Consider the following 71,806-nt stretch of genomic DNA (forward strand, 5'->3'; position numbering starts at 1 on the left):
GGCTTTCACATATCAAAACCAAACTCAGTACATGGACTCAGGACCCAATTAGGAGGAGGCTCAATACATTTCATGACTTTTGACCTACAGGTGGCGCTATAATTAACAAAACTACGTTTTGGCCTCTATGGGGTGATGTGTTTGAAATAAAAACATATTAGTGATCTCTGTTAATACTTTGGGAGGTCCTTAGGCTGACACATATCAACTTTTGACATTAACATAATTGATTGGACCGCCATATTGGATTTCATCAAAAACACTTAAAAGTTTTCACAGGTCACAAACTTCATCCAATTTTCACGAAACTTGACACAGATGATCTTCAGACCATGTCTCATAATTGCATTGCCTTTGACACCCATACTCAAAACTGGTCGCGAGTCACGACCAATCAAAATTGGCGGCAAAGCCGCCAAACAGGAAGTGAACTCAGATCTCAGCAACACTTTTACATATCAAAACCAAACTCACTACATGGGCTCAGGACCCAATTAGGAGGAGGCTCAATAAATTTCATGACTTTTGACCTACAGGTGGCGCTATAATTAACAAAACTACGTTTTGGCCTCTATGGGGTGATGTGTTTGAAATTAAAACATATTAGTGATCTCTGTTAATACTTTGGGAGGTCCTTAGGCTGACACATATCAACTTTTGACATTAACATAATTGATTGGACCGCCATATTGGATTTCATCAAAAACCTTAAAAAGTTTTCACAGGTCACAAATTTCATCCAATTTTCACGAAACTTGCCACAGATGATCTTCAGACCAACCGTCACAAACACATTGCTTTTTGGACCTTTATTCAAAACAAGTCAGCCGTGACGACCAATCGAAATTGGCGGCGAAGCCTCCAAACAGGAAGTGAAATGTTATCTCCGCCAAGCTTTCACGTATCAAAACCAAACTCGGTACATGGGCTCAGGACCCAATTAGGAGAATGCTCAATAAATTTGGTGACTTTTGACCACTATGGGGGCGCTATAATCACAGGAAGTAGGCTCATATCTCAGCAACACTTTCACATATCAAAACCAAACTTGGTATATGGACTTGGAACCCCTCCCTGAGGACACACAATCAATTTGGTGACCTTCGACCACTAGGGGGGCGCTAGAGTTACAGGAAGTTAGCTTCTATCTAAGCAACGCTTTCACATATCAAAACCAAACTTGGTTCATAGACTTGGGACCCCATCCTGAGGACACACAAAACATTTAGTGTACTTTGACAACCACTAGGGGCGCTATAATTAGCAATACTTTCTCGCATACACCTCAAACTTAGTACGTGGACTAGTGGTCACAACCTGAGGACGCACAATAAATTTGGTGACTTTTGACCACTAGGGGTGCTATAATTAGCAAGACTTTCTCGTATCAACACCAAACTTGGGACGTGGACTCATGAACACATCCTGAATAGCTACAATACATTTGGTGTCTTTTGACCACTAGGGAAAACTATGACTTGAATTAGGCTCATATCTTACTAACGCTTTCATGGATTGAAACCAAACTTTGTACATGGACTCAAGACCCAATCCCAATCCAATTCAATCCAATCCAATCAACAATCACATGAAGTAGGCTCATATCTCAGCAATCCCAATCCAATCCCAATCCAATCCAATCCAGTCCAATTCAATCCCATACAATCAACAATCACATGAAGTAGGCTCATACCTCAGCAATCCCAATCCAGTCCAATCAAATCTAATCCAGTCCAGTCCAATCCAGTCCAATCCAATCCAATCCAGTCCAGTACAATCCAATCTAGTCCAGTCCAGTCCAATTCAATCCAATCCAATCAACAATCACTTGAAGTAGGCTCATATCTCAGCAATGCCAATCCAATCCAGTCCATTCCAATCCAATCCAGTCCTGTCCTATTCAGTCCAGTCCAATCCCAATCCAATCCAGTCCAGTCCAATTCAATCCAATCCAGTCCAGTACAATCCAATCCAGTCCAGTCCAATTCAATCCAATCCAATCAACAATCACATGAAGTAGGCTCATATCTCAGCAATCCCAATCCAATCCAATCCAGTCCAGTCCAGTCCATTCCAATCCGAACCAATCCAATCCAATCCAATCCAATCCTGTCCAATTCTGTCCAGTCCAATCCCAATCCAATCCAGTCCAATTCAATCCAATCCAATCAATCAATCACATGAAGTAGGTTCATATTTCAGCAATCCCAATCCAGTCCAATCAAATCTAATCCAGTCCAGTCCAATCCAGTCCAATCCAATCCAATCCTGTCCAATTCTGTCCAGTCCAATCCCAATCCAATCCAGTCCAATTCAATCCAATCCAATCAATCAATCACATGAAGTAGGTTCATATTTCAGCAATCCCAATCCAGTCCAATCAAATCTAATCCAGTCCAGTCCAATCCAGTCCAATCCAATCCAATCCAATCCAGTCCAGTCCAGTCCAATTCAATCCAATCCAATCAACAATCACATGAAGTAGTCTCATATCTCAGCAATCCCAATCCAGTCCAATCAAATCCAATCCAGTCCAGTCCAATCCAATGCAGTCCAATTAAATCCAATCCAATCAACAATCACATGAAGTAGGCTCATATCTCTGCAATCCCAATCCCAATCCAGTCCAGTCCAATCCAATCCAATTCAATACAATCCAATCAACAATCACATGAAGTAGGCTCATATCTCAGCAATCCAAATCCAATCCAATCCAGTCCATTCCATTCCAATCCAATCCTGTCCAATTCAGTCCAGTCCAATCCCAATCCAATCCAGTCCAATTCAATCCAATCCAATCAACAATCACATCAAGTAGGCTCATATCTCAGCAATCCCAATCCAATCCAATCCAGTCCATTCCAATCCAATCCAATCCAGTCCAGTCCTGTCCAATTCAGTCCAGTCCAATCCCAATCCAATCAAATCCAGTCCAATTCAATCCAATCCAATCAACAATCACATGAAGTAGTCTCATATCTCAGCAATCCTAATCCAGTCCAATCAAATCCAATCCAGTCCAGTCCAATCCAATGCAGTCCAATTAAATCCAATCCAATCAACAATCACATGAAGTAGGCTCATATCTCTGCAATCCCAATCCCAATCCAGTCCAGTCCAATCCAATCCAATTCAATCCAGTCCAGTCCTGTCCAATTCAGTCCAGTCCAATCCCAATCCAATCAAATCCAGTCCAATTCAATCCAATCCAATCAACAATCACATGAAGTAGTCTCATATCTCAGCAATCCTAATCCAGTCCAATCAAATCCAATCCAGTCCAGTCCAATCCAATGCAGTCCAATTAAATCCAATCCAATCAACAATCACATGAAGTAGGCTCATATCTCTGCAATCCCAATCCCAATCCAGTCCAGTCCAATCCAATCCAATTCAATCCAATCCAATCAACAATCACATGAAGTAGGCTCATATCTCAGCAATCCAAATCCAATCCAATCCAGTCCATTCCATTCCAATCCAATCCTGTCCAATTCATTCCAGTCCAATCCCAATCCAATCCAGTCCAATTCAATCCAATCCAATCAACAATCACATCAAGTAGGCTCATATCTCAGCAATCCCAATCCAATCCAATCCAGTCCATTCCAATCCAATCCAGTCCAGTCCTGTCCAATTCAGTCCAGTCCAATCCCAATCCAATCCAATCCAGTCCAATTCAATCCAATCCAATCAACAATCACATCAAGTAGGCTCATATCTCAGCAATCCCAATCCAGTCCAATCAAATCCAATCCAGTCCAATCCAATCCAGTCCAATTAAATCCAATCCAATCCAATCAACAATCACATGAAGTAGGCTCATATCTCTGCAATCCCAATCCCAATCCAGTCCAATCCAATCCAATCCAGTCCAGTCCAGTCCAGTCCAATCCAATCCAATCCAGTCCAGTCCAGACCAGTCCAGTCCAGTCCAGTCCAGTCTAGCTTAGTCTAGTCCAGTCCAATCCCAACTTCTGCTTATTTGCTTGGCCCCCACATTGCTGCTTGCAGCTATATTTATTATTGGGGGCCAAGCAGCGAAGCTGCGAAGGCACCCATTGTTATTGTTAGTTTTCTTATTATTATTATTCCTCTGCCATTGAAGTCTATGGCAGCCCATAGAACCGTCTGGTGAAAAGTTGTGAAATTTGGCACACTGATAGGGGACAGTCTCGTAATTAATTTCACCAAGTTTCATACCGGCACCTTGAGCGCTCTAGCGCCACCAACAGGCCAAATTTGGATTTGCGTTCGCGCACGTAACTTCTGACCTGTTGACCCGATTGTCATAAATCAGGTATCGTTGGAATCCTTGGACCAAGCCGAGTTCAACGCACCCTATGACGTCATTTTCCGCCATGATGGATTTTCCGCCATATTGGATTTTAGTGAAAGTGAAACTAAAACTTCACAGGTCACAAATTTTGTCCGATCGTCACCAAACTTGACACACATGCTCTTCAGACCAAGCCGCACAAAAGTTATCCCTTTTCGTCTTCGGAACTCAAACCGTTTGACCGTAACAGCCAATCGAAGTTTGCGGCGAAGCCGCCAAACAGGAAGTGAGCTCATATCTCAGCAACCCATTCATCTGTCATAACCAAACTTAGTACACGTACTCAGGACCCAATCAGGGGGACGCTCAAGAAATCTGGTGACCTTTGACCTCTAGGGGGCGCTGTAATTAAGAAACATGCCTTTTGGCCTGTAGCTGCAGTTGTGTTTAGAATTAAAATGCACTAGTGGTGTCTGTTAATACTGTTGGAGGTCCTTAGGCCGACCCAAGCCAACTTGTGATGTCATCGTAATTGATTCGGCCGCCATATTGGATTTAATCAAAAACACGTACAAGTTTTCGCAGGTCACAAATTTCATCTGTTCTTCACCAAAATTGGCAGAGACCATCTTCAGACCATGCCTGATGAGTGCATTGCTTTCTGGAACAATTGACAGAAGCATTGACCTGTACCAGCCAATCGAAATTTGCGGCGAAGCCGCCAAACAGGAAGTGATTTCATATCTCAGCAACGCTTTCATGTATCAAAACCAAATTTAGTACATGTACCTCAGACCCCATCGGGAGGACGCTCAAGAAATTTGGTGACATTTGACCTCTAGGGGGCACCGTAATTGACAAAAATGCATTTTGGCCAGTAGTTGCTGATGCGCATTATTTTGCAATGGAAGTCAATGGCAGCCCATAGAACCGTCTGGTAAAAAGTTATACAATTTTGCACACTAATTGGGGACAGTCCAATAATTCATTTCACCAAGTTTCATGCCGGCACCTCAAGCGCTCTAACGCCACCAACAGGCCAAAGTTGGACTTGTGTTCACGGACGTAACTTTTGACCTGTTGACCCGAATGTCAAAATGAGGTATCATTGGAATCCTTGGGCCAAGCCGAGTTCAACACACCCTATGACGTCAATTGTTGACCTCTGTGTTTAAATCACAGCAAGTGTGATCATATCTCAGTCAATCTTTTATTTTTGATGTGAAACTGATGACAGCAAGTTCCATCTAGTTCATTCTAATGTGTGCGTGCAAGGGTGGGACGGGGTGGGATGGGCAGAGGCGGTTGCGGCGGTGGGCTGGCTGGGGGAGGGGGCTGCGACACTCAGCCCTGGTTCAGCCCCACAAAATCAGTTATGTTTTGATGTGAAACTTGACCTTGTAACTCAGCCAATCTTGGGTTGTATGGCATGGAACTTGCTGTGACTGCTTAACGCTTAAGAACGTAACTATCCGTAAAAGCGTACCGTCACACTTTTGTGTTTGGAATGTTGCTACATAAGTATTCTAATTGCTGCTTAACAATGGGCTACCACTGGTTGGCTAACATGGGCTGACATTGTACATTCTCAAAGTCAAAAATGGTCTCTCGCAAATCACTTTGCCACTACCATTTTGTTATGTCCACATTTTGCAGATCTAGTTTATATTATGATTGTGTGGTCGGGCTATACTGTACATGACAAAATCCACGGAAGTGGCAAGTATTGGGAAGACGTTTATTTACAGGAGGCTACAAATGTTTCTAGCTTCACTGCCATTTATTGCCATATTTCTGAATGTCAGTCATTACACCAAGCACAATAAAACAAGCAAAATGAGTGATTTTTCTAAATTAAATGATGATGTTATTCAGTGTTTAGTCAAATCTCATGGCCACTGAAAAGATGAAAATCAAAATGACCGCGAAATGTACGGAATGCTGGAAACAAACATCGTTCATTCACGAGCTATGAAGCTTTCAGTAACGCACGGCTCAGGAAACCTAGTTTGCTACATTCATGACATTAAAACTCGCACAAGAAATGCGCATACATCTTTATCTTGTCCCATTATAATCACAGCTTTATTTGCGCAATAGCAGTGCATCCATCAAGTCCGTCAATGCAAAACATTACAGCGACCGGCATCTCGAAGTTCATTCATTCAGAAAACATTCGTAGTATTTACAGACGCTATACAATTTCATCGATAATATTAGTCATGGCACATTTGAAAAGGCGTCAGCTTACTGATGAAGAGATCAGGGTTATTTTTACATCTAATGACGACTCTGATGTGGACATTGAACATCCGTCTGAGGTAAGAGCAGAGATATTTGCGTGTCCTGTTATCCTCGTGACAATTGTAACACGTTGTCAGCGCGACTTCATTTGCGTAATCAGGTGCATGCATGCAACACATGTGATCACATGATGAAAGCATGTGTGTGTGTGGTACTTTGCAATATTCACGTGAAATAAAACAGACCAGGGGCCTCATGTACAAAGCTTGCATACGCACAAAAATGCTGCGTACGTCACTTCTCATGCTCACGTGCGGATGTACGAAGGCTGACTTGAACGTGAGAATGTGAGGTCCTCCACGCAAACTTCATGTCTGGCGTAGGCCTACGCACATTTCCAATGTGTATCGTCAGTTGGCGACACTTAGAGGCAATGCAGCGCAACAACATTAGTTGATCGCGAGTCTAGGCCTTTATTTGCACAGTATATTGTGAAACGTGGGTTATTAAAAATGATAACACTTCGAAAGTAGTTGACCTTTGACCTGTAGGGGGTGCTGCAATTAGCAATATTGCATTTTGATCTGTAGTTGCGATGTGTTTTATCAATCTTTTATTTTTGGATGTGAAACAGATGACAACATATTCCATCCAGTTCATTCTAATGCGTGGTAGGGCGGGGCGGAACGGGGTGGGACGGACAGGGGTGATTAGGTGGGGGGGCTGGCTGGCGGAGGCGGTGGCAATACTCAGCCCTGTTTCAGCCCTACAAAATCAGTTATGTTTGATGTGACACTTGTTGAAAGTGTTGATCGCGACTGTCTGCTGAGTTCTATCTTGTCGCCGTGGCTACTCCGGCCTATACTACTGCTTGGCCCCCTCATTGCTGCTTGCAGCTATATTTGGGGGCCAAGCAGCGAAGCTGCGAGGCAACCATTGTGTTTCTATTTGTTCTTATTATTATTATTATTATTATTATTCCGCCATTGAAGTCAATGGCAGCCCATAGAACCGTCTGGTGAAAAGTTGTGAAATTTGGCACACTGATTAGGGACAGTCCCATGATTAATGTCACCAAGTTTCATGATGGCACCTAGAGCACTCTAGCGCCACCAACAGGCCAAAGTTGGACGTGCGTTCATGCACGTAACTTTTGACCCGTATGGCCGATTGTCAAAAATGAGGTATCGTTGGAATCCTTGGACCAAGCCGAGTTCAACGCACCCTATGACGTCATTTTCCGCCATGATGGATTTTCCGCCATATTGGATTTTAGTGAAAGTGAAACTAAAACTTCACAGGTCACAAATTTTGTCCGATCGTCACCAAACTTGACACACATGCTCTTCAGACCAAGCCGCACAAAAGTTATTCTTTTTCGTCTTCGGAACTAAAACCGTTCGCGCGTAACAGCCAATCGAAATTTGCGGCGAAGCCGCCAAACAGGAAGTGAGCTCATATCTCAGCAACCCATTGATCTATCATAACCAAACTAAGTCCATGGACTCAGGACCCAATCAGGGGGACGCTCAAGAAATTTGGTGACCTTTGACCTCTAGGGGGCGCTGTAATTAAGAAACATGCCTTTTGGCCTGTAGCTGCAGTTGTGCTTAGAATTGAAACCCACTAGTGGTGTCTGGTACTACTGTTGAAGGTCCTTAGGCCGACCCATGCCAACTTGTGATGTCATCGTAATTGATTCGGCCGCCATATTGGATTTAATCAAAAACACGTACACATTTTTGCAGGTCACAAATTTCAGCGGATCCTCACCAAAATTGGCAGAGACCATCTACAGACCATGCCTGATGAGTGCATTGCTTTCTGGAACAATTGACAGAGACATTGGCCTGTACCAGCCAATCAAAATTTGCGGCGAAGCCGCCAAACAGGAAGTGATGTCATATCTCAGCAACGCTTTCATGTATCAAAACCAAACTTAGTACATGTACCTCAGACCACATCGGGAGGATGCTCAAGAAATTTGGTGACATTTGACCTCTAGGGGGCTCCGTAATTGACAAAAATGCATTTTGGTCAGTAGTTGCTGATGCGCATTATTTTGCAATGGAAGTCAAAGGCAGCCCATAGAACCGTCTGGTAAAAAGTTATAAAATTTTGCACACTAATTGGGGACAGTCCAATAATTCATTTCACCAAGTTTCATGCCGGCACCTCAAGTGTTCTAGCGCCACCAACAGGCCAAAGTTGGACTTGTGTTCACGGACGTAACTTTTGACCTGTTGACCCGAATGGCAAAATGAGGTATCATTGGAATCCTTGGGCCAAGCCGAGTTCAACACACCCTATGACGTCAATTTTTGACCTCTGTGTTTAAATCACAGCAAGTGTGATCATATCTCAGTCAATCTTTTATTTTTGATGTGAAACTGATGACAGCAAGTTCCATCTAGTTCATTCTAATGCATGCCGTGCGTGCAAGGGTGGGACGGGGTGGGATGGGCAGGGGCGGTTGCGGCGGTGGGCTGGCTGGGGGAGGGGGCGGCGACACTCAGCCCTGGTTCAGCCCCACAAAATCAGTTATGTTTTGATGTGAAACTTGACCTTGTAACTCAGCCAATCTTGGGTTGTATGGCATGGAACTTGCTGTGACTGCTTAAGGCTATATGTCTGATGCAACGGCATTGACTTACATGGTTAATCTGGCCTGCTGATCTCACTGCTTGGCCCCCTCATTGCTGCTTGCAGCTATATTTGGGGGCCAAGCAGCGAAGCTGCGAAGGCACCCATTGTGTTTCTATGATTTCTTATTATTATTATTTAACATCTTTCCTCTGCCATTGAAGTCTATGGCAGCCCATAGAACCGTCTGGTAAAAAGTTGTGAAATTTGGCACACTGATTGGGGATAGTACATTGATTAATTTCACCAAGTTTCATGTCGGCACCTCGAGGGCTCTAGCGCCACCAACAGGCCAAAGTTTGACGTGCGTTCACGCACGTAACTTTTGACCTGTTGACCCGATTTTGAAAAATGAGGTATCGTTGGAATCCTTGGACCAAGCCGAGTTCAACGCACCCTATGACGTCATTTTCCGCCATGATGGATTTTCCACCATATTGGATTTTAGTGAAAGTGAAACTAAAACTTCACAGGTCACAAATTTTGTCCGATCGTCACCAAACTTGACACACATGCTCTTCAGACCAAGCCGCACAAAAGTTATCACTTTTCGTCTTCGGAACTCTAACCGTTTGACCGTAACAGCCAATCGAAATATGCGGCGAAGCCGCCAAACAGGAAGTGAGCTCATATCTCAGCAACCCATTCATCTATCATAACCAAACTTAGTACATGGACTCAGGACCCAATCAGGGGGAGGCTCAAAAAATCTGGTGACCTTTGACCTCTAGGGGGCGCTGTAATTAAGAAACATGCCTTTTGGCCTGTAGCTGCTGTTTTGCTTAGAATTAAAATGCACTAGTGGTGTCTGGTAATACTGTTGGAGGTCCTTAGGCCGACCCAAGCCGACTTGTGATGTCATCGTAATTGATTCGGCCGCCATATTGGATTTAATCAAAAACACGTACACGTTTTTGCAGGTCACAAATTTCAGCGGATCCTCACCAAAATTGGCAGAGACCATCAACAGACCATGCCTGATGAGTGTATTGCTTTCTGGAACAATTGACAGAAGCATTGACCTGTACCAGCCAATCGAAATTTGCGGCGAAGCCACCAAACAGGAAGTGATTTCATATCTCAGCAACGCTTTCATGTATCAAAACCAAATTTAGTACATGTACCTCAGACCCCATCGGGAGGACGCTCAAGAAATTTGGTGACATTTGACCTCTAGGGGGCACCGTAATTGACAAAAATGCATTTTGGCCAGTAGTTGCTGATGCGCATTATTTTGCAATCGAAGTCAATGGCAGCCCATAGAACCGTCTGGTAAAAAGTTATACAATTTTGCACACTAATTGGGGACAGTCCAATAATTCATTTCACCAAGTTTCATACCGGCACCTTGAGCGCTCTAGCGCCACCAACAGGCCAAAGTTGGACTTGCGTTCACGCACGTAACTTTTGACCCGTTGATCCGATTGTCAAAAATTAGGTATTGTTAGAATCCTTGGACCAAGCCGAGTTCAACGCATCCTATGACGTCAATTTCCGCCATGATGGATTTTCCGCCATTTTGGATTTCATCAAAAACACTAAAAAGTCTTCAAAGGTCAAAAATGTTGTCCGATCGACACCAAATCTGACACACTTGATCTTCAGACCAAGCCTCACAAAAGTTATTCATTTTCGTCTTCGGAACTCAAACCGTTCGCCCGTAACAGCCAATCGAAATATGTGGCGAAGCCGCCAAACAGGAAGTGAGCTCATATCTCAGTAACCCTTGCATGTATCAAAGCCAAACTTGGTGCATGGACTCAGGACTCAATCAGGGGGACGCTCAAGAAATCTGGTGACCTTTGACCTCTAGGGGGCGCTGTAATTAAGAAACATGCCTTTTGGCCTGTAGCTGCTGTTGTGCTTAGAATTAAAACGCACTAGTGGTGTCTGGTAATACTGTTGGAGGTCCTTAGGCCGACCCAGGCCAACTTGTGATGTCATCGTAATTGATTCGGCCGCCATATTAGATTTAATCAAAAACACGTACGAATTTTCGCAGGTCACAAATTTCAGTGGATCCTCACCAAAATTGGCACAGAACATCTTCAGACCATGCCTTATCAGTGCATCGCTTTTTGGAACGATTGACAGTAGCATTCGACTGTAACAGCCAATCGAAACTTGCGGCAAAGCCGCCAAACAGGAAGTGAGCTCATATCTCAGCAACCCTGCCATGTATCATCACCAAACTTACTACATATATTCATGACCCCATTAGGAGGACGCTCAAGAAATTTGGTGACCTTTGACCTGTAGGGGGTGCTGCAATTAGCAATGTTGCATTTTGATCTGTAGTTGCGATGTGTTTTATCGATCTTTTATTTTTGGATGTGAAACAGATGACAACATATTCCATCCAGTCATTCTAATGCGTGCGTGGTAGGGCGGGGCGGGACGGGGTGGGATGGGCAGGGGTGATTAGGTGGAGGGGCTGGCTGGCGGAGGCGGTGGCAGTACTCAGCCCTGTTTCAGCCCTACAAAATCAGTTATGTTTGATGTGACACTTGTTGAAAGTGTTGATCGCGAGTGTCTGCTGAGTTCTATCTTGTCGCCGTGGCTACTCCGGCCTATACTGCTTGGCCCCCTCATTGCTGCTTGCAGCTATATTTATTATTATTATTCCTCTGCCATTGAAGTCAATGGCAGCCCATAGAACCGTCTGGCAAAAAGTTCTGAAATTTGGCACAGTGATTGGAGACAGTCCAATGATTAATTTCACCAAGTTTCATGTCGGCACCTCTAGCGCTCTAGCGCCACCAACAGGCCAAAGTTGGACTTGCGTTCATGCACGTAACTTCTGACCCGTTGACCCGATTGTCAAAAATGAGGTATCGCTGGAATCCTTGGACCAAGCTGAGTTCAACGCACCCTATGACGTCAATTTCCGCCATGATGGATTTTCCGCCATTTTGGATTTCATCAAAAACACTAAAAAGTCTTCACAGGTCACAAATTTTGTCCGATCGACACCAAACCTGACACACTTCATCTTCAGACCAAGCCTCACAAAAGTTATTCCTTTTCGTCTTCGGAACTCAAACCGTTCGCCCGTAACAGCCAATCGAAATATGCGGCGAAGCCGCCAAACAGGAAGTGAGCTCATATCTCAGCAACCCAATCATCTATCATAACCAAACTTAGTACATGGACTCAGGACCCAATCAGGGGGACGCTCAAGAAATCTGGTGACCTTTGACCTCTAGGGGGCGCTATAATTAAGAAACATGCCTTTTGGCCTGTAGCTGCTGTTGTGCTTAGAATTAAAACGCACTACTGGTGTCTGTTAATACTGTTGGAGGTCCTTAGGCCGACCCAAGCCAATTTGTGATGTCATCATAACTGATTCGGCCGCCATATTGGATTTAATCAAAAACACATGAAAATTTTCGCAGGTCACAAATTTCAGCGGATCCTCGCCAACATTGGCAGAGATCATCTTCAGACCATGCCTTATCAGTGCTTTGCTTTCTGCAACAATTGCCAGAAGCATTCGGCTGTAACAGCCAATCGAAACTTGCGGCGAAGCCGCCAAACAGGAAGTGAGCTCATATCTCAGCAACCCTTGCATGTATCAAAGCCAAACTTGGTGCATGGACTCAGGACCCAATCAGGGGGACGCTCAAGAAATCTGGTGACCTTTGACCTCTAGGGGGCGCTGTAATTAAGAAACATGCCTTTTGGCCTGTAGCTGCTGTTGTGCTTAGAATTAAAACGCACTAGTGGTGTCTGGTAATACTGTTGGAGGTCCTTAGGCCGATCCAGGCCAACTTGTGATGTCATCTTAATTGATTCGGCCGCCCTATTGGATTTAATCAAAAACATCAAAAAGTTTTCACAGGTCGCAAATTTCATCTAATTTTCACCACCATTGGCACAGATCATCTTCAGACCATAACCTATGAATATCTTGCTCTCTTGAACAATTGACAAAAGCATTCGCCCGTAACCGCCAATCGAAATTGGTGGCGAAGCCGCCAAACAGGAAGTGAGCTCATATCTCAGCAACCCTGCCATGTATCATAACCAAACTTACTACATATATTCATGACCCCATTAGGAGGACGCTCAAAAACTTTGGTGACCTTTGACCTGTAGGGGGTGCTGCAATTAGCAATGTTGCATTTTGATCTGTAGTTGCGATGTGTTTTATCGATCTTTTATTTTTGGATGTGAAACAGATGACAACATATTCCATCCAGTCATTCTAATGCGTGCGTGGTAGGGCGGGGCGGGACGGGGTGGGACGGGCAGGGGTGATTAGGTGGGGGTGCTGGCTGGCGGAGGCGGTGGCAATACTCAGCCCTGTTTCAGCCCTACAAAATCAGTTATGTTTGATGTAACACTTGTTGAAAGTGTTGATCGCGAGTGTCTGCTGAGTTCTATCTTGTCGCCGTGGCTACTCCGGCCTATACTGCTTGGCCCCCTCATTGCTGCTTGCAGCTATATTTATTATTATTATTATTATTAACAATAATAATAGCACTAAATAAATAAATCGTTTTTATACTTCTTCTGAGTTATGAGTTTTGAAAAGTTGCCGTGTTGCATAATATTGTCATGTTGTTTGGCTTTGATATTTTAATATGACTGGAGACAGCTGGGGCTGTCACAGTAATCATTGTTCACTTAAATGGTGCCTTGTAAGACTATCATTGGTAAAAAGCTTCTAAATCAGTATTACGGCATGAAAAATTTTGTGAAGGGTGCCATTTGGTTTTATTCAATGTCAATGTGTTCATCAGAAACTGTTCACTGTGATGTAACTTTGTTTACAATTTATAGACTTTTTGTGTGAAAATACCTTGAAATAAAATCTGAAAATGCCAGTAGGTTTTCAATCGAGTAAAGTGGAAAGCTCATCGATTTTAAAGGATATGTTTCAACACTGCAAAGACCCTTCTCGAACAAAACTTTAAAATGTTTATTTTATTGCAGAATGAGTGAAAGAGGGAGATCAATAAAGGCAGGGTAAAACAGGGAGGAAGGCCGTGAAAAGCTTCATGATGGGTGACAGTTTACAGCAATAAGATCTGAGAGTCATGCTTGAGTCAAAAATTGGGTTGAAGTTTGAGTAAAAAATATAGCTGTGTCAACTTCGCATATACCATCTCAAATCCTGTCTGAAAGAGATCTCTTCTTAAGTTCGTCCTTATTTAGATCCTTATCTTTGAGACTATTCTCATGTGTGTCCAGTTGATGTTGATTGAATGGGGAGTGTAAACAGACAGATGGAAGCTATAGGCTGTAAAAGAGAAACACATACAGGTGTTACACTGTGTTCAGGCAAGTATTAGTGGTCCAGCACACACTTTCTGGATCGTACCTGTCTTAATCCAACTCCCCACTGACACACAATTCCATTCCTTTTCACCTGCTGGACTTTTAGCCAGGGGGTGGGTTCTCAGTCCTCACTTACAGAGACCTGTTATGTATGATTGATGTGTTCGGTCCTGATGTGGTGTAAGTAATAGGCAAAAAGTTCCAGCTCTTCTGATTCCATGCTGGAATCCTTCTTCTCTATGCCCTGATATTTTGTGGTGTTGGGTGTGCCTGTGTGTCCAGTTGATGGTAAGTTCATGGGGACTGGGAGTAGACAGATAGGTCCCTCAACTGTAAAATAGAAGCAGAGAATATAAATCATTATACCATGTGTTGTGGCAGCAATGCATCTTAAATGGACACTTACTCGGTTCACTAACTACTGTACCTACCTGTCCAAACCCAAGTCCCCACTGACACACATTTCCTTCTGTTGTTATCCTGGAGGGGTGGTGGGCACATAGGTACCATAGGTGTGGCTTCTGGGAAAGCCAAAATGTGCCACCTCTTTTTTCCCTGATACGCAGGGTGGGTCCTTCAGGGAAAAAAGCTGGTGAACTGTGAGTAGCACAAAGCTTGCCTGTGTGTCCAGTTGATGTTGAGTAACTGGGGACTGGAAGTAGACAAATAGACCCCTCAGCTGTAGAAGAGAAGTAGAGAGAACATAAAAACGTTATACTGTGTGTTAGTGGCAGTAAGACATGTTAAATGGACTCTTACTCAGTTAACTACCTGCCTGTGTGTGCAGTTGTTGAATAAACTCAAATAACTACCACTACCTGTCTAAACCCAAATCCCCACTGACACACATTTCCTTTCCTGTCATCCTTTAGGGGTAGAGTGCTCTCTTAGTGTGCAGTAATAGATGATCAGGAGCATAGATGATGTGGCTTGTGATGTTGATGCAACCCCTAAAATGTGCCACCTCTTGTCTTCGTATGCAGGGTCCTTCAAATCATTGCGCTGGTCAAAGTAGCGACCAAGTTTGCCTGTGTGTCCAGTTGATGTTGAGTAGTTGGGGACCGGAAGTAGAGATGGACCCCTCGACTGTGAAAGAGAAGCAGATTCCTAAAAGCAGTCTACTGTGTTTCTGACACTAAGCATTGATTTGTAGTGATATGGGTGTTTGTTGAGTAGGCCTTACCTGTCTACATCCAAATCCCCACCGACACACAGCTCCATTTCTATCATCCTCTGGCCAAACCTAGAGGACCAGTGTGCTCCTAGTATGCACAGATTCATGCCTTGTTGTATCGATGGAGTTTGTGGCCTCTGATGTTGATATGGTGGAAAATCAAATGCCATCCCTTCTGTTATGCTTGGATCCTTCTAATTGTTGTGCTGATATTAGTAGCATCATGTGTACCCGTGTGTCCAACTGATGGTGAGTGAATTGGGGACTGGAAGTTGACAAATGGATCCTCCTCTGACTGACTGGAAGAACAGGATGAAGCATGATTAGTTTGTGGTGCTTAGGCTTATTGTGTGGTTATTCCCTACCCTTAAATGAACTGAATGAACAATATTTGGATCTTGCCGGGCTTTTGAACCCTTACCTGTCTGAGTCCAAGTCCCCGCAGACACACAGCGCCGCGGCGCTCATCCAAGGACCACTCTGTGAGTGGACATGGGCTTGCGGGTTCTGAGACGGAAGGTGCGGGCCATCGGCAAGGCGAGCGTGAGGCGTCTCCGGCGCCTGTGCGGCGGTCTGCACGTGCGTCTGCGTTCTCTGGCGTCGCTTTGCAAAGTCTCCAGTGGAACTGCGTGCTCGGGGATGACACGGTGCACGTCCTGCTCATACCCAGGGTCCCTTTGGGTCCTAGAGGAAGCGGCTACGTTACTCCCGCGGCCGTGGAGGCTGACGGATGCTTGCTGCTGCTTCTGCTGCTGCTGCTGCGTCTCTCTCAAGGCGGACAGGATCATGCGTGGCGGCTCGTGATCGCAGGCTGTGCTGTGAGGCACGCTGGTTGCCTGCTGGAGCTCCCTCATCTGCTGTTGATCACTGATGTTACAGACCATAGATGCATTCTGGCTCAGTGGAGGGAGTGTGGTGGATTGGTCAACAGTGCTACTGAGGCGTCTGGGCTCCATTTGTGGCCTCCTGGGTAGAAGACGTGGCCTCGGGGCCAGTGGAGATCGCTCGAATGGAGGAAGTCGTGGTGCCGTCTGTGGCCTGGTCCTTTCCTGGTACTCACTCCAATTGGTGCTAATGCTGTCACCAGCAGCGAAGCAAACGCATTCATTTGTGTCTGCTGACACATACGTATAAGCCGGAGAGTCACGATTGTGCCTTGCTTGGCGTCTTCCTGGGCGCCTCCCGATGTCGCTAGGTGCTGCCGGGGACTGTGGTGGTGGAACTGGTTCCAGGCGAACAACTCGGGACGGCTCTTCTGCATGGACCGCCTCACCCTGCATTGTTATGTTGCGGCGCCTGCTTGCTCTTGGCTGCGTGGGTCTGCTGGGCTCCCTGGGCCTCGTGTCTGCAGGAGGCAGTGGTCTGAGTAGCCTCGGGCCTGCACAGCCCGTCAGGTCCAATCCGCTCCCAGAGGGGCCGGCCTGCATCATGTGTGCGGACTGACCAGCTGCCGCGATGCTCCTAGGGTCTCCTCCAGGTGCCCGGCCCATCGGCCCAACTGCTGCTCGCAGTTCCCTCTGAGTCACCCCGTTCCTGGCCAGAGGCAACCTTCCATGAGGCGCGGTGGACTTTGTCACCTGAAGCCTTGGGTGGAGCGTGGCTGCGGTGGAGGTCAGCGAGACTGTTCCGTGAAGTGTCGGGAAGCGGGTGGGCTCGTGTGGCGTGAGCGTCACACGACTATCTGCCACAGGGAAGATATCCCGTTGGGTTACAAGCGGGAAATGTAACCTTGGCTCCGACTCACGAGGCCAATCCTCACGGCGCCTGGAGGAATTGTCTTCAGGTGGCTCCTTTCCTGGGTTTCCTATGTCTTTCATGGTTATACCATTGAGACGGAAGCCCAGTGTAACTGTCTCTGGTAAAATAAAGAAATGAAAAGATACATGTAATTAGACTATCTATTAGAATTTTAACAAATCTAATTGTTAATTTAGTTTTTAGAGTGTTGTCTGAAACTTACATCAACTGAAATCGTATATTAGTCAAAATGAAATATTATGAAAACTGTATTTTCTCTTGACTGATTGAATCTCTCGTCTGGGACTGGGGCAATACTGTAAAATCAGCTGAATTTATACAAATTCTGACGATGACGTCAAAGAAATGCATTGTGGCCATTATGACATAGCTCGTCATAAACGGTTTGCGCCTGCATGGAAATGAACGTCACAATTCAATCACTGTTCTGAAGTCTCCTGCAGCTCTGATTGAACGAAATTACTGTCGTAGAAGGCTATGTTATGTACACCGTCTCTTCACTGATCTCGCCTGTTATTCCATCCACAAGACAGCAGAACAAAACCTTTTTATCTGTCAGGATCAGTAGTCATTCAGCTCCGTGATATGTAGCCTAATTAACGAGATTCCCCCCATATACGGACATAGAAAGAAAAAAGACGATAGGTATAGGCTACTATAGGAAACCAACAAACACCACCATCTGAAATGTAATCAAATGTAAATAACGCACAAATTATTAGCCTAGTGATGGTTCCAGAGAGAGTAGCCTAAACACTGAGGGGTTTGTCCTGGTGGTTTTGCGTTTTTCGTAAGTGGCGTGCGCTATCAAAAGCTTATATTTACTGCATCATGCGGAGCGGTAGGCATGTCAACAATATCGCAAAAGCTACCGGTACAATTATCATAAAACTTGTTGGAAAGGTGTACAGGCTAAGGAAACCCCATTCATTTTTGGAGCCGATCAGAGGATCTTTGAAGCATTTTCCATTGTAGCCTATTTCTTGCAATGATAGCGAAAGTGAAACTAGTGCCCTTTTAGTTCAAATGATGAATTTGTTCATACATGTGTCATTCATTTATTTTGTCATTCATTTATTCTTACACCATAAGACACTTTTTGCATCTGTGCCTATGTTTGTCAAGCCCCCCCAATGTTGACATCATGACTACGTCCTTGCTAGGCCTGATATAAAGGCTAATGATGATGATGCTACATTAGATTGGCTATACAATTCATTATTTACTAAAGGAATGGCCAATTAATAAAAAAGGTAGCAATCTAAATTTATCCAAATTCGTTTGAAGCCAAGATAAAGCCAGATAGCATAAGATATAGTTTGCATCTGTGCCCAATATTATGACAGCTCATTGTGTGATCTGAAATATTATGTAAAAATATAATATATTTTTCCCCGCCCCTCTCTTCAGTTAAGATGTTCAGAACTGCACCAAATTTTATGTGTATGATTAACCTGACATTCTCTGGGTGTATGCAAAGTTTTGTAGAATTTCATTCATGGGGGGCTCTAAAAAAATTAAGTTATGTGTACATTTAGTGACTGTACACTCATTCGCCTGTAGATGGTGGTGCACACATATACACACGCACACACACACACAGGCACACACATATTATCGGTATCGGCAATTAGAACGGCCGATACATAATTACAAATTCAGCAGGATTAAAGGAAAACCAAATATTCATCATCAATTGGCTGCATTTCCAGTATTGGCATTAGGTAGTCGTTTGTCCACCAGATGACGCATCTTTGCAGTGAGACGTAATTTTGTTGGAAGTTAATCTAATGTGGGTTGGAAAGACAAGGACAACACTGTAGTTTACAGCAGAGAACGTCTAATAAGGGTAGGATGATTTCCACATGAAATGTAATTCCCATTTCTTCTTGAAGCCGAAATAAATCTGAGAATGTTTATCGGACATGCTTGTTTTTTACTGCAGGTACAGTAGGCTACGTTAATCTTGTAAGTTATAGCCTAGGAGGTAAGTAAAATAATGTACCGTTAGCATTGGTTGAGTGATGGAGGCCAATTTGATTATGTATTTGTAGAAAACCATAAATGCGGTTATAGGCTACCAAGCAAATTGATAACAGCACTAATTCTATCTTACGACTGTCATCCCATTCTCTTATGACCATAACCTAGGCTACTAGCAGGAGCTAAGTGAGTTAGCCACAACACGTTCGCTAACGTGATGGTTTTCTAATGGAAAATATATAGGCTACCTGAAAGATAACTTGTCTATGATGCATCCTAAACTCCGGGCTGGGACATTTCTGCTCAAAGTCTCAAAAAGCATCTGTCAATGTTCATTCCCAAACACCCACTAGGCTACTTCAATCCTCTATTTTCAAAGGTGATTCAAGTAAGGAAGAGCATGGCTCAAAGTAAAGTAACTAGGACTGAAACATAAATTCGTCAAAGTGAATAATTCGTGTCAACTCGCCGCAATGTAGATTTATTAACGCACCCGTGATGATCTACATCTCCATTTAAACCAAATGTTTTAGAGCGCAAGTTGAGAGATGTATTCAGGACAGGGCTGTACCTACACATATTTGTTGCACGTGCTACAAAAATCATTCCTTGCGATGGATGATTTAGTACCAACGTTACACCGGTCTAATAGTTTTGCCTATGGCTAGCCTGAGACGCTTTTTGTTTGTTCGAAGTGCGTGTTTAGGGTGTGAGAGGGGAGTCGATGTGCTTTGATTCCAGCTTGGTAGTTGTAGTCTATGCAATTAAAAAGCACATGTGTGTGAAGTATCCAAACAATGATAACACTTTCTTTATTATGGCTGCTTTAGCCACAGACCTTCAGCTACTGTACAGTGGGCCCCATTTAGAAGTGTCCACTTCATTCGCGCTTTCCGTGATTCACGCAGCTGCGTGAAATGTATTACTACTGATATGCAAAATTATTAACTTTTCGCCAAGAGGTGGCAGCTTAAGTCCGCTTGATACTGTTGGTTCCCAAAGGAGATTTTATTTGGGTCGCCAGCATAGCCTAGTGACAATATATGTTGTGTAATAGGCCTAGCATAGGGCCTACATTATATAGCTTATAGTTTAACGGTCACGGTTTTGTCATAACTCCCTCTATGCATTTTTGCATTTAGAATAGCTCTAAAACCGGGGGGCAAACGTTGCAGAGGGGGCGCAATATAGGCTATTTCTATCGGGCGCCTACCATGGACTAGGCTGGGTGAACCCAGCCTGATCTGCCGACAGTTTCTTTTTCGATTTCTTAAAAGATTGAGCTTGGTCTGGCGAAAGCCAGACTAACCATGGACCTAATAGTTGCAAAATGCAAGGGAACATGAATCAGCCTATATTTGCACAAACAATAACGGACAGCAGCTCTTCAACTTGGCCGTTAAAATGTGTATCTAGAGACGCATTTCATGAAGGCCCTTTTGGACATGTCAGTTATTTGCACCACTGGGTAAAACTGCATTTTGTTTTAGACTACTGGTATTTAATTTGTGCATTGACAATTAAGTTGAATAACATATGAACTAGATGACTAAACTCTTGCATATGTAGAAGAATAAACATTCACAAAAATCCATGACATGACCTCTCTTCTTGATAGCTGTTGAAAACTGCATGGATCTGACAGGGATTGTTTTGTTAAATAACAAAAACAATCCCTAATACATTAATACATTAAATACATTATGCTGCTACCGTCTGCTTTTCCCAAATACAATGTAGCCTACAGGTGTACCTTTCATCAGTCCAGTTGCTATGGATGGACTGTGATGAACTGCCCTACTTGTGATTGTTTAGAGATTTTAAAGGTTTTATAACAATGCTACACATTTTTTGGCAAGTGCTACAAATCTATTCACCTTTGCAGCGCCAGTAGGCTACTTTGTGTGCGGCCCGCAAACACGCATTCCAAACCAGCATACACAAAAGTTTCAAGAGTGGGGGATGGAGTAGAAGATGGAGACAAATTCATTAATTAATGATTTATTTTCGCGGCATGGATGTACAGGACTGTGCGGCGGTCATATTGTGTACCGCTATGCGGTACATCTAGTTACTAAAGTAATGGCCAATTAATAAAAAAGGTAGCAATCTAAATTTATCCAAATTCGTTTGAAGCCAAGATATAGCCAGATACTGTAGCATAATATATAGTTTGCATCTGTGCCCAATATTATGACACAGTTCATTGTGTGATCTGAAATATTATTATTATTATTATTATTATTAACAATAATAATAGCACTAAATAAATACATCGTTTTTATACTTCTTCTGAGTTATGAGTTTTGAAAAGTTGCCGTGTTGCATAATATTGTCATGTTGTTTGGCTTTGATATTTTAATATGACTGGAGACAGCTGGGGCTGTCACAGTAATCATTGTTCACTTAAATGGTGCCTTGTAAGACTATCATTGGTAAAAAGCTTCTAAATCAGTATTACGGCATGAAAAATGTTGTGAAGGGTGCCATTTGGTTTTATTCAATGTCAATGTGTTCATCAGAAACTGTTCACTGTGATGTAACTTTGTTTACAATTTATAGACATTTTGTGTGAAAATACCTTGAAATAAAATCTGAAAATGCCAGTAGGTTTTCAATCGAGTAAAGTGGAAAGCTCATCGATTTTAAAGGATATGTTTCAACACTGCAAAGACCCTTCTCGAACAAAACTTTAAAATGTTTATTTTATTGCAGAATGAGTGAAAGAGGGAGATCAATAAAGGCAGGGTAAAACAGGGAGGAAGGCCGTGAAAAGCTTCATGATGGGTGACAGTTTACAGCAATAAGATCTGAGAGTCATGCTTGAGTCAAAAATTGGGTTGAAGTTTGAGTAAAAAATATAGCTGTGTCAACTTCGCATATACCATCTCAAATCCTGTCTGAAAGAGATCTCTTCTTAAGTTCTTCCTTATTTAGATCCTTATCTTTGAGACTATTCTCATGTGTGTCCAGTTGATGTTGATTGAATGGGGAGTGTAAACAGACAGATGGAAGCTATAGGCTGTAAAAGAGAAACACATACAGGTGTTACACTGTGTTCAGGCAAGTATTAGTGGTCCAGCACACACTTTCTGGATCGTACCTGTCTTAATCCAACTCCCCACTGACACACAATTCCATTCCTTTTCACCTGCTGGACTTTTAGCCAGGGGGTGGGTTCTCAGTCCTCACTTACAGAGACCTGTTATGTATGATTGATGTGTTCGGTCCTGATGTGGTGTAAGTAATAGGCAAAAAGTTCCAGCTCTTCTGATTCCATGCTGGAATCCTTCTTCTCTATGCCCTGATATTTTGTGGTGTTGGGTGTGCCTGTGTGTCCAGTTGATGGTAAGTTCATGGGGACTGGGAGTAGACAGATAGGTCCCTCAACTGTAAAATAGAAGCAGAGAATATAAATCATTATACCATGTGTTGTGGCAGCAATGCATCTTAAATGGACACTTACTCGGTTCACTAACTACTGTACCTACCTGTCCAAACCCAAGTCCCCACTGACACACATTTCCTTCTGTTGTTATCCTGGAGGGGTGGTGGGCACATAGGTACCATAGGTGTGGCTTCTGGGAAAGCCAAAATGTGCCACCTCTTTTTTCCCTGATACGCAGGGTGGGTCCTTCAGGGAAAAAAGCTGGTGAACTGTGAGTAGCACAAAGCTTGCCTGTGTGTCCAGTTGATGTTGAGTAACTGGGGACTGGAAGTAGACAAATAGACCCCTCAGCTGTAGAAGAGAAGTAGAGAGAACATAAAAACGTTATACTGTGTGTTAGTGGCAGTAAGACATGTTAAATGGACTCTTACTCAGTTAACTACCTGCCTGTGTGTGCAGTTGTTGAATAAACTCAAATAACTACCACTACCTGTCTAAACCCAAATCCCCACTGACACACATTTCCTTTCCTGTCATCCTTTAGGGGTAGAGTGCTCTCTTAGTGTGCAGTAATAGATGATCAGGAGCATAGATGATGTGGCTTGTGATGTTGATGCAACCCCTAAAATGTGCCACCTCTTGTCTTCGTATGCAGGGTCCTTCAAATCATTGCGCTGGTCAAAGTAGCGACCAAGTTTGCCTGTGTGTCCAGTTGATGTTGAGTAGTTGGGGACCGGAAGTAGAGATGGACCCCTCGACTGTGAAAGAGAAGCAGATTCCTAAAAGCAGTCTACTGTGTTTCTGACACTAAGCATTGATTTGTAGTGATATGGGTGTTTGTTGAGTAGGCCTTACCTGTCTACATCCAAATCCCCGCCGACACACAGCTCCATTTCTATCATCCTCTGGCCAAACCTAGAGGACCAGTGTGCTCCTAGAATGCACAGATTCATGCCTTGTTGTATCGATGGAGTTTGTGGCCTCTGATGTTGATATGGTGGAAAATCAAATGCCATCCCTTCTGTTATGCTTGGATCCTTCTAATTGTTGTGCTGATATTAGTAGCATCATGTGTACCCGTGTGTCCAACTGATGGTGAGTGAATTGGGGACTGGAAGTTGACAAATGGATCCTCCTCTGACTGACTGGAAGAACAGGATGAAGCATGATTAGTTTGTGGTGCTTAGGCTTATTGTGTGGTTATTCCCTACCCTTAAATGAACTGAATGAACAATATTTGGATCTTGCCGGGCTTTTGAACCCTTACCTGTCTGAGTCCAAGTCCCCGCAGACACACAGCGCCGCGGCGCTCATCCAAGGACCACTCTGTGAGTGGACATGGGCTTGCGGGTTCTGAGACGGAAGGTGCGGGCCATCGGCAAGGCGAGCGTGAGGCGTCTCCGGCGCCTGTGCGGCGGTCTGCACGTGCGTCTGCGTTCTCTGGCGTCGCTTTGCAAAGTCTCCAGTGGAACTGCGTGCTCGGCGATGACACGGTGCACGTCCTGCTCATACCCAGGGTCCCTTTGGGTCCTAGAGGAAGCGGCTACGTTACTCCCGCGGCCGTGGAGGCTGACGGATGCTTGCTGCTGCTTCTGCTGCTGCTGCTGCGTCTCTCTCAAGGCGGACAGGATCATGCGTGGCGGCTCGTGATCGCAGGCTGTGCTGTGAGGCACGCTGGTTGCCTGCTGGAGCTCCCTCATCTGCTGTTGATCACTGATGTTACAGACCATAGATGCATTCTGGCTCAGTGGAGGGAGTGTGGTGGATTGGTCAACAGTGCTACTGAGGCGTCTGGGCTCCATTTGTGGCCTCCTGGGTAGAAGACGTGGCCTCGGGGCCAGTGGAGATCGCTCGAATGGAGGAAGTCGTGGTGCCGTCTGTGGCCTGGTCCTTTCCTGGTACTCACTCCAATTGGTGCTAATGCTGTCACCAGCAGCGAAGCAAACGCATTCATTTGTGTCTGCTGACACATACGTATAAGCCGGAGAGTCACGATTGTGCCTTGCTTGGCGTCTTCCTGGGCGCCTCCCGATGTCGCTAGGTGCTGCCGGGGACTGTGGTGGTGGAACTGGTTCCAGGCGAACAACTCGGGGCGGCTCTTCTGCATGGACCGCCTCACCCTGCATTGTTATGTTGCGGCGCCTGCTTGCTCTTGGCTGCGTGGGTCTGCTGGGCTCCCTGGGCCTCGTGTCTGCAGGAGGCAGTGGTCTGAGTAGCCTCGGGCCTGCACAGCCCGTCAGGTCCAATCCGCTCCCAGAGGGGCCGGCCTGCATCATGTGTGCGGACTGACCAGCTGCCGCGATGCTCCTAGGGTCTCCTCCAGGTGCCCGGCCCATCGGCCCAACTGCTGCTCGCAGTTCCCTCTGAGTCACCCCGTTCCTGGCCAGAGGCAACCTTCCATGAGGCGCGGTGGACTTTGTCACCTGAAGCCTTGGGTGGAGCGTGGCTGCGGTGGAGGTCAGCGAGACTGTTCCGTGAAGTGTCGGGAAGCGGGTGGGCTCGTGTGGCGTGAGCGTCACACGACTATCTGCCACAGGGAAGATATCCCGTTGGGTTTCAAGCGGGAAATGTAACCTTGGCTCCGACTCACGAGGCCAATCCTCACGGCGCCTGGAGGAATTGTCTTCAGGTGGCTCCTTTCCTGGGTTTCCTATGTCTTTCATGGTTATACCATTGAGACGGAAGCCCAGTGTAACTGTCTCTGGTAAAATAAAGAAATGAAAAGATACATGTAATTAGACTATCTATTAGAATTTTAACAAATCTAATTGTTAATTTAGTTTTTAGAGTGTTGTCTGAAACTTACATCAACTGAAATCGTATATTAGTCAAAATGAAATATTATGAAAACTGTATTTTCTCTTGACTGATTGAATCTCTCGTCTGGGACTGGGGCAATACTGTAAAATCAGCTGAATTTATACAAATTCTGACGATGACGTCAAAGAAATGCATTGTGGCCATTATGACATAGCTCGTCATAAACGGTTTGCGCCTGCATGGAAATGAACGTCACAATTCAATCACTGTTCTGAAGTCTCCTGCAGCTCTGATTGAACGAAATTACTGTCGTAGAAGGCTATGTTATGTACACCGTCTCTTCACTGATCTCGCCTGTTATTCCATCCACAAGACAGCAGAACAAAACCTTTTTATCTGTCAGGATCAGTAGTCATTCAGCTCCGTGATATGTAGCCTAATTAACGAGATTCCCCCCATATACGGACATAGAAAGAAAAAAGACGATAGGTATAGGCTACTATAGGAAACCAACAAACACCACCATCTGAAATGTAATCAAATGTAAATAACGCACAAATGATTAGCCTAGTGATGGTTCCAGAGAGAGTAGCCTAAACACTGAGGGGTTTGTCCTGGTGGTTTTGCGTTTTTCGTAAGTGGCGTGCGCTATCAAAAGCTTATATTTACTGCATCATGCGGAGCGGTAGGCATGTCAACAATATCGCAAAAGCTACCGGTACAATTATCATAAAACTTGTTGGAAAGGTGTACAGGCTAAGGAAACCCCATTCATTTTTGGAGCCGATCAGAGGATCTTTGAAGCATTTTCCATTGTAGCCTATTTCTTGCAATGATAGCGAAAGTGAAACTAGTGCCCTTTTAGTTCAAATGATGAATTTGTTCATACATGTGTCATTCATTTATTTTGTCATTCATTTATTCTTACACCATAAGACACTTTTTGCATCTGTGCCTATGTTTGTCAAGCCCCCCCAATGTTGACATCATGACTACGTCCTTGCTAGGCCTGATATAAAGGCTAATGATGATGATGCTACATTAGATTGGCTATACAATTCATTATTTACTAAAGGAATGGCCAACTAATAAAAAAAGGTAGCAATCTAAATTTATCCAAATTCGTTTGAAGCCAAGATAAAGCCAGATAGCATAAGATATAGTTTGCATCTGTGCCCAATATTATGACAGCTCATTGTGTGATCTGAAATATTATGTAAAAATATAATATATTTTTCCCCGCCCCTCTCTTCAGTTAAGATGTTCAGAACTGCACCAAATTTTATGTGTATGATTAACCTGACATTCTCTGGGTGTATGCAAAGTTTTGTAGAATGTCATTCATGGGGGGCTCTAAAAAAATTAAGTTATGTGTACATTTAGTGACTGTACACTCATTCGCCTGTAGATGGTGGTGCACACATATCCACACGCACACACACACACAGGCACACATATATATTCGGTATCGGCAATTAGAACGGCCGATACATAATTACAAATTCAGCAGGATTAAAGGAAAACCAAATATTCATCATCAATTGGCTGCATTTCCAGTATTGGCATTAGGTAGTCGTTTGTCCACCAGATGACGCATCGTTGCAGTGAGACGTAATTTTGTTGGAAGTTAATCTAATGTGGGTTGGAAAGACAAGGACAACACTGTAGTTTACAGCAGAGAACGTCTAATAAGGGTAGGATGATTTCCACATGAAATGTAATTCCCATTTCTTCTTGAAGCCGAAATAAATCTGAGAATGTTTATCGGACATGCTTGTTTTTTACTGCAGGTACAGTAGGCTACGTTAATCTTGTAAGTTATAGCCTAGGAGGTAAGTAAAATAATGTACCGTTAGCATTGGTTGAGTGATGGAGGCCAATTTGATTATGTATTTGTAGAAAACCATAAATGCGGTTATAGGCTACCAAGCAAATTGATAACAGCACTAATTCTATCTTACGACTGTCATCCCATTCTCTTATGACCATAACCTAGGCTACTAGCAGGAGCTAAGTGAGTTAGCCACAACACGTTCGCTAACGTGATGGTTTTCTAATGGAAAATATATAGGCTACCTGAAAGATAACTTGTCTATGATGCATCCTAAACTCCGGGCTGGGACATTTCTGCTCAAAGTCTCAAAAAGCATCTGAGTCAATGTTCATTCCCAAACACCCACTAGGCTACTTCAATCCTCTATTTTCAAAGGTGATTCAAGTAAGGAAGAGCATGGCTCAAAGTAAAGTAACTAGGACTGAAACATAAATTCGTCAAAGTGAATAATTCGTGTCAACTCGCCGCAATGTAGATTTATTAACGCACCCGTGATGATCTACATCTCCATTTAAACCAAATGTTTTAGAGCGCAAGTTGAGAGATGTATTCAGGACAGGGCTGCACCTACACATATTTGTTGCACGTGCTACAAAAATCATTCCTTGCGATGGATGATTTAGTACCAACGTTACACCGGTCTGATAGTTTTGCCTATGGCTAGCCTGAGACGCTTTTTGTTTGTTCGAAGTGCGTGTTTAGGGTGTGAGAGGGGAGTCGATGTGCTTTGATTCCAGCTTGGTAGTTGTAGTCTATGCAATTAAAAAGCACATGTGTGTGAAGTATCCAAACAATGATAACACTTTCTTTATTATGGCTGCTTTAGCCACAGACCTTCAGCTACTGTACAGTGGGCCCCATTTAGAAGTGTCCACTTCATTCGCGCTTTCCGTGATTCACGCAGCTGCGTGAAATGTATTACTACTGATATGCAAAATTATTAACTTTTCGCCAAGAGGTGGCAGCTTAAGTCCGCTTGATACTGTTGGTTCCCAAAGGAGATTTTATTTGGGTCGCCAGCATAGCCTAGTGACAATATATGTTGTGTAATAGGCCTAGCATAGGGCCTACATTATATAGCTTATAGTTTAACGGTCACGGTTTTGTCATAACTCCCTCTATGCATTTTTGCATTTAGAATAGCTCTAAAACCGGGGGGCAAACGTTGCAGAGGGGGCGCAATATAGGCTATTTCTATCGGGCGCCTACCATGGACTAGGCTGGGTGAACCCAGCCTGATCTGCCGACAGTTTCTTTTTCGATTTCTTAAAAGATTGAGCTTGGTCTGGCGAAAGCCAGACTAACCATGGACCTAATAGTTGCAAAATGCAAGGGAACATGAATCAGCCTATATTTGCACAAACAATAACGGACAGCAGCTCTTCAACTTGGCCGTTAAAATGTGTATCTAGAGACGCATTTCATGAAGGCCCTTTTGGACATGTCAGTTATTTGCACCACTGGGTAAAACTGCATTTTGTTTTAGACTACTGGTATTTAATTTGTGCATTGACAATTAAGTTGAATAACATATGAACTAGATGACTAAACTCTTGCATATGTAGAAGAATAAACATTCACAAAAATCCATGACATGACCTCTCTTCTTGATAGCTGTTGAAAACTGCATGGATCTGACAGGGATTGTTTTGTTAAATAACAAAAACAATCCCTAATACATTAATACATTAAATACATTATGCTGCTACCGTCTGCTTTTCCCAAATACAATGTAGCCTACAGGTGTACCTTTCATCAGTCCAGTTGCTATGGATGGACTGTGATGAACTGCCCTACTTGTGATTGTTTAGAGATTTTAAAGGTTTTATAACAATGCTACACATTTTTTGGCAAGTGCTACAAATCTATTCACCTTTGCAGCGCCAGTAGGCTACTTTGTGTGCGGCCCGCAAACACGCATTCCAAACCAGCATACACAAAAGTTTCAAGAGTGGGGGATGGAGTAGAAGATGGAGACAAATTCATTAATTAATGATTTATTTTCGCGGCATGGATGTACAGGACTGTGCGGCGGTCATATTGTGTACCGCTATGCGGTACATCTAGTTACTAAAGTAATGGCCAATTAATAAAAAAGGTAGCAATCTAAATTTATCCAAATTCGTTTGAAGCCAAGATATAGCCAGATACTGTAGCATAATATATAGTTTGCATCTGTGCCCAATATTATGACACAGTTCATTGTGTGATCTGAAATATTATTATTATTATTATTATTATTAACAATAATAATAGCACTAAATAAATACATCGTTTTTATACTTCTTCTGAGTTATGAGTTTTGAAAAGTTGCCGTGTTGCATAATATTGTCATGTTGTTTGGCTTTGATATTTTAATATGACTGGAGACAGCTGGGGCTGTCACAGTAATCATTGTTCACTTAAATGGTGCCTTGTAAGACTATCATTGGTAAAAAGCTTCTAAATCAGTATTACGGCATGAAAAATGTTGTGAAGGGTGCCATTTGGTTTTATTCAATGTCAATGTGTTCATCAGAAACTGTTCACTGTGATGTAACTTTGTTTACAATTTATAGACATTTTGTGTGAAAATACCTTGAAATAAAATCTGAAAATGCCAGTAGGTTTTCAATCGAGTAAAGTGGAAAGCTCATCGATTTTAAAGGATATGTTTCAACACTGCAAAGACCCTTCTCGAACAAAACTTTAAAATGTTTATTTTATTGCAGAATGAGTGAAAGAGGGAGATCAATAAAGGCAGGGTAAAACAGGGAGGAAGGCCGTGAAAAGCTTCATGATGGGTGACAGTTTACAGCAATAAGATCTGAGAGTCATGCTTGAGTCAAAAATTGGGTTGAAGTTTGAGTAAAAAATATAGCTGTGTCAACTTCGCATATACCATCTCAAATCCTGTCTGAAAGAGATCTCTTCTTAAGTTCTTCCTTATTTAGATCCTTATCTTTGAGACTATTCTCATGTGTGTCCAGTTGATGTTGATTGAATGGGGAGTGTAAACAGACAGATGGAAGCTATAGGCTGTAAAAGAGAAACACATACAGGTGTTACACTGTGTTCAGGCAAGTATTAGTGGTCCAGCACACACTTTCTGGATCGTACCTGTCTTAATCCAACTCCCCACTGACACACAATTCCATTCCTTTTCACCTGCTGGACTTTTAGCCAGGGGGTGGGTTCTCAGTCCTCACTTACAGAGACCTGTTATGTATGATTGATGTGTTCGGTCCTGATGTGGTGTAAGTAATAGGCAAAAAGTTCCAGCTCTTCTGATTCCATGCTGGAATCCTTCTTCTCTATGCCCTGATATTTTGTGGTGTTGGGTGTGCCTGTGTGTCCAGTTGATGGTAAGTTCATGGGGACTGGGAGTAGACAGATAGGTCCCTCAACTGTAAAATAGAAGCAGAGAATATAAATCATTATACCATGTGTTGTGGCAGCAATGCATCTTAAATGGACACTTACTCGGTTCACTAACTACTGTACCTACCTGTCCAAACCCAAGTCCCCACTGACACACATTTCCTTCTGTTGTTATCCTGGAGGGGTGGTGGGCACATAGGTACCATAGGTGTGGCTTCTGGGAAAGCCAAAATGTGCCACCTCTTTTTTCCCTGATACGCAGGGTGGGTCCTTCAGGGAAAAAAGCTGGTGAACTGTGAGTAGCACAAAGCTTGCCTGTGTGTCCAGTTGATGTTGAGTAACTGGGGACTGGAAGTAGACAAATAGACCCCTCAGCTGTAGAAGAGAAGTAGAGAGAACATAAAAACGTTATACTGTGTGTTAGTGGCAGTAAGACATGTTAAATGGACTCTTACTCAGTTAACTACCTGCCTGTGTGTGCAGTTGTTGAATAAACTCAAATAACTACCACTACCTGTCTAAACCCAAATCCCCACTGACACACATTTCCTTTCCTGTCATCCTTTAGGGGTAGAGTGCTCTCTTAGTGTGCAGTAATAGATGATCAGGAGCATAGATGATGTGGCTTGTGATGTTGATGCAACCCCTAAAATGTGCCACCTCTTGTCTTCGTATGCAGGGTCCTTCAAATCATTGCGCTGGTCAAAGTAGCGACCAAGTTTGCCTGTGTGTCCAGTTGATGTTGAGTAGTTGGGGACCGGAAGTAGAGATGGACCCCTCGACTGTGAAAGAGAAGCAGATTCCTAAAAGCAGTCTACTGTGTTTCTGACACTAAGCATTGATTTGTAGTGATATGGGTGTTTGTTGAGTAGGCCTTACCTGTCTACATCCAAATCCCCGCCGACACACAGCTCCATTTCTATCATCCTCTGGCCAAACCTAGAGGACCAGTGTGCTCCTAGAATGCACAGATTCATGCCTTGTTGTATCGATGGAGTTTGTGGCCTCTGATGTTGATATGGTGGAAAATCAAATGCCATCCCTTCTGTTATGCTTGGATCCTTCTAATTGTTGTGCTGATATTAGTAGCATCATGTGTACCCGTGTGTCCAACTGATGGTGAGTGAATTGGGGACTGGAAGTTGACAAATGGATCCTCCTCTGACTGACTGGAAGAACAGGATGAAGCATGATTAGTTTGTGGTGCTTAGGCTTATTGTGTGGTTATTCCCTACCCTTAAATGAACTGAATGAACAATATTTGGATCTTGCCGGGCTTTTGAACCCTTACCTGTCTGAGTCCAAGTCCCCGCAGACACACAGCGCCGCGGCGCTCATCCAAGGACCACTCTGTGAGTGGACATGGGCTTGCGGGTTCTGAGACGGAAGGTGCGGGCCATCGGCAAGGCGAGCGTGAGGCGTCTCCGGCGCCTGTGCGGCGGTCTGCACGTGCGTCTGCGTTCTCTGGCGTCGCTTTGCAAAGTCTCCAGTGGAACTGCGTGCTCGGCGATGACACGGTGCACGTCCTGCTCATACCCAGGGTCCCTTTGGGTCCTAGAGGAAGCGGCTACGTTACTCCCGCGGCCGTGGAGGCTGACGGATGCTTGCTGCTGCTTCTGCTGCTGCTGCTGCGTCTCTCTCAAGGCGGACAGGATCATGCGTGGCGGCTCGTGATCGCAGGCTGTGCTGTGAGGCACGCTGGTTGCCTGCTGGAGCTCCCTCATCTGCTGTTGATCACTGATGTTACAGACCATAGATGCATTCTGGCTCAGTGGAGGGAGTGTGGTGGATTGGTCAACAGTGCTACTGAGGCGTCTGGGCTCCATTTGTGGCCTCCTGGGTAGAAGACGTGGCCTCGGGGCCAGTGGAGATCGCTCGAATGGAGGAAGTCGTGGTGCCGTCCGTGGCCTGGTCCTTTCCTGGTACTCACTCCAATTGGTGCTAATGCTGTCACCAGCAGCGAAGCAAACGCATTCATTTGTGTCTGCTGACACATACGTATAAGCCGGAGAGTCACGATTGTGCCTTGCTCGGCGTCTTCCTGGGCGCCTCCCGATGTCGCTAGGTGCTGCCGGGGACTGTGGTGGAACTGGTTCCAGGCGAACAACTCGGGACGGCTCTTCTGCATGGACCGCCTCACCCTGCATTGTTATGTTGCGGCGCCTGCTTGCTCTTGGCTGCGTGGGTCTGCTGGGCTCCCTGGGCCTCGTGTCTGCAGGAGGCAGTGGTCTGAGTAGCCTCGGGCCTGCACAGCCCGTCAGGTCCAATCCGCTCCCAGAGGGGCCGGCCTGCATCATGTGTGCGGACTGACCAGCTGCCGTGATGCTCCTAGGGTCTCCTCCAGGTGCCCGGCCCATCGGCCCAACTGCTGCTCGCAGTTCCCTCTGAGTCACCCCGTTCCTGGCCAGAGGCAACCTTCCATGAGGCGCGGTGGACTTTGTCACCTGAAGCCTTGGGTGGAGCGTGGCTGCGGTGGAGGTCAGCGAGACTGTTCCGTGAAGTGTCGGGAAGCGGGTGGGCTCGTGTGGCGTGAGCGTCACACGACTATCTGCCACAGGGAAGATATCCCGTTGGGTTACAAGCGGGAAATGTAACCTTGGCTCCGACTCACGAAGCCAATCCTCACGGCGCCTGGAGGAATGGTCTTCAGGTGGCTCCTTTCCTGGGTTTCCTATGTCTTTCATGGTTATACCATTGAGACGGAAGCCCAGTGTAACTGTCTCTGGTAAAATAAAGAAATGAAAAGATACATGTAATTAGACTATCTATTAGAATTTTAACAAATCTAATTGTTAATTTAGTTTTTAGAGAGTTGTCTGAAACTTACATCAACTGAAATCGTATATTAGTCAAAATGAAATATTATGAAAACTGTATTTTCTCTTGACTGATTGAATCTCTCGTCTGGGACTGGGGCAATACTGTAAAATCAGCTGAATTTATACAAATTCTGACGATGACGTCAAAGAAATGCATTGTGGCCATTATGACATAGCTCGTCATAAACGGTTTGCGCCTGCATGGAAATGAACGTCACAATTCAATCACTGTTCTGAAGTCTCCTGCAGCTCTGATTGAACGAAATTACTGTCGTAGAAGGCTATGTTATGTACACCGTCTCTTCACTGATCTCGCCTGTTATTCCATCCACAAGACAGCAGAACAAAACCTTTTTATCTGTCAGGAACAGTAGTCATTCAGCTCCGTGATATGTAGCCTAATTAACGAGATTCCCCCCATATACCGACATAGAAAGAAAAAAGACGATAGGTATAGGCTACTATAGGAAACCAACAAACACCACCATCTGAAATGTAATCAAATGTAAATAACGCACAAATTATTAGCCTAGTGATGGTTCCAGAGAGAGTAGCCTAAACACTGAGGGGTTTGTCCTGGTGGTTTTGCGTTTTTCGTAAGTGGCGTGCGCTATCAAAAGCTTCTATTTACTGCATCATGCGGAGCGGTAGGCATGTCAACAATATCGCAAAAGCTACCGGTACAATTATCATAAAACTTGTTGGAAAGGTGTACAGGCTAAGGAAACCCCATTCATTTTTGGAGCCGATCAGAGGCTCTTTGAAGCATTTTCCATTGTAGCCTATTTCTTGCAATGATAGCGAAAGTGAAACTAGTGCCCTTTTAGTTCAAATGATGAATTTGTTCATACATGTGTCATTCATTTATTTTGTCATTCATTTATTCTTACACCATAAGACACTTTTTGCATCTGTGCCTATGTTTGTCAAGCCCCCCCAATGTTGACATCATGACTACGTCCTTGCTAGGCCTGATATAAAGGCTAATGATGATGATGCTACATTAGATTGGCTATACAATTCATTATTTACTAAAGGAATGGCCAATTAATAAAAAAGGTAGCAATCTAAATTTATCCAAATTCGTTTGAAGCCAAGATAAAGCCAGATAGCATAAGATATAGTTTGCATCTGTGCCCAATATTATGACAGCTCATTGTGTGATCTGAAATATTATGTAAAAATATAATATATTTTTCGCCGCCCCTCTCTTCAGTTAAGATGTTCAGAACTGCACCAAATTTTATGTGTATGATTAACCTGACATTCTCTGGGGGTATGCAAAGTTTTGTAGAATTTCATTCATGGGGGGCTCTAAAAAAAATAAGTTATGTGTACATTTAGTGACTGTACACTCATTCGCCTGTAGATGGTGGTGCACACATATACACACGCACACACACACACAGGCACACACATATTATCGGTATCGGCAATTAGAACAGCCGATACATAATTACAAATTCAGCAGGATTAAAGGAAAACCAAATATTCATCATCAATTGGCTGCATTTCCAGTATTGGCGTTAGGTAGTCGTTTGTCCACCAGATGACGCATCGTTGCAGTGAGTCGTAATTTTGTTGGAAGTTAATCTAATGTGGGTTGGAAAGACAAGGACAACACTGTAGTTTACAGCAGAGAACGTCTAATAAGGGTAGGATGATTTCCACATGAAATGTAATTCCCATTTCTTCTTGAAGCCGAAATAAATCTGAGAATGTTTATCGGACATGCTTGGTTTTTACTGCAGGTAGGCTACGTTAATCTTGTGCCTAGGAGGTAAGTAAAATAATGTACCGTTAGCATTGGTTGAGTGATGGAGGCCAATTTGATTATGTATTTGTAGAAAACCATAAATGCGGTTATAGGCTACCAAGCAAATTGATAACAGCAATAATTCTATCTTACGACTGTCATCCCATTCTCTTATGACAATAACCTAGGCTACTAGCAGGAGCTAAGTGAGTTAGCCACAACACGTTCGCTAACGTGATGGTTTTCTAATGGAAAATATATAGGCTACCTGAAAGATAACCTGTCTATGATGCATCCTAAACTCCGGGCTGGGACATTTCTGCTCAAAGTCTCAAAAAGCATCTGAGTCAATGTTCATTCCCAAACACCCACTAGGCTACTTCAATCCTCTATTTTCAAAGGTGATTCAAGTAAGGAAGAGCATGGCTCAAAGTTAAGTAACTAGGACTGAAACATAAATTCGTCAAAGTGAATAATTTGCAATGTAGATTTATTAACGCACCCGTGATGATCTACATCTCCATTTAAACCAAATGTTTTAGAGCGCAAAAGCGAGCTACAAAAATCATTCTTTGCGATGGATGATTTAGTACCAACGTTACACCGGTCTGATAGTTTTGCCTATGGCTAGCCTGAGACGCTTTTTGTTTGTTCGAAGTGCGTGTTTAGGGTGTGAGAGGGGAGTCGATGTGCTTTGATTCCAGCTTGGTAGTTGTAGTCTATGCAATTAAAAAGCACATGTGTGTGAAGTATCCAAACAATGATAACACTTTCTTTATTATGGCTGCTTTAGCCACAGACCTTCAGCTACTGTACAGTGGGTCCCATTTAGAAGTGTCCACTTCATTCGCGCTTTCCGTGATTCACGCAGCTGCGTGAAATGTATTACTACTGATATGCAAAATTATTAACTTTTCGCCAAGAGGTGGCAGCTTAAGTCCGCTTGATACTGTTGGTTCCCAAAGGAGATTTTATTTGGGTCGCCAGCATAGCCTAGTGACAATATATGTTGTGTAATAGGCCTAGCATAGGGCCTACATTATATAGCTTATAGTTTAACGGTCACGGTTTTGTCATAACTCCCTCTATGCATTTTTGCATTTAGAATAGCTCTAAAACCGGGGGGCAAAGGTTGCAGAGGGGGCGCCAGTGCATGGATATCTCAATCGCAAAATTAAACCGGGACAATATAGGCTATTTCTATCGGGCGCCTACCATGGACTAGGCTGGGTGAACCCAGCCTGATCTGCCGGCAGTTTCTTTTTCGATTTCTTAAAAGATTGACCTTGGTCTGGCGAAAGCCAGACTAACCATGGACCTAATAGTTGCAAAATGCAAGGGAACATGAATCAGACTATATTTGCACAAACAATAACGGACAGCAGCTCTTCAACTTGGCCGTTAAAATGTGTATCTAGAGACGCATTTCATGAAGGCCCTTTTGGACATGTCAGTTATTTGCACCACTGGGTAAAACTGCATTTTGTTTTAGACTACTGGTATTTAATTTGTGCATTGACAATTAAGTTGAATAACATATGAACTAGATGACTAAACTCTTGCATATGTAGAAGAATAAACATTCACAAAAATCCATGACATGACCTCTCTTCTTGATAGCTGTTGAAAACTGCATGGATCTGACAGGGATTGTTTTGTTAAATAACAAAAACAATACCTAATACATTAATACATTAAATACATTATGCTGCTACCATCTGCTTTTCCCAAATACAATGTAGCCTACAGGTGTACCTTTCATCAGTCCAGTTGCAATGGATGGACTGTGATGAACTGCCCTACTTGTGATTGTTTAGAGATTTTAAAAGTTTTATAACAATGCTACAAATTTTTTGGCAAGTGCTACAAATCTATTCACCTTTGCAGCGCCAGTAGGCTACTTTGTGTGCGGCCCGCAAACACACATGCCAAACAAGCATACACAAAAGTTTCAAGAGTGGGGGATGGAGTAGAAGATGGAGACAAATTGAATAATGTGATTTATTTTCGCGGAATGGATGTACAGGACTGAGCGGCGGTCATATTTTGTATCGCTATGCGGTACATCTAGTTATGATGAATATTTGGTTTTCCTTTAATCCTACTGAATTTGAAATTATGTATAGGCCATTCTAATTGCCGATACTGATGGTATGTGCGTGCCTGTGTGTGTGTGTGCGTGTGTATATGTGTGCACCACCATCTACAATGAGTGTACAGGCACTAAATGTACACATAACTTAATTGTTTTAGACCCCCCCATGGATGAAATTCTACAAAACTTGGCATACCCCCAGAGAATGTCAGGTTAATCATACACATAAAATTTGGTGCAGTTCTGAACATCTTAATTGAAGAGAGGGGCGATTAAAGCAGAATGATATTGCATTTTCATTTTTTACCGGGGGGGGGTGCAAATCACATATGAGTGATTATGGGCTAGGTTGATGTGGGCCCTTGAGACCAATATACCATAAAAAATTCTTCATCCTCGGTGCCACGGTTCAGGTAGTTATTTAGGAAAAACTGCATTTTTGGGGTTTCGGGGGGCCCAGCGCAGGGAGGGAGTGGCCCCCGGGGACCAAACTAAATTTTTCCTTAAAAGTCTAGTGGGGCTACATACCCACCAAATTTCACGTGCCCCGGTGTTTTGGTGTCCCGGGTATCGTTGACCAAAAATTCAGGAAGTAGATGACGGGGAAAGAAAAAAAACTTTGACAATCACTATATGACCGCTTCGCTAGCTTCGCTAGCGGCGGTCATAATTAATATCTAGCCGCTGCATTTGTTGCCTCCACTGTTTAAATTACAGGTGTACATATTTATTGCTAATCCAATGTGTGTGTGTGTGTGTGTGTGTGTGTGTGTAAACGGTGTAAATTAAATAGACAAGGGTAGTCTTTGGACAAACGAGGCCGCTTAATTAATAAATGCTGATCCAGATGCAAATGAAGCTGTCCCTGGACAACACTCTGAGGCCTCTGAGCGCGTGTGGATTTGTCACTGTCACTGGGAGACAACCGGGGTGGGCGGGTGGGGGGGGATGGACCCCCAGTGCCCTGACAGTCTCGGGAGCCCTTCCTCACCCCTTGTAATTGATTGAGCTGGCATCGCAGGGGGAATGGCCATGGCGGAGCATGGTGGTAATTAGCGGTCGAGGCTGATGAAGAGCTCATCGGTGTGAGACATTACAACTCTGCCAGGCACTTAGCCTTTTGGCCCCGTCCTGTGCTTATGACAAGAGATGCCTTAATACGGGCCTGCGCCAACTTTATATGGCTAATGGGACCACACAGTGGAAATGGGAGGGAGGGGTAGAAGTGTGGATGTCAGCCAAGTCAATTTGGTCCGGGCTTTCTTCATCTACTAATACGGAGCCTGCTCCTTCACTGTTATAGATTGCCCTGCTGTGGTACTTGTGAGAGTCACGTGTACAGTACAGTGACTTTTACACACACACACACTCAAGGACACAAAAATGGGTAGCCTCAAAACTTCCTACAACCTCAACTCAAAGCACACTGCATGCATTATTTCTGGTGCTCTGCTCCCCACCATAGTCATTTTTCATATTCTAACGTGGCTAAGATGTTTATGATGTACTGTGGCGTGGAGTGTGTGAACTGGCAGCATCAGTATCTGTGAGCTGAGCTCATATGGGATAATTGCATCTCTCCTCCTTCCTTCTGGTCTTCTGGTGGGAGTAGGAGGGCCTTCTGTCTCAGCCACCCCAGAGAGGCTAAAGCACATTGTTGATATATGTGACTGGTGCTGAGGCACTGGATTTTGCACCAGCGACTTATCATCCACTATCCCATAACAAACACCCCGCCCACACACTCAGAGACAAAATGACGCGCCTACACACACACATATGCTGACACACACACACACACACACACACACACAAATACACACACAAATTATCTTGTAGAAAAGCCTAAACAGTAAGCACTAAGAGAGGCTTGAAGTATGCACAAACACACAAATTGTCTATATCACACAAATATACAAAAAGCATACGGACCCACACACACTGAAATGCATATTTACACACACACACACACACACACACAGTTTATGTTTATATATAAGTATATATTTTGGGCCTTTTGCCTTTATTCAGATAGGACAGTGAAAAGTGACAGGAAGAGAGATGAAGAAAGATGAGGTGTCGGGAAATGAACACAGGTCAGATCTGACTGCGGGTCAGGACCCAAATGTGATATGGACACTGCAGCCACTTGCACCACATCTCCCCTTATTATCTTTTTTTTTTTAAACGTACAAATATACACAAAGTCCACTAAACAGCGATTGATTTCTCTCTCTGTTTATTCTATTTACATTCACTCCAAGTGCTGCACGTGAGTAGAAAGTGGTGTCCCTTTATCATGGCTTTGTTTGCCGTCACCACCCAACAGTCAAACATTCATCATTTCCATATTGCTCTTTCCCCTCCCTCTTTTCTTTCCTCTCTCTCTCTCTCTCTCTCTCTCTCTCTCTCTCTCTCTCTATCTTCCGATCTCTATCTCACTCCACCCCCTTACACCATCAGCCTATTTTCTTTCCAGCCTGCAATGTCAGAGCTCACCTAACTCTTCCTTTCTCGTTCATTTGAATTTGCTTTGTCATCACTGCCGTCCCTTTCTGGGCTGCTCCACCTTTTGATTGTTTGTTCATTATTGCCTCTTTTTTTTTAAAGTAAGCTTGCAAATCTGCATCTAATTCATGAAGCGACAACCAATCCATAATACATGAGTTGTCATTAATCTCTTTTACATGGTTTACTTCTGATCTATTGAGATGAAAGAAACCAATTTTCAAGACAGCTGATAAGAATGATCAAATCATTTACCGTTTTAGTTATAGCAAAAATGATCTCTTGCATCCTTTATCATTATTTTTTCCTGACCAAATTTGATACATGGACCAAATTTGGAGTCACACAAGATTTCTAGTGACAAGACAAAAACACCTTGAATGTATGTTTATGGTTGAAATATACAAGAAACATAGTCAGTGCCATAATCAGTGAGCACATGTAGTCTAATCTCAAATGACTGATTAAAGAAATGATATTATACATTTTGTCTGCATGAATTTTGACATCAAAAAGTTTGACTGAAGTTTAACAAAAATGTTAATCACAAAAAAGTTTGCATACACAGCACTTAGTCTTTTATATTTATTCATCACAACATCACGCAGCCCATAAATCTTTACTAAATTATAAACTGCACTTGGCTACTGCGTAAGACTTAAATGACTGACTCATATCTAGACATCTTAATGTGGAAAAAATATTGTTGGGTTGATCTGATAATCAGAAAGTGGTCTCTCTCAGCTTAAATCACCTGCTGGACATTAGGGAAACAATATTTATAGATTTGAGGATCCGGTTGCCTCGTGTTTGGAGTGAGAGCAGGATTCAGTGGTTTGGCTGTTGACTAACACAAAGCCAAGTGAGAGAAAGCATTCGGGAAGGGGTTGATGAAGGTCACAGCTGTTGATGAAGGTCATTGCCCTGGCGACACCATAACTCATCTGTGAGAATCCCAATCCCACTTCACATGATGACAGAATGGTGCCTAGAGCCCATACGAGTGCTGTGGGTAGAGACGTAGCGCTGCACGCCTGTACACATAATCAACCACAGTTCTTTTTAATCCACCCACACATGTGTGCATTCTGTCATTCCCATCTACATCCTGTCAATCAAATATTGGATATCTGGATATCCCGGATAACAGGATATCATCTATAGATAAAGTATGGTACAGTCATATTTAGGAATATAAAACAACATCTAATTGTAGACCAACTGGCATGCCATAACTCTACTGGTCACATTTACAAATATTCACACTTTTAATTTGCACACATAGAGTACTTGTAAAATCTTCCATTCTCTTTACACGAGGAACATGTAATGTACAAATGCATAAATTATCACATGTACTCAATGTATGACTGAACTGAAAATAGCCATTTCATCCCATTAGACTAGATAGTACAATACCAGGTCCAGAGAATATGAATCAGATGAGGCCTGCTCAGTGGAGCTCATGTTGGACATATTGAGCTGCATGGTGTAAATGATGGCTGCCGCTGGTACGATTTGACCACTAGGCTGCCGCTGGTACGATTTGACCACTAGGGAGCCGCCGGTACGATGTGACCACTGACATATCAGAGAGCAGTATGAGCTGACTCAGCCACCCTCTTCTTGAACTCAATTGTTTTTATTTATTTGTTTGTACTACTGGCGTCCTGCTCTGTTCTTGGAAATCTTGGCACCCTTTGGGAGCCTTCCACCAGCACATTTGTGGATTGTCAGATAAACTCTGTCCTTTAAATCAAATGTGATGCACAAAATGTACGATGCATCTGAAATTTAATCTTGAGAACAGAGAGATGGGGGACAACATACATTACCATGAGCATGTAAAGTATAATAGTGAAATAAACAAACAAACAAATAAAAAAAAAAATTGAGTTCAAGAAGAGGGTGGCTGAGTCAGTCTATGTGTTTATTCTGCCAAGATGGAGTCATCTGCACTTCTCCAGAGCACCTTGTATGAATGCTGATGAATTATTACCCTTTCCTAGTCCTGAGAACGGCTAATATACTGTAGATGACGGGGTGTCTAGTTTTAAAAAAAGGAAATCAACTAGCATGTCACATTTTTAGCATAGCATCAACTAAGCAACTCACTCATTTGCTGGCAACAATTTATATCATGAATTTATTTCTCTGCATAATCTTGCTGATTGATGTTTCATGCGTTCTACAATCTTGGTTGCCAGACCAATGGTCATTATTGTCCCAGGTTTCACAAAGCAGCTGCGAGAGAGAGAGAGAGAGAGAGAGAGAGGCAAAATTGCCTTTTAGAATCTCACAGCACAAACAAAGTCCCTCTCAGAGAAAGGGTGCCTTTGAGACCCCCCTAGATAGACTCTTCCATTTGTCTGGCCTGCAATGAAGCCTCCTCCATCTTCAGGCAAGATGTAGTGTCAGCAGCACCAGACGCCAGCAGGCCCTCTGATTTCCGATGCACACTCCACTGCTGCCATGCCGACCCAGAACAGCTCAGCATGTGCTTGCTGGCCCCCCTGTTGCTGTGTTTCAATTAGTATTGATTAGGATGCACTGATCACAACAAATGGCGACACATAATCATTAATCGCTGCTAAAACCCCAGAGGAGGAGAGGGATTAGAAATACACAGGGTAGTGTAGGTGTGCAGTGTACTATCTGACACGATCTCATGACTTTTCACCATACTGTGCTATGGAGAGATGTGAAACTCAGTGAAACATTTTTTACTGTAACGTTCTACCTATATGAAATCCACTGTGCCTATTCATTGAAAGCCGTGTCACTGCTTTGTTGCTCGTAAATTACACACAAAGCATAGAATGACACAGCAGGAGAAATGTGTTTAAATTAAGAGTATGGTATTCAGTTTTGTAACTAATTTCTCTGTCATCTTTTTAATCCATTTTTCTCGATATGTGCACCCCTCAAGTTAATATACCATATCCATGCATCTGTTGCCTATTACAGTAGCTTCTACTAATGCTAGACATTCGTATCTGCAAACTTCAGTTTAGAGAGGACTGCATATGGCAGCTACAAGTGTTTCATATACAAAGTGCAATATTGCTCAAGATAGCAGTAGTCAGCTTCCAACTTGGATGCTCAGATGTTCCCATTAGCCAATTTTATATCTGTTCCATATGTACCCTGTTCTAGGCCAATCTTCACAACATTGTATTGAACTGCATTGTATACAGTCGTGTCTGTCGTGTCAGGAATTTACTGGAAAGGCAGCAGTGACAGGAATAAGACAGCTGGGAAACTGCTACCTTATTTGGTTGGGCTGATTTAAGTTTTAAAAAGGCAGTTAGAGTTGCTGTGAAACTCAACAGCCAAACAAATCCACCTCCTGCCATTACTGCTCTACCATGACTCTCTGCCCAACTTGGACATTTGATTAACAGCCAGACTATTGTTTTGACTGGTTTAGCACCTGCATGACATGCATGTCTTGATTGATGTAAACTTTGTTTTGTTTTTGTTTATGTTTACATTAGTTTGTTTGTGTATCTGTATTTTGTCTCCACTCACAGGACCAGGGGCAGTCATGAGACTGGACAGGATCGGAGTTTAGTCACAAAACTTTCAATGACTTGACTGCTGCAGCAATCTGACAAGACAGTTTGCCAAATGTGATGAAACATTCTCTAAAATAGCTTTGCTGAATGTACTGTTACATTTCCTACTATCTAGTTTTCATTGATCTCAGTCAATGGTCTCCAACCTTTTATCCTCTAAACTCCTACCTTGTTGATAATTTAGTAAGTGAGCCAGAACTGCCACAGCCTGTTTGATAAGAGTGGTCCTGACTAATACAAACAATTTCTTACTCTCTGTCGACATTAGGTGGGTTTACATGGACAGTCATTTTGTCATTCCGATTAAACTAGGCCTATTCTGATTGCCGTCTGTTTACATGGGATACATGGGTATCAGGTGCTCTCAAGCGCTTTAGAATCTTTTATCGGAATAGCTGTTGCTGCCTACTTTCCCTTGAGAAGATACAGCATGCAATCCGATAGATATTCTGGCTACATGGCTGTTCAATCGGAATAGGAACGGAATACACCACCCCTTTCATTCTGATTGAAATTCTAATTGGATCAGCATTGCAGATAAATGACAAACTGGATTATGCCGATTGAGATGTTTATATGACAATTTCTATTCCAATTGAGCCATTATTCTAATCTTAGCCTTCTCTTTCCATTCCAGGTCAGCATATTCTCATCCCAGCAGATATCTGACCCTGGAACAGTTCCAGCTCTCATCTGGAGTGGCCAGACCACATCTGGTCCAGACCCAGCAGGTATTGGGAGCATAAGGAGCTGGGTTACCATGCAGTAGACAGAAAAGCTGTGAGTTTAACTCCCAGCTGACACTGGTGTGCCCTTGAGCAAGGCACCTAACCCCAAATTGTTTTGGAGAGACTGGCCCTTATAATAATTGACATAATGTAAATGGCTTTGGATAAAACCATCAGCCAAACTAATAAGTTAGTAAGACCCATTGTAACGTCCGTTGACTTTTTCTATTTCCTTCCGCATGTTACTGCAGACTGTACTCCACACTGCAGTCACTGCCTGGCATCTTAAAGGATTTCGCCGCTGGTCATCAGATAACATACAGTCCTGTCAGCTGACCAACCCAATCTGCCCCAGCCTCGCTGCCTCTGATCTATCTACAAATGTCCGTTATCGGCACAACAGTAAATCCTCTGTCACTGTGGCACTTCAATTACCGCACATGCTGAGAACAACAGCCGTTGTAGCCTCCAAGATCATTTACACATGGCATTCCCGGGAATGGGCCAGCGATTGACCACCGCACTCAAACCTCATCTGTATCAAATCCCACATCCCTGATCTTGCAACAGACTCACATGAACACACACATACACAGGGATGCTATCCGTAAACATGAAGGCATTGAATATTGGATAAACGTGCATGGTTTTCTGGTGTTTTCAGCACTTTAGAATCCATCAGCACTGGCTAGATAAAAGAGCCAGGGAGGTCCAGGGGCTCCGGAGGCATGAATTGAATGTGTAAACCGCTGAATAAGAGCTCAATAAAGTGGCCTCCGTCGTCAAAGCTCAGCTGGGAGACACGCATCATCAGTTGGTAGTAGTACCAATACCGCACCGAGATGTAGTTGTTTGGTCTCAGGTGTTGGCATGCACATGATGGAAAGGCACTTCCTCCGGCCTTACCAAGTCTGTGCATCTGGTGAGAGGTTGGTGGAGCTCAGAGACGGCTGTCCGTTTAAAGTGAAGGCCACATAAATCATGTTGTTTCTAGATGCGTTGGGTCACCTTGGCATTGCTTTGTTCCAAGTCCTTTCCCTCTGGACCTTGGTCGACCTATAACCACACTTGGCTTAAATTCCACCAATGTTGCAATGAAAAGCCAGGGTAGGCATGAAGGAATCCCTCTTTTGCCTCAAATGCCAAAAAAGACAAGATTTAACACAATTTTGCAGGTCATTTCAGCTTTAGAATACTAGAGTAGTAAAGTTGCATCTAAATTCACCACCGGTTAACACCCACTCCCCCTTGCTACCCTTTATCATATGCTGGCTTTTCAGTGCACTGAGTGGCTATCATCTTAAAAGGCTTTTCCATTGATCACAAAACTCCTCCAGCCGGCATAGGATACCTCTTAACCCCACCATGGTCCTGCTGCCCTCCACTTATGGGAGGGAGTCGCGTGCACACTGAAGGCCACCGCACGCTTGGATGAGCTGATCGAAGTTGACGCCACATCACTCCTCTTCTCCACAGAACATTAAACCTGAAGAGACTGGCAGCCTGTGGCGGACTGATTATAAGTCATGATTCTGTGGTGCGGTGGAGTGGAGACAAAAGTCTTGTAAAACATGGGTGGTCGTTTTTTATGGGGTCTTCTTCTCCGTCTGTGGCATCCTCCCTTCTCTCTTTCTTTGTCGGCTGAGTGTTCCGCTTGTGAGAGAGTGAGGAGTGAGGTGAACAGATAAAACATGTTTGTCATTTATCTGCAATGCTATATTACAGGCCATTTGGAGCTTCACTCTCCATGGCAGATGAATAGGCAACTTCAACAACATATAACCTGGACTGCCAGTGTATTTCTGGGGAAAATATTATTCATAAAGAGATGTATGGTGTCTAATCTGAGTAAGTTATTGGAAGTGAAATGTCTACAGTGAAACAAACATCACAAGACATTAGTGTGATGCCAGAGCTTGGCAAGTCATTCATGTGAATTTTTGAATAACTTTGTTGACTAAGTTCATTATTGTGTATGACACAGTTACACCAGACTCACTCATTTCGTGAAGAGGTGAACAGATAAAACATCTCTTCACTGGTAACGGTGGGATCACACGTACGCAGTGGAGGCTTCGACATTGATGCTCTTCATTCACTTTTCATGGGCTTTGCTGAACTGAATTGTGGGAGTGTGGCATCGCTTTGCTCATGTTGCTCGAGTCAAAAGTTAAGTCAAAAACTTTTCAAGCAGTAGCGCAAGCACCAGCCAATCAAATTGTGGTAATGCTAATGAGCAAAGGATAGGTTTAATAAACCAACATGGAGTTCAGTAGCTGGTCCAAGACGGCCGTAATTACAGATAAAAAGCATTTGCTTGGCTTTTTTATGGTTGGATTTTGTGAAATTTAGCGAGAAATAGACACTGTACATTCTAAAAAAGCTGGAATTGTATCCCCAAAACACATCTGAAATGCTGTGTGAGTAACTATTTAATGTTAGCAAGTTAGCTAGCTAACTGCCCTCCACTGCTAGTTAACAGCGTTGTTTGGTGTTGACCTGTCAATCTCCCAAGCCCAGGGCTTCGGGAACCTACCGGCAAGCTTTGACTGACACATATGTGCACTGGGGCGTAGCGTAAATGTTTCCAACCCTAGCACGGTAATGGGCGTAGCCGTAGACTTTGTGTTAACTTTTAAATCATTGGTCAAGCCCATGGAGGTATTATATATAACTCGAGAGAGTGACTAAGTCCCGCCCTCCATACAAATGAATGGCGGAGGCTAGGCTAGTAAATCCGGCCAACGCCATATTGAACACTGGGGTTCGAATCCAGCGCCAGTAGGCTCTGACCATGCGCCAAGTTCTAAAGCTGGAAATGACACATGGACCAACGTCGATTTTTATTGGATATTCTGTAAAAAAAAGAGTAGTCCTCCAGTTCAGAGGGTGGCTATAATGCACATACCTTGCTTGTCACGTACTGTAACAAGAAGAAGAAAAAATCCGAGTGGAGTCGCCCTTCATTTCATTGGTTAGCAGTGGCTCTAACGAATCTGCCTGCCGTCCTGCTGCTGCAAGACTTGTCTATAGGGCTGTCACTTTTTATTTGATATTCGAATATGGATTCGAACATGACGTGAAATATCCGTAGTCGAACTAGAAATAAACTATTCGGTTTTTAGTGCCATGTGTAGCGCAGTTTTACAGTCTATGATTACCTTGTTTTTTATTCTATTGTTTGCCATCTCATCCAGTAGCAGGTGCTCTAAACATATTGTAGCGCTGGCCCATGACCAAATCAAGCCAATAATAGCCAGTAGCCACAATAATGACTGGAGCCAGAGCCCTCAATAGCCACCCGGATTCAAAAATGGAAGATACATACATGCACAGAACGGCCAGCCTGAGCCTGACAATCACGTCCCCAACTCATTTAAAATGTGGTGTCGGGAAATACTTTGGTTTCTGAACGTGCGCTGTGCTCTAATAGAAACCTTATTGCGTAGCCAAGTAGCCTAAATTAAGTTATTTTTAATTATGCATGGTTTACTTTTTATACAATTCGTAGGCTGGAATGCCTCGTGGCTAGCCTGACGTAGTCATACTCAATTCTAGTTAGAATATGAGTCTGATACTGCTCCATTGGGACGTAATTATGGGGCGTGTTTCAACCGATACAGGGGGGGAATGCCTCTACACTGAATTGGATAGACCTAACCAATCAGAGCAACAAAATAGCTTACCGTAAGGTGTAGGAAGAAAACACACGAACCATCCTTCTTTTCCACAAATGCCTTAACATTGTTTTCTGGTCTATTGTAAAAGTTAGTGCCGTCAACTCCTAGCCTACAACACTCATTAGCGAAATCTAAGAGATACGTAGTAGGGTAGGCTATTAGGAAAAAAACTGATCGCCTATATCCCCTCTGTTAAAAATAATTCTGTTGAACACTGATATGCTACAAACATGTTAAACAGCTGGGAAAGGCTGTCGCAAATCCCTCGAACAGGTGGTCAATCAGAGATTTCAAACGAACGAGGGAACATGTCGCAATGCAACAGCGCTGTTTTCCCTTGATGAAAGTGAAACCATGAGTTTTCCCACATGTCAACTTTGGCCAAAGTTTTCAGAAATAATCGTTTTCAGTAATAAAACCTAGTTAAATAATATGCATTTTCCATATGGGCTCTTAAAAGCCATGTATCCTTCTAGCCACAGCATTATTGTTTCAAACATAAGCCTAATCTCAGATGACGTGATAGACCAGGCGCTGTTGCTCACCTGTCCATCATCGTAAAGCCTGATTTGATTGGTCCGCCTGATCTAGGGCGAGCATACTTGCTCCACAATGGAGCAATGCCAGACCGAACTTCCCGACCTTAAATGTTGTAGGCGGGACTAAGTTCGGAATGGCACCCAGGCTACCTCGCGGCAACAATTGTGTTTACATGTAGTAGCCTACTGCTTCAGCCTTCAGCTAGTGATGGGTAGCTTGAGAGCAACGTGTTGGAGACCCATGGTGTATAAGTTAACGAGACAAGGGCTTTATGCCCCTGGTGTGTAATTTATTGTCTTTAATTATATTTAGGCTATTTTTGTTCGGAACGAACAACAACGAAACAAGATCAATAGCTTTTTCTTTATTTGTCATATGATGCATAAAAAACCACAATATACACATCTTTTCATAGGCTCCTCAAGAAATATAGCCTAGAAATCTAGACGCACCCTAGCAGGAGCAAATGTAATTTGCAGCCAGGGTAGTCTAGCAACTCTCCATTGACTTCATAGACAGTAAAAGAAAGGTGGACTTGCGATCTGGAAAAAGGAAACTTCTATCAGGCCAATCACATCACGCAACGGTTCCGAGTGAATTTCCTGCTACTTGAAAACAAAGAAGATGGATGCTGCTGCTGGCGAACAGCGGTCTTTGAATCGCGACTCGAGTTAAGCTTTTTTTAAATTGGCAAAAGTTTGATCAACTAGCCAACTAGCTCCGCTGGTGGGAAAATGCATGGGACTCATGAGTTGTAGCGCTATCCTATTGTGCAAAGGAAATTTGAAAGACAACTGTTTATCCCGCCCCTCGGATTGAGCAGTGCCTATGGTAAGTTCCCAGACCCTACATCTTGATGTGAGTCTGGCTTGTCAGGCTACAAGAAATATGCACTGAATGACGTTTGGCTGGAGCCGCCGGATAGGTAGCCGCCCACCAACATGTACGTGCATGAGATCTCGTGCCCAATAGCTACGGACTTTCGTGCACGGAGCTGGTTCCAAATGCTCCATGCGGTGCCGTACTTGAAAATGGCGTATGCTAACATCCCGAAGCTAATCTGCACGCTCTTGACCCCCTGGTCCAGCCTATGTAATCGCATTGATCGGGGATTTATTTCCTACTTCGACTAACCTTTGCAGCCCCCAATCTACAAACCAACGAATTGTACATTTTGAAAGTGTACAGAGAGGTTATAACAACACCTGATACTGGAGGAAGGGAATCTTCCACGCCCACTGATTTGACGCTATGGAACACGAAGTAAGAATATTCCCTTCCTTTAGAAGCAGGTCTTGTTATAACCTCTCCTTGGTTTGTCTGTAGGGACATTCACCACACTACCACAGAAGTCTAAAAATATTTTGAGCATTGTCAATGGTATAACAGTGTTTGTTTTTTGACATGCTAGCTTGCCCTACAGACTTCCATTGTAGACCATTTCATTGCTAATGCAAACATCGGTCTTGCTCAAAACTCCACAAATTAATGTAATTTTGCTCTCAACCAAAGGTTTGTACTTTATATCTACCGTATAGAGTGTCATACCTTGTAAATAGTCAATAAAACATTTGCAATATGTTTGTAAGTGACTTAAAACTACTCTTGTAAGTAATTTACTAATGTTATCTATTATAGTAAATAGATAACAAACCATATATTAATACTTAGTAAATGGTTAGTTGCTACCACCATTCACCACTGCCACATCAAAATGAATGTCATCCCCTGTCGTCGCCCTTTTATTGGGTTGTTGGAAACACTGATAAATGGAGAGAGGCCAGACTAGTGTCTCAGTCAGATGCAAATGAATGCAGATACTAGGTGGGAGGGGCCAGGCTAGTAACAGGTAACATGCAAAATAAAAGTATATCTCTACTTTGGCAGGTAATATAGACCTACCACATTTGCATTTGTATTTGGCAAAAATGATTTGATTATTATAATCAAATATCCCTCTGAACCTTGAAGTATTAAAAAAACAGTGACATCTACTGGACACTGTACTATTGTGGTGAAGGCCACATGGGATGTATGCATCAGTAAATATACAAATATTATAATTAGGATCTCATGCTGTGGATTCAATATTCTATAACATCTGAGTGGGATGCTGGTGACAGACATATGACCGTGACTGACTGAACTTCATCTGCTCAGACTGATGACTTGGCAGGTCACCACTGGGTACAGAAAGCCTTTGTTCAGAAAGCCTCTGGGTGCTGATTGTGCATAGCAGGAGACTGAGTGCAATCATAGTTCAACATGATGTAGCACCACAGCACAAAGCTCAGTTTGGGCTTTTGCAGGAGCTGTCAATCAGAAACCACAGCAGGGGAGAGGAACCTCACCACTGCCTATCAAGCTGTTACCTGTGCAGCAACATTAACAACCTGCTGCCAAACAAGTTCATGAACACAACATAATTACAATGTAAAACACAAAAAATCTCTCATATACACCTCTCTCTTTGTCAGTGGTTTTAACACAACAAAGGTTCATAATTAAAATATCATGAATCAAAAGCTAAGAGCATTGCTTAATAAAAGCCTTCATCTAAAACCAGCTGTGATGGGGGGGGGGGAAATGATGTCAGACAAAACCCTGTGAAGAAAAGTAGTCTTTCCTGAATAATTCATTAGATTCTGTTTATCACTTTTATTATGGGTGCAGACAGGATTGTGTAAACACTCACTAAATAGACCTGCTAAATTTTTCACCATCTGTTTAGACCTTTCACATTGCCCTCTCAGACAGAGACAAAGAGAGAGAGAGAGAGAGATGCGACCATCCATCTCCACAGATAAACAGCTCTGACAGAGCATCTGTCTCTCATGGAGAGGTGCAAAGACATCAAAGACTCCATAACACTCAATATTTAATACACACATTTCACTCCAACACACAATGGCCTCAGGGTGTATATTAACTTTTTACATGGAGTTAATATCATACTTTATGGATCTATTTAAGCAGTGCCATAAGCCCCAAATAAAAGAAAACCTTGTAGCCTACATTTAGTATTTTACAGTGGGCAATTAAAAAAAAACTTGTGTCATAACAACTACGGGCATTCATTAAAGGTTCAGAGTGAGGTTCACCAACACTTGCTAATCAGTTTATATAACACACCGCATTGTTCCGTCAGTTTAATGGAAATGATGACGCAGGGCCTTTGGTTAATAAGCGCATCGCATCCTTCACAACTGGGAGTCTGCTCTAGCCTGGAGTGGCCCAGCAGCAGCGGCTTCAAAGACAACGAGGCCCCTCAGAAAACGCGATTAGCCTACCATGAGGGAGGAGAGCACGCCAAACACCGATAGTTGCCAGGTAACCAGAAATGAAAGCGCGACGTGGCTAATGAAGACAGATGTGCTACTGTAGCCTCTAAAGCCTGTACCTTCACATCAATCACCACACAAACGGTGCGCTTAGACGCCATGCCACAGCTGCAGCACAAACAGTGGCAGATAAGGAGCTTACTTTGTTAATGAGTGATGTATGTAATGGGATCTTTTGACAGCTCCAAGTATGATGTAATGATTTATGATTTGTTGGGTAGTTGTTGAGTTATGTGTGGTCTGTTTGTCATTTAGAGTCTGAGAAGTTGAAAATTGTTTGTAAATAACAACAGGTGTATTCAAATAGATACTTTAATACAATGTTTACTTACATATAAAAACCACAGTCACAGATAACTAAATACTAAACAAACCTTAAATAAACAAAAGAAACATCTAAAATACACAAGTGTTTTGAAGTATAAACATAATTAGTAAGACAACACAGGTGAAGATGTGTATTGTGACGTGTCAATCTATACTAAATAATTTTTAAACAACATAACTAGAAACTGCAAAGCAGATTGCTTTAAAAACCTAAATGCTCACCAGCTCTTTCAAGACAAGCAGATTATTAGAACTACAAGATAAGGACTTATCTCATAAGTAGTACTACTTTCAAAGTCCAGAAAATGTAGGTTTATGAATATAACCTCTGTGAATTTGACTGAAAGAGAACTTGTAAAGCCTCTGGTCTTGTGAAATATTGATTAATTCTTTTCAGAAGAAGGGCGTTTAGCAGAGGTAAAATAAGTCAACGGTTTGAGCTGATTTTATTAATTCCCTTGTGGAGTGTTTCATAAACAACTGTGGGCTATGTACACACTGCCAAACGCAAAGCAATTCTGGTATGTTTTTTAAAGAGTAAGGCAGATGTCTACACAGTATGTATAATGAGCACCAGTAGTACCAAATGTAACAGTATGAAATTTGCACAGAACAACCTGGCATGTAACAAATATTAGACTAACTCCATTGGACTTACATTTCAATTAAATAATGTTCACAAATGATCTCATCCTTACAGTCAGTTCAGTCTCAAATAGTATACGGTATATGCATCAACACTGTAATATGATATTAGAACAGGATAATGACCAGTCTTGTAACTGACCCTTACCCAGTGACTTACACAGTGCTGAGAGTGGAGTGTGCTGGTGTTTACGTATTAAAAAGGCACAACTGTCAGAGGACTATCTAAACAGGACGGAATAAGATGGCTGGAGCAACCCATCTACTCATGTATGGTTGTAGGAATATTGTTGTACAGGGGATGTACGCATGTATGTATCGTGTGTGTGTGTGTGTGTGTGTGTGTGTGTGTGTGTGTGTGTGTGTGTGTGTGTGTGCTCGTGCCAATTTTCAACTTGGCTCATGCCAAGTGAATTGAATCTGACACAACATGTTCGCCTACAGTCTGGTTTGAAAAATAAATGTCTACTGTATGTGCTTTAAGAGTGGACATGAATATCACCAAATCATCAAAACACGTACATTCCTGACTATTCTAAACAAATCAATATACATGGCGTGACTATGGAGTTCCTCTACATGTCTGTTTTTTACATCAGTCCTGATAAAAACAAGTCCTTCAAATAAAGCTGTAACATTGTGGTCATAAAGAAATCTTCTTTTAAAATAAATATAATATTCAGATATAATTTATCATATCAAAACACTGATGTACACACTCACACAGGTGCACAGACACACACATCCACAAACACACTTGGACACAGACCCACTCACTAAATACCACACACACTTCAATGCACTCACGCCTTGTTACAGGATGATTTTTTCAAGACCCGTAATTACAAGGATCGATAGGTGATCCAAAGGTGAAAGTGTAGTCATCTTTTCATATCTATTTATATGTTATTCTGTGGTTAATCACAACAATAAAAAAGATTTAAACTAAATATACAGAAAAAAGATGTTCTTCACCAGTGTAATTTTACACAAGCAATACGAAAGAGAAGTAAGCATCATACAGTCTCTGCTCCAAGTTTTGCTCTCACCATTCACTTCTCTCTTCATGCTGACTTCAGATAACTACCTCTAGGGGGTGCTGTTGACCGTATCCCAACAACAGTTAGTGACTGTGAGGTGTAGGGCAGGTCCACCAGCTCTTCAGTCCCTCTGGTGGATCGTCAACACCAGCCTCGTGTGACTGCCTCCTTATGTGGTGCAGCTCGTCCTCTACGTGGTGCTTGTGTCTAGAGGGTAACATATTAGCATCTGAGGTCACTACAGTCCATCTGGAGGGTGGATGCCACCTCTGGCACCCCTTCAGCCTGTGGTCAGCTCGTGAGGGGGCTCCAGAGTCTCCGCGATCTCCCCTAACTCGTCCAGGACCTCTGTAAACGACGGCCGCCGGAAAGACTCCAGCTGAGGGTGGAAAGGTGGACAATGGAAAAAGTTTGTATAAGAGGCTGTTTGTGTTTGTAGTAGATGTGCAGAGGTCATGCTGCTGTTCCAGCTTCCTATACACTACACACACTCATTTGACTGCACTTCTTAGATTTGACTCCACTTCTACATTTGGTAATGCATTTAGTTATCAATGGAAAAGCATTTACAGATGCGCCTAGCCTGGATTTTAGCTCAGTGAATCAACAAATGAATGAATAAATAAATAAATAAATAAATGAAATTTAGGAGATCAAGGGAAAGGATTTTGTGACATCTGATCTAAAAAGTTCCACCCATTAAGCTGTGTGCATGTTATGAAATGGTGTTTCCTGGTCTGCAGCTCTGGCTCTGGCTCTCTCCGCCACTCACCAGACAACAGCTGGCAGCCAGCTCCAGAACACGCTGGGGGCATCCGCTCGCCAGCTTCCTGAACGCTGATATGTCCAGGCCATAATCCTAACACACACACCCACACACACACACACACACACACACACAAACACACACACACAAATAAAGAGAGAGATGGGGTACATTAGGTATCAACTGGTGACAGCAAAGTGCAAACTGCCATAATCCATAGAAAAATTGAATTACAAAAAGACTGCATCACTTGTATAACACAGTGGGTGTGGACAGCAGTGTGTGAGTGTGGGTGTGTTTTGAGGGATGAATATTCACTCTGTCTGTCTCTCTTTCCCTCTATGTGTAAGTGTGTGTGTGTGTGTGTGTGTATGCGTATGCACCTCCAGGCATTTGATTGCATGCGCATGAGTGTGAGTGAGTTAGGTGCGGGGAGCAAATCTAATACTTGTGTTCTGGGAAGGATTTCTGGGTCCGCTGGGATTCTTGCCAGGATCTCACACAGCACAATCCCAAAGGAGAACACGTCCACCTGGCAACAACATCGCACACACCGCTTCAGCTAGAGCCTCCATGGATAGATAAACAAAACACTAACAAACCAATATGTAATACCCTGTTCTATGACTAAGTTATTATTAGCTATCTAGATTATAATGATTATTAACAAAGTTCTAATTTAATATTGAATGTTTTATTGACACCCAACTATGATCATGCATCTTGTGCCCCTGGTTGAGGTGGTACTGGTAGCATTCTTTGCTGTGTCACACACCTTGCGGTCATATGGTTCCCCACGCAACATCTCGGGCGCCATCCAGAAGGCAGAGCCCACCAATGACAACTTCCTGTCCTTGGCAGGAAGTTCCACCACTTCCCTGGCCAGGCCAAAGTCTGTAACCAAGGCCTCCCTGCCTCGCGCTGTCACTCGGATAAGGCAGTTCTGTGAACAATAACAAAACAGAAAAATAAAAAAATCCATGGAAAATGAGTTAATTAATGGTCACTTTACAGGACAGTTGAACAAGCACAGTTGACAACATTAACATTAATGTTTTTAAGTGCCATGGCACTATCAGGATTTCCTTGTATTGACTATCATTTCCTCTCAGCAGTTTTCTTTATAACAGGAGCCCCTCCTTTCCTGTGAGATAATGCCTTCACATGTACTGTTACATGTCTGCCAGTAGAGGGCAGTGCAACCCAACACTAGGACAAGTCTGACCAAGTCTGCTTTCAGGATATTTTTAGGCATGTTAGTTTGGGTAGCAACTCTAAGGACTTTATGAGGCACTTGCACAAGTGATGGACAAACATAGCTGAGAAAATGTTCCCAGGACCCATTCTGATGTTGTTTAACCTTAAAGTAATTACTGCATGTGTGAATCCATTCCAAACAAAAAAAAGTCAGTCAAGACAAATATGCAGCTATAGCTATAGAATGTTAGGAGGTAAATTGGGAGAGGTGAACAAGAAAAGGAACGAGTTTTTCTTAAAGGAAGGGGAAGCTAAGCTGGATGATGTGTTTGTTTATGCTTATGTTTGTGTTTCATAGCAGCTTACATTATATTTGAACTAAAGACCAAACAAAACACCTCCCTTCAGTGCTCCCCGAGAAACTTTACACAGTATTTTGTTATTGTTTTGGAGGACAGGCTGCCCCCACTTTGTTTGTTTCCAGTATGCGGAGGCAGGACTGTGTAAAAGCGTTTTTTGTACAGTGTTCTCAGAGAATGGAGAGCTACTCGTTTGGGAGAAGATTTCACTGAATGTAACTAAAAGTGTTACACATTAGAAATTGCTTGGCATCGCTTACCCTACTTTTAAGAGGCTCATTACTGTTGTACCGATGAAAATACAATCATTAATATTTACTGCTTGAGATGAAAACAACAATACATATAGAGAACAATGGACATGTTCTTGAAGTTGCAACAGACAGAACTGTAACACTTGAATTCCAAAGCATTTTAAGTAATACAATGCTGCCTGGTTTACAAACTAACTAACATTATGAAGTCATGATTAATTTATACAGATTGACTGCTGGATGTTTTTTTTTTAACAACGGGTTGTAATGAGGCCTTCTATCATCGCTGCCTCTTATGCTCTGAATAATTGAATCTTTGCCCAGGCCAATGTAGATAGCATGACAAAGCACATTATAGAGGCTGCATTGTGCTCAGTCATCTGCAGACTGAGCTTTGAAACTTTATACAGCCTGTACACGTCTGTGACACAATCTTAAAGGGTGGTGAAGCAGGTGGAATGACCGTCAGTAGGGGAGTGAAAACTGTGTGAGAGAGAGAGAGAGAAAGATAATAAAGAGAGACTGTAAGGAAGTCAGTAGGACGGAAAGAGAGAAAAAAAGGATCAGTAAACTATTAACAACAACACATTACGGCACATTTCTGTAGCGCTTTGTGTAGATACCTAAGATCTTTGTAAAAACAAAAAAAAAGCAAAAACTACAAAATTCATCGGAGGACAAATGAGAAATAAAAATGAGAAGACTAGGTTGAGGGAGGAGTAAGGTTGAATGCTAGACTTAGACAAAGAGGGAGATGTAAACCTTGACATAAAAGCGTGCAGGTATGCAGACAGTCACGTGGCCTGTTACATAAGGCGACGGCCGCACTCCGGGAACCAAAACTGCTGATGGCTGCAGCCTCGGCTCTGCCGGTTCGGCCCAACGCCCTGCATCTGGATCGCATTAGACCCCGAGCGCTGGGCACCGCCACGCCACACCGCAAGCGGCTCCCGCCCCGCCGCCCGGCTTTTTCCATGCAGGAGCCTTTGATTACAGAGTCCCGGCGTCTTGGGAACGCTCCAGCCTCTTGGCCCCAACCACTAAATTTAGCACAAAGGCCCAAACGGAGCGCCAGAGCACGGCAGGAGTTCCTGGAAGGGTCCGGGATGAAACTAGGATATGGGAATTAAGTGGGACTGGATCTCTATATGCGCACCGAACCAAGTGAGCCGTCACTGTGAGTGGACTATCAACAAGTGGTCCAACAAAACAAACTATAGGTTACACTACTGTGCTAGAGTTGCAACTACCACATTTGGGCGTTACTTAGTCCGAATGGCATATTTAGAAAAAGATTTCTCTAAATCCAGTATTTCAAATGGTTTCTGGTATGAGTTGGAATTGGCAGTTCCTTTGTATAAATGAACCATACGATCCAAACTGTTTTGGAACCATGGGAAATGGCCCTATCGGCTGGCACAATAGGTCTGGTTCATGGGAAATTGCTGTCCTAATTACATACATATGCTTTGCTAATCCACCACATGCACTTCACTTAGGTTCACTTCATTTATATGCAGTTGGTGCACACCACACCAATAGGGTATGCCATGGTGTATTTGCATGCAAAGTTAAGGCTCCATTGTGACTGGGAACAGAGCTTGACATTTATCTTCTCTGGCGTTAATGTCCAAGCCAGAGTCAGTCACTTCTTCTCCCGTTGGGCAAAATAAGAGAGAGTTGTTTTATTCATTTTTTTCAGACAGCGCAATCAGTTGATGGAAAACCTGTTTGTAATTGCGCAAGAGTGTGTTCTTCTGTGGAAAGCACATCATCATTTATTTCACAGACAAATCAGCTGTCTGCTAACCAGTTGCCAGTGAAAATGTCAACGGGCAGGACGTTAGTGGCGTCATTAGGTTTCCTTTCAGCCTATTGTGGCAGTGATGGGGGGGCGGGGGGGTGGGGTGGGGGGCTGTGTGGAGGAACGGAGGCCTCTGTGACAACTACAACTTCCCCCTCCCAGACCATGAATGAACACTTCCCATGGCCTGCACCAGACAGTTGCTGTTGTTGTTGTTATTACGTATGTGTGTCTGCGTGTGTGTGTATGTGTATGCATGTGTGTATGTGTCCTTGTGTCTGTGTTTTCAGCAAGCAGCCATGCAGAGTCTAGCCATGTCTATAAGAAGTCTGTATGCAGTATTCTTCATGCTGGTGAGAAACAATAAGTCCCATGAGATACATAGAGTGCATCAACATGACAATGGGCTACAACTATGCTGGGTCTCCTCTCAGCCCTGCTTCAGGAGGCTTGGAGAGCATTCATGTGAAGCCTAGCAACCAGCATTCTCACATGTCTAGTGCTTTCCTCACTTGTGTCCCTGTTGGGAAGATGGGTGCGGCATTCACATAACCGCGTACAACCCAGTCACCCACCCACTTTATGGCTGGTAATGAAGTTTTCTAGGAGAGTCTATTCTACTCTGGGAGAGTCAATCATTTATTTGATACATTCGTTTTCTTTATGGAAAAAAATACGAGAGTTATCTTTCACACACACACACACACACACACACACACACACACACACACACACACACACACACACACACATACGAACACACATGCTTGAACTTGAGACAGTGTAAAATGGCAGAGCAAAATGTCCTCTTCCTTACTTTTGAGTTGAGGTCTCTGTGGTAGATGTTCTTGTAGTGCAGGTAGATCATGCCTCGGGTGATGTCCGAGGCTAGGTCCACCTTCTCTCTCCAGCAGAGCGGCACGTCCTTCCTGGCCAGCAGCTCCTCTAGACAGCCTCCGCTCACATACTGAAAAGAGACAGCAACTTTTGTGGCCTACGCATCTCTTGTCCATGACAACAACACGAGCAGCTTGCACGGTGCCGACTCAGAGATCACATAGCTACCGCGTCAACGAGTGCTCTTACACCTGAAATGCTCTCACAAGCATGAATACAAACACTTAACCAAAACAGTGCCCACTCGCATATGGCAGAGATAGCGTCACCACAGTAGTTTCTCATAGCAATTCACAAACAATGACAACACAATAACTTGGACCGCACCATGCCTCTCTCTCCGATAAAGTGTTCCAGTGCTATTAGAAAAGCTCTGGGCTGAGAGGATTTTAAAAGCACCATTTACTGTGTGAAGTAGATTATGAAGACAAACAATGGTGGAGGCAAACTCACCTCCAGAATTGGGTAGAGTTTATCTTCTTTGACACAGATCCCAAGATACCTAAGGGTTGGGGAAAGGGAGATTTGGTGGTTAGTTGGATTAAAGATTTTGGCATTATGTCTACCAATCTGAAATTAAACTGTAATTGTTAACAGTTCACCACACATATAATACAACCTTTAATGTTGATCGCTGAACAAATCATAAGGCTAAGAGTTCATAATCTAACTACAAATAAATCTATTGAACTGGTGTAATAGAAGCTTGACATACATTTGAATGTCATTGCTTAGCAAATACAACATTAAATAAAAAGGCTTTTCCTTGAAGTTCAATTTAAAACCTCGTAATGTGTTTATTCACATCTGTGAACTTTGCTCGTGCCTTCAAATGTCTTGACCTCAAAGAGGTGGTTTCTACAAACACGTGAGTGTGTATGAGTGTATGTTAGTGTGGGGTGTGAGGTCAGTGATTTCTTTCAACTCTTTTTTCTGAGCATGCCTGTTACAGTCCATTTGATATGGGCTTGCCTTGACCTTCTATAAAACTTTGGAAAAATAGATTACCCCGAGATTGCCAAGAGAAATGCACTGCTGACCACTGTTGCGTAATGCCAGTATTACAGAATATTGCACAGTAGCTGCCCTCTCGACCATGTTACTCATTTCAGTTCTTGAATGATACTCCACATGTCCTCACTAGGGATGTAACGGTGTGAAAATTTAACCTCACGGTTATAGTGACCAAAATTATCACGGTTTTCGGTATTATCACGGTATTTCTAAAAGTGTGTTCAATATGTTCAGAAACCACTGATAGGCCTACACAAGCTAAAATAGTTTCAAAAAGTGTCCCGTTCACTTTTTTCTTCATGTTTAATTGGCTATGTGCTTATAGCTTAACTTACCCTACCATAACTTGGAGTTTGCTATTTCTGTTATTTGGATGCAAAGAGTCAGACCAAAGTAAGCGTTCAAAATAAAACTTTAGGCTACTGTATTCTCCTGATAACATGAGTGGAATGGATTTAATGTGGACGCGAACATAAAAAGACGCAGAGTGGCTACATGATACAGTGCACATTTTGCGGTGAAAAAGTTCTGCCTTTTAAAACCAGGTGTAGCCTAATCCGAATCGTAGTTAAAACCATCAATTAGACAACAGAATCAGTAGGGTACCAGTTTTGTTCCATTGTACCAGGCCTACTGTATGTCAAAAGCAGGCTCGGATGAAGCTGGGAAGGATTAAACACACGGTTTCCACACCGCGGTAATCAACAGTGATAATCATGATATTTGAAATGAAAACGGTAATTATTATCGTCAACATTTTTATCGCGGTTTACCATTATACCGGTAATCGTTACATCCCTAGTCCTCACACAAAAAACTAAACACCAACTAAACGCTTCGCAGAGCTTTAGGCCCAGACTACACCAGGTCCGCAAGTGAAGCGCTCTGTTCACTGTTTAAACATTGTTTTAGAAGACTGCTGCCATTCAAGGTACGCGCGGCTATTACGTCTGTTGTAAGCAGTTCCAATGATTAATATGAAAATATGAATATGTAAAAATATGAATATGAAAACTTTATTATCCACAGATGTAAACATTTTCCTTTGGTTTCACCAAGAGTACAAGGGAGACAGGACATTAAAAAACAGTACATAGCCAAGACGACAAGACAGACAATACAGACAATATATTTAATAGAAAAGGACATTACAAAGGTTGCATCTACAAGAAGTAAAATAAATAAATAAATAAATAAATAGATAGATAAATATATAGCAGAATTATAGTGGAAGCTAACTGTTGCAGCAGATGCTCCGCAAACAAAATGTTTCAGTTACGTGACCGGTGTTGCCTCCCTGTTAGTCTATGTAACTCTGCTGGGTGGTGGGAGATGGAGCTCAGCCTACCTGACGATGTTGGGGTGGGAGAGTTTCTGCAGCAGGCTGATCTCTCTCACAATGCTGTCCTGGTCCACGTCATTCTTGTAGATCTTCACCACCATCACCTTACGGGTGGTGTTGTGCATGACCTGCAGAAGAGGGGAGTCATATCAGCTACAAAACAGCAATTCCCATTTCAAAAGTTGAGGTCCTCCAAATAATTTCATATTGATAATTACACGGGTAGAAAAAGAGAAATAAACTATTTATATGATCACAAGATTTATATGACCCCCCCTCCCCTATCTCTCTCCCTGAATGTTTATGCAACACCCCCCCCCCCCACACACACACACACACACACACGCACACGCTCGCACATGTCAGGGTTGAACTCTAAAACTCCAGTGGTATGTCCTAATTAGGGGCCCAGCACAATGCATGCATTGTCCAGGGGTGATCAGAGTTGGCCATATGAAAACTCATTTGCACAAATGTATTCATAGCTATGGACCACATAACGAGAAGAACACATTTCTTGATATGCTCTGCTTGTTACTCTTGTTTAGGTTTGAAAAAGGACCATCATCAATACTTCTTTCAGTTTATTAACCAGCATGACTGAACAAGAGTCGCTTGCCTCATGAGGCATCATTTCCCACAAAACCTTCACCCTGAGAGAGAATATCATGGAAATGTTTTCCAAATAAACTCACAACATGACTGTGGTGGGCTGAGAAAATATTAATAACATATCATCATTTGACCACATCTCAGACCGAGATCCTAAACTTTCTCTCACTTTCTCTCTCTCTCACTTTCTCTTTCTCTCACTCTCTCTCTCTCTCTCTCTCTCTCTCTCCCAACCCCCAAGTCATGAGTTAGATACACTATGGTGTAACAGAGTAAAAGAATGTTTTTATTCTGGACCTTGTAAACTTTGGAGAAGAAGCCACTTCCGATGAGCTCGGCGGTGAAGTTCTCCCAGAACTCGAGCTTACGGACGGCGGTGCGGAGCTTCTGCCAGCGGTCCACCTGGTAGTAGGTGTCAGATGACTCCCCGTACAGAGCAGGGCTACTGGGCTCAGAGCTCACGTCCACTTCACACATCCTGGAGATCTCCGCTGCAGAGAGACCATGAGAACACATAAGTACGCATGCGCGCACACACACACACACACACACACACACACACACACACACACACACACACACACACACACACACACACACGCACACACACACACACACACACAAATAACAAATCAACACTCATGTCTATAACAAAACGCCATATTGAGCAATTAGCTGTGTGTGTTTTTTGCTTTCTAAACATAAGCTGATCAGAAAGCTCTAGTTGTTTGTTTGGTGGTTTTATAGCAAAGTTATTGAACACAAAAGTGGTCAGGAAATCTCTCGTGAAGAGAAAAGAGCAGAGTAGGCCACGTGGGCGCTTTGACTGGATGAAAGGGGAACACACACACAAAAGTGCAATTTCCAATCTCATGTGCGCTCAATGAGCCCCACCACAGCGACGACGACGACAACAAGAGCAACGAGAGAGCGAGCGAAACAAAAGGCTGAATAATGAGCCGCTCGAACGAGAGCGAGAGGTGGGCCGGTGGCGAGGGTGTGTGTGTGTGGGGGGGGAGCAGGCACTGGACAGCGGCGCTCAAGTGTGTTGTTTGTCAACTTCAATAAAGGCCGAGGCCTGTAAAGCACAGCAGCCTCCAGCCTCCGCCTATAATGGAGAGTTATTGATGAAACACGTCCGTGGAGCACGCTCACAGCGGTAAGACACTCACCGAGCGAAGGCAATTTGAAAGTAAAATGTGCCCTTTGTGAAGAGTTGCTGTTGTGTGTGTGAGAATGAGTGTTTGTGTGCATGTGTTATCATGATCTTATAATAAGGGTGACCAATTTATCGAAAGCCCTTTTCTAAAGCCCTTTTTCTCTTATCTTAATTAGGCAATGTATATTAGGTATATGTAACCTTCAGCAACAGAGAGGTCTTTCTTTCGCCTGTCATGTAAGACATTGCTGATCCTCTGAAGCAATGAAATGTACTTACTATAGGTCAATATGGTTCGCATTGGTTTACCTACATGGCCACATCGTTTATACAGGCTCTAAACTAGAAAATAGTAAGGGTGGAAACCCACAATGTTTTGTACAGAGAACTTTGGAATATGTAAAACGGTTTAACAGAAAGTTTTAACAGAGTTTATTTTCACAAAGGAAGGGGTTCTGTGAAGATTCTGTGTCAGTTTGCATGGTTACACTGTCTCATGTTAATATCTAGTACATGACAGTGGAGAATTTTATAGAGTAACACAATTTGCTGCCACGAGAAGGTCATAATTATGTGCATAATTCCTCTGGCGACTGAGGTAATGCAGTGCCAATTAACAGCAGGACAGGATATCTTCAATTACAGTCATTTCCTGTCTATTAACCGAGGTTTATAAATTGATTTTGCTACATTTCTTCAGCCATGATGTTAATACACAGGAGGGCTGTACATGGGAATACATTTCTCTCCTTCATCCTTCTTCTTTGATTAAAGCACTGATCTGATTCTAAATAATTGGGCTATCGGGCTCTGCGGTTAATACAAGGGTGCGGTCAATACACGTTTTTTTTTTCTTTTTCTTTTTTTAATGGAGCGCTAAGCGATGTTGGGTAACATGACGTCTGTTGACATTCAAACAAAACAGAGAGCTAGCTTGCCCCTCCCTACCCCTCTCTCTTGTGCAACTGAAACTCTCCTGAATGCGCATCTCGTCGGTGAATGGCTGGAAACGTTTGTTATGTTTTATGGTCCAGGCTGCACCAGGCTGTTTTTGGAGCCTGGGCTGTCTACAGAGACTGTGTTTTTTTACAGTGTATTCAGGGGACAGGTAGCTAGTGGATTGTGAGGAGATGTTTGCTATATGTGACAAAACATTTTTAGCTTAAAAACTGCATGACATCGCTTAGAGCACCTTTAACTTGTGTAAAACACCATTGTGGGATTTATATGTGATGCGACTAATACACTAGAAATGACTGTATTCAAAGCACAAAGGGTCGTTGGCCTTACATAATCGGAGTCTAACTAGAGATAAAAGTGGACACCATTTGCTTCATTACATGTTACAGTTAGGATTTGTTCTCATGTGTCACGAGAAAACTCATGCTGAGTCATGCTGACACACACCCAAGGCATGTTTGGTTACCGTGTCAACTGTGGGGTCCTTTTCCAAAGACCCTAATCAGGCTGTGATAGTGGCACTCAAAATCACAGAGATCCTATCAAACGTTAAACATGTGACGTGTGCATGACGTGGCATCCAGAGGAACCCGGGACTGTGGTGAGTGACCACACCAGGGCGCTGGCATGCACCTCAGCGGTAGTGGGCACATCTTTTCTAGGGCACAGGTCACAAGATAAGAGCTCATTTGCAGCATAGGAATTTCCTATAAACTGCATCTCAGTTTAGTGTGCTCCTGTGCACTTGTAATTAGTCATGCTACAGAGTGCTGACTACAAAGAACACATCTGAACTATATGCAGCGGCAGTGTTCCAGTATTATGACAGGTGCCACAATTGAGCAACTGAGGTATATTTCAGCATCTTCTGGTGGGAAGTCAGTTGTCACCGACTTCCGACTTTTCATGAGGAGACTGGTTTGGAGTGGAGATGGGTGGGGGTTGGGGGGGGGGGGGTACTGTGGGTTTCTAGGTCAGGGTCTGCTGTCAGTGGCCAATGTGTGATGCCAGGGTTAAGCACAGACTGACACGCTGACACAATTGGCTCGGCCTCGTCGATCAAGGGGGGATTCATGCCCGTGCCGTCGCTCGTGAGGAGAGAAAGAGTACACACACGATGCCTTTGTCTTCCACTCTCTCTCTCTCTCTCCTTCTCTCTCCCCAGCAAAACCAGACAATCACTACACTTTCAGACCACCAGCATCAACCCCCCCCCCCCCCCCCCCCCCCCCATTCTAACCAATCAGAGAAAATGCTTATAGCGCAGCCTTCCTCCGAGTACTTCCTTATACTCTCCCCCTGTTCTAACACTACAGCAAACCAATACTCAGTCTGCCCCATAGCCCTGTCTCTCTGTGCACAGTAGACATTAGACATTACATTGATGCTCTTTAAAAGAGACGACAATAACACCAGTGTCTTCTAGGCTGGTGGCTAGAGCCAGGTTAGACACTGCTTTGTTTGCCTTTGGATGAAAGAGGAAGTCGGTATTCACACCTTCATGGCAGTTAATCATTCTGCTGGCAGGGGAGTTGCACAAATAATTCAGTTTGTGCATTGCTTTTTTTTTGTTTCCTTGCATCATTATATTTTAGTGTTATCTCCATGCAAATCAAATCTTTCCTGAGAATCTAATGCATAAGCAACAAACACTAGCAATTGCACTAGCATTTGTTCACAGCCCCTTAACCAAGGTTGAGTTCTTACGTCCAACGCAAGGGCCTGTTATCACAGCTAACAGAGAACCTGACCGACGACCGTACCCTTCACCTCGGAGGCTTTCTACTGAAAACCCTGTCAGAGCCCAGCCCAACTCTGATGCCCACACTGCAGATAAGGCCACATCACAGCGCCAACTCATCTGTGGAAAGAGCAAGGGTTCACAGCAGGGTGAGACTTGGTCAAGGCCCCTTAGTTTAACAGGTCTCCCACAGGAAGCAGACAAGATCTGAATAAAGTCTCGGTTCCTCAGAGAGAGAGAGAGAGAGAGAGAGAGAGAGAGAGAGAGAGAGAGAGAGAGAGAAAGAGAGAGAGAGAGAGAGAAAGACAGAGAGCAAAGAGAGAGAGAGAGAGAGAGAGAGAAGAGAGAGAGAGAGAGAGAAAGAGAGAGAGAAAGAGAGAGAGAGAGAGAGAGAAAGACAGAGAGCAAAGAGAGAGAGAGAGAGAAAGAGAGAGAGAGACAGAGAGCAAAGAGAGAGTGAGAGAGAGCAAAGAGAGAGAGAGAGCGAGAGAGAGAGAGAGAGAGAGATGGAGGACAGATGCATGTTTGGGAGATTAGAGATGAGTTGAAGACTGCGGTCAATGCTGATGCTGATGATGTCTCGCAGGGCAGATGGACTAACATGGTCTCAGCAGAGAGAAGTCAGCGTCGTCGGAGGGACGATAAGTCCGTGTGACGTTCACACATGAAGGGGCAGCTCGTCCACTTCCTCTATGCTCTATGTCAACTTCACTGGAACTCCAATATCACCTAACACACGCACTTACCATGCACTTCCCCCTCATCCTTCCTCTACCCCTGTCTTCTTCTACCACAGGTCTCCTCTGCACTGAACTTTGAATGTCATTCCTCATTTTGTAAGTCACTTTGGGTAAAAGTGCTGAATGAAAAGATGTAAATGTAAATACCAGTATAGCAAAAAAACAGACGTATTCATTGATATGTGTTGCAAATTAATGATAAAATAAGTGCAAGTTAAACTAATCAGCTGATCGGCGTACAGTGGAAGGCCATGCGGTGAGTCTGATTATAAAAGGGCTGTAATGAGTCTGTTCCACAGTGCTCATAGTGCTAAGTGCTCTGTGCATTAGTGCAATACTTCTGAGTGCTTCCCCTTTAAAGGAAATCTAATGGCTTCATTGATCTTCATTTGGAGACGGGCTGCGGAGACAAGTGACCACAGCCCGTGGCACAGGATCCCTGACGCTGCTTAATTCTACACTTTGGTTTGGGAGCAGCAGACACCCCACCAGAGATGTGTGTGCTCCCATCTGATCAATGGCACAGATTTGTTATGATCTGACGGGAAACAGCCCCTACATGCTCTAAGATGGGAAGAAACCCAAAATCATTTCACAAGTTTCTATTTCACAACCAACAATGCTCTCTTATGTTATAAATTCATCACTACTTTGTTGTGACTGTCCACTCTGATCAACTTTGTTCTTTCAGTTCTGTATCTCCATATGCCCCATGAACTCCATATGTCACAGCCGAGAAAACATGTAAACAAGAAATATGCATAAGAGCTGAAGAGAGAGAGGGTGGGAGAGAAGGGGGGGGGGGAGAGGGAAGATAAATACTTACTGATTTCAATAATACAAGGATCACCTCACCACCACATAGGAAATAGGAAAGATTTATGTCTACATACCGCCAGCAAATTCTGCTATACCAACTTGATCTCACGTCCAGGGTATTTAGACTACCAGTTCAGCACAGATAGAAACAGACAAGAGCACAGCAATTCTCAGTTTGGCTGTTCTTGGTGTTGCATCACTCAACACTGAACAATGCAGCAGGGTCGTGCCACTACACTGCAATATAGCAGATCAATCTGGCCCATCCTGAGGCCATGGCTCTGACAGTCCCTTCACCTCTGACGTCTCTGTCTGATGCGTACACACACACACACACACACACACACACACACACACACACACACACACATCACCAGAACATGCGAGTGGCCTCGGTCATTTACACGGCACACACTGTTCTCTGTCCTCACTGCAAACTCAATGCGGCCACTCAGTCTCATAATTTAAGGGTAGTACGGACAACCCACTGGCTTGGCCCCAGATAATGAACAGAACATGACGCATGGTCAGCGAAAATGCAATCACACAGGTCAAGCAGCACATGAATGGTCGTGTCAAGCATAGTGTGGCATATTAGATAAGCAGGCCAAATGGAGAAGTGGTTGTGAGTGAGACAAATAAACTCTTTTATAGTAATGCATCGCAGAAATATGCACTCTATTTTCGGTCATTTTAAACATTCATAGAAACTTTGTGCAATGCAAAATTCATGGCATCCTGGGAAATTGAGTTTTTTACTTTTTCTTTTTTAAATGTAGTACCACACAAACTAGACTACTGCCTGAAGAGACATGCACTTTCGAGCAGCTGTGGACTGTTCCCAACCTTACATCACAGCAGCACATTCATACAGTGACTCTATGATCGCCTCCTGTAATCTGCAGCCCCGAGGCCGAGCTCATTTATTTGCACTTCCGTGTCCTTAGATAATCACCTAATGGATTAATCGTGCCTATAAAATGACCTTGAGGTCTGAGCCAGTGTTGACTCAGTATCACAACGCAAATATCAGTGTGCTGTTGTTGATTGACTCCACAAAAATCCCAGATCAGAGGAGTGGATTGCCAACATTCTCTCTCTCTCTTTCTCTCACTCTCTCTGTTCATGTGTTCCCCCTCACATTCTCTCTCTCTTTTTATCTCTCTCTTTCTCTCACTCTCTCTGTTCGTCTGTGTTCCCCCTCACATTCTCTCCCACTCTGATTCCACAGGCAGGCCAAAAAAGTGGGCAGTGTGGAATCTGTGAAGAGAGGCATCTTGTAAACAGTGCCTGTGTGATTTGCAACTCGAAAGGCTTGATCCCCAGGAACAATCTAGTCCCAAAGTCAACAATCCAAATGAGAAAGACCTACTACACGACTTGGCTTCCATGTGTCAGACAAGCCCCAGGACAGAGAGAATGTGTGGCATATGCCAGGATGTTCATTTCCAGAGCACAGCAGTGGTGGTCTGACATGCAGGGTTAGACAGAGAGAGACAGGGTATGACAGGGTAACCATACTCTATGTGTATGTACGTATGTATGTATAGAATTGAATTCAAATCCTGCACCTTATTAGCTTAATTCTATGATCCAGTTTTATGCCCTGGACCCTAGGCAATGTACATAGGTGTGCATTGTCTGTGTTCTGGGAATGACGGTGTTTGTGTGGTGGAGCTTTAAGTCAATCAGGACTCCAGTGTCAGGGCACATTGGCTGCATCAGGGATGGAGCCTACCTGTCTGAGACCCTCAATCACAGGGGCTGCGCCAGAAATTGAGTTTAGTGCCACTAACACAGGAACACGTCTGTCTTGTATCACAGATAGTTCCCAGAAGAACCGTCCACGTTCCTTCGCCATCATTGCAACTGGAGATGATATAACCTCAGGCATTTCGAGTGCTAACATATTCATACAGTCTTAAAAAAGGACCAAGAGAGGAGTTATGATGGTTTGACAAAAATAGACTTATCATGCCCTGGACATGGTTTTGCCATTAATCCACAGAGGTAGCATGCAAAGAAAGAGGAAATGGTTTGAATCTGGTGAATAATTCAGAAGGAAATCTTAGATCTCTTTGTGGGTTGGTAACATTATCCATTTGAGCCACTGTGCCGCTTTGATTGAGAATGCAATGGATGGTCCACAGAGGAGAGAAAGTGAGATATCATAGGAGAGGGTTGTCCATTACCTAGAGTATGGTCTAGTGATCATGACAAGAGCACTTCATCTAAAGTTTCTTTTCAATGTCTTGCTGATGTTAATGGACTCAACCATGAGAAAGAACAGTCATGATTTACTTCACTGTAGACAAGGCTGATGGCAGTTAAATTGAGTTTTAAATGGTCTACAGATTAATCAGTCATGAAAAAAACATAAATCTATAACCCTGTCTCAATCTTTGCGGCACACAACCTCTTTAGTACATTCCTGCCCGTTTCAGTGGAGACAGTCATTCTGAAAGGTCCAGGTCTGGCAGCAGTTTTGTTGGTGCAAGTGCTGGCAGGGAAAACAGCTTTACTCATCAGGGTTCAATTGTGCGCTAAATGCTTTCCGCTAGCATAATGACTTTTCTAAACAACCCACCGTTTGTTAAGGCCGAGCGTGAGGTTAGAAACAGGCAGATACGGACTCCACTCAGATCAAAGTAATCAGATCAAAGCCAAGACCAGGATGCACTTAGCATTTTTTAACCAACTTCAATAGGCAATCTTCCATTTAGCAAGAATGTGAATCATTTCATGCTGCTTATAATCTGGCACTGAATTTCCATGATCAGTCACTCGCCAGTATAGTTGTATTTGTAGTTAGCTTATGCCTATCTAAGTAATTAACACCTGCCTGACATGTTAACGTATGCCTGACTCAGAATGGGAAGATCCGTGGAGTGAAGTGAGCGACGCATGGCTGCACTTCAGCACAAGAAGGGAGGTGTGCTTGTCGGAAAAAAGGATCTACATCTCCCTGACTGTCCAGGAAAGCACCACCCTTGCTGTCAGGACAAAGCCACTCTGGTTCTCTCATCGGGAGCACTCTTCTTCTGCCTGAGCCAAACTAAACATGCAACATCTGAGAGGATGTCAGGATGTTGTGTGTTTGAGTACAGATCGGTAGGGATGTGGTAGTGTTGTGGCTAAGGAACTTGGCCAGTGTGTAGTAGTCACCAGAAAAGTAATGGGTGTGATTCCTGGCTGCCACCGCCGTGCCCTTGAGCAAGGCACTTAACCCCTCTAGTTGCTCCAGGGAGACTGGCCCCTGTAGTTGGTATTTGTAAGTCGCTTTGGGTAAAATCGTCAGCTAAATGCATAACTAATTAAAATGAGTAAGTTCGGTCTGTGTGTGTGTGTGTGATCCTGCACACACTCGGCTTGTATGAGGAGGATGGGTGAACTTCAATCTGCTGATTATGTCCCTGACAAAACCCTGACGAGGGGAGTCATTAGGCTCTTCCACACCGATGACCACGTGTGCTCCGCTACACTGGCCCTGCGCACATAAACAGCCCCCACAATGGGGTACAAATACTGTGGTTCCCTTGGGTAGGTGCTACAAGTGACACAGGCCTCTGAGTTACACTCTACAGGGAGGCGGGTGCGCCAGAGTTCAGTGACCAATTACTACTGAGACCCTTCATTCATTAGGAAATATCTAGTGTCAGCTTTTGGACATGGCAGACTCGCTGGCGCAATTAGGCACTCATAACTAACAAATGCCATACCTGCACCAAAAACAAATCCGCTGCATTTGAATGAAGTTTGAGTGGATACATTTTTTTTTACATTACTTTGGCTGACGCATTTTTAACCAAAGTGACTAACAGTAAACAGTTTAAGTTTTTTATAACCAGTGTCACAAATTACCAAAAAACTGGAGCGAGGATGCCATAAATGCATGCAGTTCTGTTATATGTATTTACAGAGGTGTTAGTAGCCTATTGGTTGCCATGTAAATGTCAACCCCATCTTTCACTTACACTTACACCTCCCCACCCCCTCACCCACCAGACCACACAGAGGATGTGATAACAGGAAAACTCTCTGAGTCAACAATTCTCATCAAGGTTATCACTGCAAGACTGCTGACCTAACTGGTCTCAGTATCACTATAAAAATATCACTGGACTGGGCATCATTACACATGCACACTAAGGTGCATCATCATCATCATTATCATCATCATCAGCGTGCAATAGATGTGAGGGGGAGATGAGGAACACCAGCTCTTACAATCGTACACATAGCCTGTATTACGGCAAGCACACGTTTGCAGACAGGAAATTGAGACAGGAAATGCACAGTAGCGCACAGACAGAAGACAAAACCCACAAGGTGCGAGAAATGTGATGAAACAATGTGATTTCATCTTCACACTAACTTAG

General features: G+C 43.5%; 4 protein-coding genes across 23 annotated transcripts in view; all 4 read right to left on the bottom strand.

Annotated features, from left to right (window-relative positions):
- Nucleotides 1–14,069: 14,069 nt before the first annotated feature.
- On the bottom strand, nt 14,070–17,681 carry LOC121715838. Of its 5 annotated transcripts, none has more exons than XM_042101832.1 (7): nt 17,584–17,681; nt 16,045–17,478; nt 15,633–15,922; nt 15,298–15,535; nt 14,881–15,128; nt 14,493–14,779; nt 14,070–14,411 (listed from the first exon to the last, which is right to left on the bottom strand). In XM_042101832.1, the coding sequence occupies exon 2, from the start codon at nt 17,438–17,440 to the stop codon at nt 16,088–16,090; it is 1,353 nt and encodes a 450-aa protein (XP_041957766.1). In that variant the 5' UTR covers nt 17,441–17,478; nt 17,584–17,681; the 3' UTR covers nt 14,070–14,411; nt 14,493–14,779; nt 14,881–15,128; nt 15,298–15,535; nt 15,633–15,922; nt 16,045–16,087. The 5 variants fall into 5 exon arrangements, with proteins under 5 accessions (XP_041957766.1, XP_041957765.1, XP_041957767.1 ...); XM_042101831.1 differs by having other exon boundaries at nt 15,268–15,535; XM_042101833.1 differs by having other exon boundaries at nt 15,262–15,535.
- Nucleotides 17,682–22,044: 4,363 nt separating this feature from the next.
- LOC121715837 lies at nt 22,045–25,656 on the bottom strand. 6 transcript variants are annotated; one of them, XM_042101824.1, is made up of 6 exons: nt 25,559–25,656; nt 24,020–25,453; nt 23,608–23,897; nt 22,856–23,510; nt 22,468–22,754; nt 22,045–22,386 (listed from the first exon to the last, which is right to left on the bottom strand). In XM_042101824.1, exon 2 carries the CDS (start codon nt 25,413–25,415, stop codon nt 24,063–24,065), a length of 1,353 nt encoding a protein of 450 aa, XP_041957758.1. In that variant the 5' UTR covers nt 25,416–25,453; nt 25,559–25,656; the 3' UTR covers nt 22,045–22,386; nt 22,468–22,754; nt 22,856–23,510; nt 23,608–23,897; nt 24,020–24,062. The 6 variants fall into 6 exon arrangements, with proteins under 6 accessions (XP_041957758.1, XP_041957762.1, XP_041957760.1 ...); XM_042101828.1 differs by having other exon boundaries at nt 22,856–23,103; nt 23,389–23,897; XM_042101826.1 differs by having other exon boundaries at nt 22,856–23,103; nt 23,273–23,897.
- Nucleotides 25,657–30,022: 4,366 nt separating this feature from the next.
- Nucleotides 30,023–33,631, bottom strand: LOC121715839. 8 transcript variants are annotated; one of them, XM_042101836.1, is made up of 6 exons: nt 33,534–33,631; nt 31,998–33,428; nt 31,586–31,875; nt 30,834–31,488; nt 30,446–30,732; nt 30,023–30,364 (listed from the first exon to the last, which is right to left on the bottom strand). In XM_042101836.1, exon 2 carries the CDS (start codon nt 33,388–33,390, stop codon nt 32,041–32,043), a length of 1,350 nt encoding a protein of 449 aa, XP_041957770.1. In that variant the 5' UTR covers nt 33,391–33,428; nt 33,534–33,631; the 3' UTR covers nt 30,023–30,364; nt 30,446–30,732; nt 30,834–31,488; nt 31,586–31,875; nt 31,998–32,040. The 8 variants fall into 8 exon arrangements, with proteins under 8 accessions (XP_041957770.1, XP_041957776.1, XP_041957773.1 ...); XM_042101842.1 differs by having other exon boundaries at nt 30,834–31,081; nt 31,367–31,875; XM_042101839.1 differs by having other exon boundaries at nt 30,834–31,081; nt 31,251–31,875.
- Nucleotides 33,632–52,049: 18,418 nt separating this feature from the next.
- The window catches only part of zgc:162952 (PKc_LIMK_like_unk domain-containing protein), a 23,523-nt gene continuing 3,766 nt past the window's right edge, over nt 52,050–71,806 (bottom strand). For 3 of the 4 annotated variants that reach the window (XM_042101704.1, XM_042101702.1, XM_042101703.1), the window contains 6 exons: nt 62,306–62,499; nt 61,403–61,524; nt 59,494–59,542; nt 58,961–59,110; nt 55,305–55,472; nt 54,665–55,061 (listed from right to left, as the gene is read on the bottom strand). In XM_042101704.1, the coding sequence (XP_041957638.1) occupies nt 54,702–55,061; nt 55,305–55,472; nt 58,961–59,110; nt 59,494–59,542; nt 61,403–61,524; nt 62,306–62,485 (1,029 nt within the window). In that variant the 5' untranslated portion in view covers nt 62,486–62,499 and the 3' untranslated portion in view covers nt 54,665–54,701. Of the gene's footprint in view, nt 54,143–54,535; nt 54,623–54,664; nt 55,062–55,304; nt 55,473–58,960; nt 59,111–59,493; nt 59,543–61,402; nt 61,525–62,305; nt 62,500–71,806 lie in introns of those variants that run through there. The other variant, XM_042101705.1, reaches the window with a different exon arrangement.

Source organism: Alosa sapidissima, chromosome 8, assembly GCF_018492685.1.
Source record: "Alosa sapidissima isolate fAloSap1 chromosome 8, fAloSap1.pri, whole genome shotgun sequence".
NCBI classification, from domain to species: Eukaryota; Metazoa; Chordata; class Actinopteri; order Clupeiformes; family Clupeidae; genus Alosa; species Alosa sapidissima.

What these genes read in the sequence shown, in the direction of transcription:
- LOC121715838 (XM_042101832.1), bottom strand. Translation starts at nt 17,440, where the DNA reads ATGAAAGACATAGGAAACCCAGGAAAGGAGCCACCTGAAGACAATTCC.
- LOC121715837 (XM_042101824.1), bottom strand. Translation starts at nt 25,415, where the DNA reads ATGAAAGACATAGGAAACCCAGGAAAGGAGCCACCTGAAGACAATTCC.
- LOC121715839 (XM_042101836.1), bottom strand. Translation starts at nt 33,390, where the DNA reads ATGAAAGACATAGGAAACCCAGGAAAGGAGCCACCTGAAGACCATTCC.